The sequence below is a fragment of the Amblyomma mixtum genome, chromosome 7 (assembly GCF_055824585.1).
Source record: "Amblyomma mixtum isolate Tamu chromosome 7, ASM5582458v1, whole genome shotgun sequence".
In the NCBI taxonomy this organism is placed as follows: Eukaryota; Metazoa; Arthropoda; class Arachnida; order Ixodida; family Ixodidae; genus Amblyomma; species Amblyomma mixtum.
The window spans coordinates 119823983-119893015 of record NC_143018.1 but is presented as its reverse complement, the minus strand read 5'-3'; the positions used below and the strand labels follow the sequence as shown (position 1 = coordinate 119893015).

Sequence of the window (69033 nt, the reverse complement as noted above, 5' to 3'; positions counted from 1 at the left end):
CCTGTTTATGTGGACCCGCATGTTGCAGTAATGTTTCTTCGTTTCCTGTGTGTGGAGAAGGAGGCTGGCAGACGAGGTGATCGCAATAGAAAGTGATAAGAATTATTAACCGCCTTTCTTTTCATACTCTGAGTCAGTAAGTTGGGAAAAGCTTCACTTCAGGATTACACAATTAAAAATAAATGGCAGTCAACATAGCCTAGTAGAATGAGCACAGCTACCAGAAACGGGTGGTTTGCAGATTTGGAAAAGAAAAAAAAGTGTAACAAGTTGATGCACGAACAGGTGAACAAGGCCCACTCCACCGCCCTCCAAGGGAAGGAACAAGTTGTCACGCCTCATGGGCTCCCATTGAGAGCGCCACACGAATGTTGCAAATATTGTGTGTATTGCTTGCACCTTCCTCCTCGCACAATGCAGGACTTGAAGGAGATACGCGAGCTCCGCCATGCCAATGCCAGCTCGATGGTTTGGAGCGAACAAAGGCGCGCCCAGTGAATACGGAGTCTTCGTTCACTCCCATCTTCCTCCCTTCCCGTTATGGCGAGGTTCAGGTGTCCACCGAGACATACGAGACAGATACATTTCCTTTCCTCAAAAACCAATTTACCGACGAGCAAGGCGTACAACCGAACGGGCGATGGTGTTCTATGGACTCCCTGGCAGCGTTGCAAGACGCTGTCGCGTTTCACACTCAGACGCGAAGCCTCTTAGCAACGCTTCAGTGACACAAGCAGTAACATCCGATCAGGAACCCGATTTTAATCCGGTCTATACATTCAAAGATATTACAACATATTATCAAAATTGTTATCGCCTTTACCCTAGCCCATGTAACGGCCTGAAGAAGGCGGATGAGCGGCTCCTTCTCCGCCTTCTCACCAATACATTGCTGTGCCCGGCAGCGCTAAAACATTTTGACCCCTCCTTTAGCGGCAGCTGCCCACACTGTAGTGCAGTGTCTTCTGACACTTATCACATGGTGTGGGCCTGCCCCTCCAACCCCGCTATTCCCCCCATCCCCAACCCAACCCGGGAGGACTGGGAGGCGACCCTGCTCGGCTGCCACGACTTACAGACCCAACAAGCCTTAGTCGGGCGCGCCCGGGCGGCGGCAACCGCCACTGGGGTCCCATACTAGGGACCTCCACCTAGTGTTTGTAAGGATCGGTCCCTTACGGGCTGATCCAAACATACCTCCTGTTCATTCGTAATAAATGTTTTCACCACCACCACCACACCGCCTCACCGCACTTTAGGTCAACAAAGTGCCCCCTGAATTTTTTCGCGAGGTTGTCACAGCCGTGGGAGGCGTTACGAACGAGAGGAACGGGATGTTCTTCCACATGGGTGGTAAGAAATTCCTGTTTGTTTGTCTTTATATCTACATTAAATTCCCCACCCACCCTGCCACCCTGGCAGGTGGCAGTTAATGGGTGATCGCGAGAGTTCGCTCACCGTTGTCAGCGCTAACGCATGCAGCCCACATCGCTCTCTGATCACTCCACGTACCTGTAAACGCTATTCAGGCGTCCACTGACCCAGGAAGCCATTTATGCGCACTTCCTCTCCTTAAAATGGTCGCATTGTAAAACGCCAACGCCAATGAACAACACAACGAACGCCGAAGGCCTATCTATGGCTTCAGCGCCGCGTTTCTGGCACAACGTTGTCAATGCCTGCAGCCCACATCTCTCTCTCATTACACCACGTATCTATAAGCGCAATTAGGGCATCCACTGTCCCAGGGAGCCAGTTATGCGCATTTCCTTTCCATAAAATGATCGGAGTATAGAACTTCGTCAACGCCAACGCCAATGAACACAACGAAGCCGACGGCCTATGGCTTCAGCGCCGCGTTTCTGGCACAATGTTGTTAATGCCAACGCATGCAGCGCACATCTGTCGCTAGGGCCATTTTTTTTACCTACACTGGCTACACTAGTGTAGCCAGTGTACCAAAAAGTCATTTTTTTTGCCAGTGTAGAAATAGTGTAGCTCCGCCCACCTACACGAACGCATTTTTTTAACAAAAAGTGTAGTTTGCAAACTACACTTTTTACACTGCGATTTTTACGAGTGTAGCTAGCAGACGACAGAAGAGAGGCGGGGGTTTTGAACACGCGACGCCATATTTGAAACGGCAGCCGTGACCGCGACGGATCCTCGCCTCAATGGACCGCGTCATAAAAAATACGTGCGGAAGACGGCAGCGAACTGCAGGCGCGGCCGTGCATCACGTAAGATGGAGAACTTATTTTCCACGAGAATAAGGTCGTTTATATTACCGATGGTGAGTATATGAACTTTTTTTCTGCTCTAGATTACAGACTGCCGGCGGTCTCAATTTGTAGCAAAAAAAAAAAAAAGACTGTAGGATATCAACACATTTGATGCTTTGTCCGTTTGCGCCACGACTTGTGTGTGTGTGTGTGTGCAGTCGGCGAGCCTATCCTCATCGAACGTGAAAACGCTGGGCTTCACGTCGAGCGGAGTGCGACATCGGTCTTGCAGGCGTCTGCTCCGGCCTTTCCAGCCGCGCCGCCACCTGAAGAGGGATGGACACCTGCCAAGACCTCCTTACTGATAGAGCTCGTGAAGGTAAGAGAATTTTCTGGTCATATGAGACCAAGTGAGACTAAACTTTTCCAATAAACGTTCGTATACGCGATATGCGCGCATAATACGCGTACACGCACGTCGATCTGGTGGAGAAGTTTAATATAATGCACCGCACCGGCTCATTTCTGTGCCGCGATGGACTGCACGTTCATGCATGCGAGCTGAGTATGCTGAGCAGCAGTACTCATCGGAAAAAAAACTTGGCGGCGTACGTTTGGCAGCTTATAGCGCATGCATATCACATCGAAGTGTTTCGATGCATATGCGATATCAGCTGATAAACGTACGTCGCGCAGTTTTTTGTATTATGCTTAAAATCTGTCTTCATCGGTTATCGATGATAATAGATGCCAAAAAATTCCTCGCGCACCACCTTTGAATTGAAATTTGATGTTAGGTTTTAAAAAAAAAATCGTTTTTTTGTTTGCTTTTGTTGACGAAATTACTGTAATTGTGCACGAATTTAAACGCGTTCTTTTTTTACCCCCACTGGTTGCTTCAGAACACATAATGGGAAGCAAATGGTACGGATGTAGTGGTCTTTTTTTTTTCACTACTCTTACACGTACAGCAACCTCAACTACTAGGCTTTTTAGCTAGGAAGAGAAGCCAACTTTTCGTAGCAAGCTGAGCATATGCGCGCGGGTGGCACACGGGAGCGAGCGTGGCTACGAGCATAAAGGGACGCGTCATTGAGAAAGGGAAAGCAATAAGAGCAGAGATTGTGTAAGGAAGGAGGACATTGCCAAAGGAGGTCCTTGTAGCCACGTTAATGCAACCTAAAAAGGTAATATTGGCGCAATGTTCCAGCAGCAGTTCGTGCTTCTAAGCTGTTTTCGTGAGCACGTTATATGTATCCAGATACAGTAACTACATGGTACCCTGTTCATATATGCAGGCCCAAACTTGTGATGGCGCCAGGGTCTTCCACACAAAAAAGGCTATGTGGGAGGATGTGGCAGTGCATGTGAACGCACAGTTCCCAGCAGGCACTGTCACTCCTCTCCAGGCTGAAAACTAGTGGAAGACCCTGGAGCGGGCGTACAGGAGAACTAAGGACCACAATGACAAGTCCGGAAGGGGAAGACGGACATGTAGCTACGAGCGGTAGGTGTAAAGCATGCGCAAGCCTGGTAGAGTGCCTGCAGTCTTCATAGCATATGTATTTTTACGCAGTGAACTGGCAGAAATTCTTGAAAGACAACACAGTGTGCAGCCAATTTTATTGGCAGGGCCCGACCGCATGCAGTCAAGCACAGAGTACGTATCTTTCAGTTCACGATCAAAACATGGTTCGAACAGAAGGTATATAAATGCGCTGTTGCATACTGTTGAACCATTGAACAGTTATAGATATATGAATTTTGTTTAAATTGCCTGTTTGTAGTATCTATTAATTAATCATGGACGTGGTTCTAGCTGATACATAGGTTTCATCTCAGATATCACCTTTATGTTAGACAATCCACTGGTGTCCAGTTCATTCTGCATTAATTCATGAGTAAGCTCTTGGTTACATAGTGCATATGTGCCTTCAGGTCTAATGTCTAAGTTAAAGCTGGAAGTCGTAGAAGTATGATTTTTACTTACCGTTTAAACAATATATGTATGAACCTTACAGCTCACCTTGCTTGGTTACATATTTGGTGAATAATGTGTGTTGATGTGCACCGAAAGTTGAGGTGAAAGCCTTTTATTAGATAAGGAAGGTGCATGGCTATCAAGGTGGCTGCAAAAGTTTATTATATAACAGCATTAGCCAGGAACAAAAGTTTATGCAATTGGAAGATTGTGTCGTAGCATTGAAAGGAACTACTTTCTGTGGTACCATCAGGTCTCAATTAGGATATGCGTTTCTTATATATGTCTGCGACAGAAATGAACGGAAAGGAATAATGACACTTAAGTTAGAGTATGATTCATTAACGAATGGCTGAAACATTCAACAGGCTGCAAAAAAAATTCCTAGGGAAATTTATTGCAACTCCGAAATGCAGTGAACTGGTGCTGCAAAGTTATACAGTTAAACTCAAAACGCCACTCGTTGTGTGTGCATATAACTGATCACTGCAGGCATTTATGAAGTATCTAGTGCTACAGCATTCAACATGAGACACCAACTTGACCAATCCAGATTAATATGCAGACTCAACAGACATTGATGAGGGTTACCAGTTACATCTGAAAAAAGAAATTTCCAGCTGAATGCCAAGCTGAAGTGATATCCTCCAGCAGGAAATGGAAGGTAATTAATCCCAATGGTGTAGCTCCAGCTGAAGCCAACTAGAAAGATAAATTTTTCACCTGAACATGATTTTCAGTCCAATATTCCAGCTAGAAACAGATGTCATTCCAGCCAAAATTCAGTTTCCACGTGGAAATGCATTGTTTCCAACTTAAAAGGTGCAATTGCCAGTTCAGCAACCCAGCAGGAAATGCGAGTCTTTTTCACCATTGCTGCCATATGAAATGCTCTGTGAAGGAAGTAACAAATTCTTTGTTTTTGCTTTTCAGTGTCACAGAGGACACACAAGAAGGGCGGAGTACGTGTGGAGAAAGCGTTCCAGAAGCCCCACCGAAGAAAAAGAGAGCACGGAAAGACAGCGCAGAAAAGTTGTGTGACATATTCGAAAAAACCCTTGCCAAACAGAATGAAAAACAACAAAAAAGACATGACGAAAGGATGGAAATTGAGAGGCAGAAACTGAATTTACTGGAAAAATTGGTAACTGCATTAGAAAAAAAGGCCCACACTGATGATGACTGCTAAAGCAGAGAGGCGCTAACATATCATTTGTATTTTTCACTTTTTATTGTAGCAATGAAGTCTGATTTTTTTTTGCTAGGGCTTCCTCGAATGTGTCACACAGCTTTATGCATATTTCTTGTTTCACTCATTACCTTGTCAATATTTATGTTAGGACAGTGCATGTTATTGTAGTAAAAACAGCACTTTTTCTCCGTGATACAAACCATCTGTGATGCAAACCCCCAGGCCTGGCTAACACTGGTTCTTTCCCAAGTTGTCGTCTCACATACATACTTAATCTTAACACATACATGCCACATACACACATTCCACAATGGATATTGGTAGTTTCTTACCCTGTCCACGTGCAGTGCGGCTGACGTGACAGCAATGAAGGGTACCAGTCTTTTCAGTGAGGTAAATATTTGTATAATGCCAGTACTGTGATGCTTTTTCTGGCATTATTGGAGCATTGTGACCACACAAGGAAACCATTCTCTTCTTGATCAAGTTTCGTAATTGTCTCACCTATTGTATTTTTAGTCAAGCAAAACACAGACTACTCTAAAACAAATACTGTAATGGATGTTGAAGGAATGGCAACTAGGCAAACTTACATTTATAAACCAAAGTAACCAAGCTATAACCCAAAGCAGCACATGGTTCAGAGAGGTGCATTCACTAGTTTGGCCTGATTACAGCATCAGTATGAATATGGTATTGAAGAAACCTGCCTAGAAGAAGTACACACATAAACAGCTTCCTCTTCAAGGCTGCTATGTTGTGAGAAGTCCTCAGAAAACGAGTGAAGTAAAGACTCTTGCGTGCATCATCTTGTATGCAAGCCCTGCAAACAAAATATACAGAGACAGTGTGGTTTGTTTTAAGGGGTCTTGTAAGGGACATCAAAAACCTCACTTCCACTTGTATTTTGTACTACAGACATCAACACGAAGAAAAGAACACGAAGAACACATAATACTCTATACAGTGAAAAAAGAAACATGCATCCTTATCGCACGGTTTGTCAGCATTATAAATGGAATACATGTAATTGCACAAATTAATTTTACAGTGAATTGGCATACATCCTTCACACATATATTATCATGAACATGAATAAATGGATCAAAATGTGTACATATACACATAGCACCCTTCACATGGAATTTGTCAGCATTTGAAAAAAGTCTGCAAGTACATTTTATATGCATCAAGTAGACTACAGACAAAGTCAAGGTAAGAGGTGCTCCTTCACAACTTTCCCGCCGCAGTGGCTCAGTGGTTACGGCGCTTGGCTGACCCAAAAGATGCAGGTTCGATCCTGGCCGCGGGGGTCAAATTTTGATGAAGGCAAAATTCTAGAGTCCCGTGTGCTGTGCGATGTCAGTGCACGTTAAGGAACCACAGGTGGTCAGAATTTTCAGAGCCCTTCACTACGGCGTCTCTCATAGCTTGAGTCACTTTGGGATGTCAAACCCCAATAAACCAAACCAAACCTTCACAATATTCCCAGAAAGAGAAAAAAATGCACATTTCAGAATTGCGCACTGCAAAAGTACATTTAAACAGACTGAACAATAAATATAATTAGGAAAAGGAACACACATGCAAGATAGCTAGGCTATACTTCGAAAATACTACAGCCGGCCTACCGAAATGCAAACACAACAGCTAGAAATGCAATTACTACAGCATCCTCGCAATGCAGTCTCTGAATGTCGATGGGCACGGTTCAATGCCACTGTCATTTTGTGCCATGACATCCAGGCCTGGTGCTGCCATCTCATCATCATCCTCCTCATCATCATTGTAGCGTATGCACCAGTTGTGCAGAACACAAGCTCCAATGATGATGAGGACGACCTGCTTGATGGAGGCGGCATTTATGTAAAACAGCCGCCTGAAACGGTTCTTCAACAGCCCGAAGGCCCCCTCAATTACAACCCTCTGCAGGCTGTGCGTCCGGTTGTAGTTTTCCTGGTATGCAGCCAGCCCTTTTGTAGAGGTCTTGTAAGGCGTGAGTAGCCAGGGCAGCAACGGGCACGCCGAGTCTCCAAGCAAGTATCCGCCTTCAAAAACATATAAGACCTGTTAAGTAAACGTATATCTCAATTTAGCTAGAAAATTAAGGCTTGCCATGCATTTATAAGTTACAAAATTTCTGCATCTAGTGCCACATATAAATCAAATGCATGCACGTTTCTCTAAAATGATATCCTCACTGATTTCTTTGCACATTGTTCACTTTTACACAGACTACATGTTTCTTTTTTTTTGCGCGTAAAGAATTATTCATTCGTACCTCGGCACTTGTCTTCTGCATCCTCGTAAAAAAAACTTTTTCTCAGGACGCGGGCATCGTGAACGGATCCTGGATATCCGGCGAACAAATCAATGAACTCCTTTCTCTCATTGCAAATTCCTTGCAGAATCACTGAATGGTACTTTTTGCGGTTGTAGTACGACTGCTCCGATTGCGCTGGCCTTGGGATTTCGACGTGGCATCCGTCAATACATCCAATTACTTTCGGCAGTCCGCCCATCCCCTTTTTGTTGCTCATTTCCTCAAATAGTTGGTGGCTACGCCTCCGCTCCTCTTCGTTTGGCCAGCGGATAACTTGTTCTGATATGCTGAACAAGAAGTCGAGGACCCGATTCAAACTGTTCTGCACAGATGACTTAGCCACAACAAATTTGTCTGCTATTTGCACCATGGTGCTCTGCGTGGTGAGGTAAGTCAAGGCAATCAAAACAGTCTTCTCTGCTGACAGTCTTGGCCGGCCGTGCGTAGCTTGAGCTTGTGGGTAGAAGCCGGACGCCTCGAACTTTTCAGTCAGGCGGCTCGCTGCTTCTTGGGACAGGCGGAATAGCCGCCGAAACTCCATATCCACGTACCGTGGCACAGTACTCTCCACGTACAGGGGTACACGGTTCCTTTTTCTCCTGTGAAAGTGCAGCGCTAGTTCCAGCATCATACACTGTACTTCATCATCTGATTCTTCATCCGAAGAAAAAGAATCGAGCAAAAGCTCGGCGCCTAGCAACTTTACAGCGTCCATGTTGCGCACAGCGAAACACAGACGATGCTCGATGACATAGGCGACGCGCACAAAATGCAGAATTATGCGTGCTGTGCGTGTGTTTTTTATTGATTCAACAAAAAGAACGTAGTTTTCAAGGCAATTTATTTCGTTTTATTTCCAAAAGCTCCGTTATCAAGTGCTCGTCGTCTGCTCTTGCAGAAGCCGCCGCGCGGTTTCATCCGATTGGTTCCAGCCAGCAGCGCCGGGTGCAATGGTTACGTCATCGCATAAGCCCCGCCCTCCACTACTCTACACCAGCCTGCGCGAAGTGTAGTTAAAAAAAATGGCCCTACTACCTCAACTTACCTTAAAGCATGGTTAAGGTGTCCACTGTTCCAAGAGGGCAGTTATGCGCCTTCCCTCTGGTTCAGCTGTCCACCGAGATGCGTGAGACAGATAGTGCGCCATTTCCTTTCCTCAAAAACCAATGTACTAATTTTGCCCTCTGCTTTCCAAGCTCCCGCTCCATTGGTTTCTCAGCTTAGACAGTTGTAGGTCCTTGCACCGCAGTTGGTATCGGCGAGGCTTTGCAGGATATTTTATTGCGAAAGCAATACTAGTTGCACTTTCAGCCCGTCGCGTAGCGAGGCCGGTAGCTATCAAGCGCGGCCTAACTCCTGCTCCTGCCACGCGCGGCGCGCTTGGGCTCCAACTTGCGCCGTCGCATAGCGAGGCCGCAGCTACCAAGCGCGGCCTAACTCCCACTCCTGCCGCGCGCGGCGCGCTTAGCGGTCTGACGTCATGCCATGTGCCGCAAAACCGAGCGCGCAGCGCGCCGGCGGCCAGACGTTGCAATGCCGCCTACCGCGAAAGCCGCTCGGCAGAATGCAAAGAGGAAGCAACAGCGAGCTACGAAGACCGAAGAAGAGCGTGAACAAAGACTTTCTAAGCGGCGTGCCCAGTATGCAGCTCGGCGACAACGTACAGCCTCTGTGGAAGAAGCTATGGAAGAACGTCCTACTCTTATGAGTATGCTCAACGCCATGGATGACGATATGCGGGCTGAAGAAACGGATGAAGTTGCTTTCGCAATTTCTGGGCTTAACCAAGCTGAGCCTCTGCCAATTTTTTTTTTATGTAGAACGTTATCAAACGCTCCTTTCAAATCAAGTGCCAGGATGGCCCTTGTCGGTGACCTGGGAGGTGTCTCAAGGAGGTCTCTGTACAAGTATAAGAGGGCGTCCTGTGTCGATAGACGAGGGCGAAATAGGCTCGCACTCACAAAACCCGGTAGAGAACTGCTCGAGAAGATCCATGTCAATCAGCCCTATACAATAGACCAAAGGGAAGAGGTCCCACGCGATGTGAGAAGACTCATCAACGTGCACCCCATTGCGCAGAATATGCATCCCGCATATAACATCGAGAGGAGGAAAGCAAGAGCGGAAGCCCTGCAAAAAAAATGGGATAAGCAACCTAACGCCCTTTACGTGGACGCAGCAGGACCAAAGAATGGTTGGTTGGTTGGTTGGTTTATGGGGTTTAACGTCCCAAAGGGACTAAGGCTGTGATGGACGCCGTAGTGGAGGGCTCCGGAAATTTCGACTGCCTGGGGTTGTTTAACGTGCACTGACATCGCACAGTACACGGGTCTAGAATTTCTCCTCCAAAGAAATTCAACCGCCGGGGCCGGGATCGAACCCGCGTCTTTCGAGTCAGCAGTCGAGCACAATAACCACTGAGCTACCGCGGCGACTCCAAAGAATGGTATCATGACTGTTGTGGTATCAACGCCTCAAGGATCGATAGTGAACTGCGCCTGTATGAAAACATCTAACCCCACTCACGCAGAGGATGCAGCTATTGCATTAGCTGTAGCATCTAACTCCAACGCCGTTGTGCTCACTGATTCCCAGAACGCCTGTCGCAACTTCAATAAGGGATTCATTCACAGGTGAGGGTTGTCATTGCTGACTAAGCATCCACCCAGCCAAGCCTCAGTCATCTGGTTTCCTGGTCACCTGGAACTACCAAAAGGAAACGAAGCCGCTCACAGGCATGCCCGAGCTATTCTATACCGGGCGTCTCCCCCTGATGACCATGAAGGGTGCCGCGACCTAATAGGTTTAGCAGTGTATGCTGACAATCTCACGCAATACAGAACAGCCAGAAAGGAGTACCACATAAATCCCTACAAGACTACAAACCAACACATACCCAACCCCAGCTAAGTTACACCAGTGGTACCCTACACTATACCCTCCGCAGTGCCTACACTGTGAAGAGGTAGCTAACCTCTACCACATGGTGTGGGCATGCCAGTTTAATCCCTTAGTTGACCCCATTCTAAACCCCTGAGAGGAGCAGTGGGAGGCTCTTCTGCTCAGCGATGATCCTGACCGTCAGCACTGGCTGGTGGGAGGGCCAGCGCAGCAGCAATAACCAGCGGACAACCGGACTAGGTGGCCCGCCCACATGTTCTAAGAATATTCAACAAATATGTTTTCAATCAATCAATCAATCAATCAATCAATCAATCAATCAATCAATCAATCAATATAGGCGGGTAGCCCTCCAGCTATTCTCTTTCGGTTGGAGATTGAAAGCTTTACTATCGTATCCTATTGTAGTGGTGGCGGCAAAACTGTATTGGATGCACTGGGGCGAGGGTAAGGTCTGGATTGGTGTCTCGTTGGACGCTGGATTTAATCTTTACCCTCGCCAAAAATGTTACGGATCCCCCATGGATTAATACAGGGGTCTCCCTCGATCACTACATCCTCTGCACCACTTTCCCTCTCCACTCTCTTGCTCGTTCCTCTGCTCGTCTTACCCAGATAGTTGGCTGTGATCTTTTCCGCTCCACTCGTCTCTCTACTTCCTCTTCTGCTCCTATCACCGATCTCTCGGCCTGGACTGAGACCCTATTGGCAGACGTCCGCACTGCCACATCCACACTACCTGCAGTACCATACTCCACCACGGCAGACAGCCGTCTGCTGCACGCTGTCCACCGCCGCTGGCAGGCCCAGGAACACAATCGCCGCCTGCGCCTTCGTTTGGCCCAGCTCGCGTCGGATACAGAGAAGCACTCCTCCTCTCTTCTCCGGCAACAGTGGGGCCAGACCTGCGATCCCATGGCCGGCAACCTGGGCCTCCGCGAAACGTGGTCGCTCCTCAGGGTGCTGCTAGAATCTACGCACACCAAAGCCTCGCAGTGCAAGGATATCTCCCACCTCCTTCACTCCTCCCCACTATCCGATTCTGACTTTCTGGCGGCCGTCAGGAAGCGCTACCTCGGCACCGACCCCCCTACTCCTCTTCCCATCTACTCCGCTCCGCCAACCCCGATCTCGATGCGGACATCTCCCTGGGCGAGGTTCGTGCGGCGCTACTCAAGCTCCGCACCACCTCGGCCCCGGAGGCTGACCGCATCACTAATAAAGCACTCCGTAACCTAGATACCCCCTCCATCGAAGCCCTTACTGACCTCATCAATAAACATTGACAAGCTGGCGCTCTTTCCTCCTCCAGGACCCATGCACGTGTCTTTCATACCCAAACCTGGCATACCTGTCGCACTAGAACACCCCCGCCCCATCTCTCTCACACCCTGTCTCGGCAAGCTGTTCGAACCCGTCATCCTGGCCCGCCTGCAGATATATCTGGGTGACCACGACATGTTGCCGGACTCAATGTTCGGCTTTCGTCGCAAGTTGTCCACCCAGGATGTCATGCTCCAACTTTCCGAGGATGTCCTACATCCCTCCCACCACAAACGCACTGGAGCTATCCTGGCGGAGGACCTTACCAAACAAAGTATTCGATAGTGTACATCACACTGCCATTCTGAACGCTCTTTCTTCCCTCCATGTCGGACCCTGTGTCCATGCTTATATCACCGCTTTCCTCGCACACCGCACAGCCGAAATCTCATACGGCCCACTTTCTTCTTATTCTTTCTCCCTTTGCAACTAGAGCACCCTCCAAGCCTCTGTCACTGGGATGCATTTCGCACTGCACGCACCGGCCTCCCAGACACTCCCATCGCAGACATGACGCATGGGTGCAGTCACTCAAGCATCACGTTCACCACAACACGCGACACATTGAAACTACAACTGAAACACCTACCCTTGAAACACGCCTAGCCCACCTCTGGGAGGCTTATCACAGCATCCTGGTACGCTGAAAAGGCAACAAACACAACAGAACGCTTAAAAAGCGGCTGGCCGCGCTGCAGACACAAATCCAACAGCACTCTGAGGAGCTCTGCCGATCCAACTAGGGACAGATATGTGACGGCATAGCCGGAACCCTGTCCAGCAACGCGCATGGCAACTCCTCCGACACTTCATTGACCCCACACGCACCAAATCAGCAACACAGCACCCCGTGACACGCCTCACACATGAACACATTGACGATCCCGACACCCTTCTAGACACACTTCAAACCATGTACACATCTCCAGGCGGCCCCATACCTCTACCGCACTACACAGGACAAGCAAATCCTACACTAGACACCGACATCACGGAGACGGAAGTCAGAGCGGCCCTCCTGATTCTCCGCGCCAACTCCGCACCTGGTGCAAACCAGATCACAAACTCGATGCTCCGTAATCTGGATGACCAATAGATCACCCACATTACGAAATACTTCAACCAGTGCTAGACGGAGGGTAACCTCAAGCAGGCCTGGCGCCACGCGGAGGTAATATTCATACCTAAACCCAACAAACCACTTACACTTCAAAACCTTCGCCCGATTTCGCTAATCTCATGCCTCGGGAAGCTCCTCGAGCATGTTGTGTTAGCGAGACTCGCAACTCACATGGCGGACAACAATCTTTACCCGCATACCATGGTGGGATTTCGCCCCCATCTATCCGCACAGGACGCCATGCTGCAACTCACACACGACATTTTCGACCCGCTTCTTCCAGGTCACACCAAGGCAGTCTTAGCTTTGGATCTCTCCAAAGCTTTTGATCGCATTGAACATCAGGTGATCATGACTGCTCTATCCCCATTCAATGTGGGTGCGCGTACGTATGCCTACAATCAAGTATTCCTCACTGGCCGCACGGCTGAGATAGACTTCGGCCCTCTGTCTTCCCCCTCCTTCACGCTTCAGAGTATCGGCACCCCTCAAGGGTCCGTCCTTTCCCCCTTTCTCTTTAACACTACCCTCATCCCCCTTGCCCGAAAATTGGCAACTATTCCCCACCTGAAGCACACTCTTTACGCCGACGATATTACCCTGGGGACCACTCACGGCAGTGACAGCGACATAGAGAGCACCTTACAGGAAGCAGCCACCCTCACCCAAAATTACGCACGGACCATCGGACTGTCTTGATCCCCAGAGAAGTCCGAACTGCTCCTCATCCGTCCTAAGAACCACCGCTGTCCCCGCTCCCCCATTGCCATTGAACTGAATGGTGACCCGGTACCTGAGGTTGGCACCCTCCGTGTATTGGGACTGCACATCCAGAACGCTGGCAAAAACACCACTACCCTCAAGAAACTCAAGCAGGTTGTAGGCGCGATATCGGACCTCATCCGCAGGGTTTCGGGACGTCATAGAGGCATGAAGGAGCGTGACCTATGTCGCCTCATTCATGCCTTTGTCCTGAGCCGTGTGCTGTACACTACCCCATACTTACAACTATCCAAACATGACATAAACGCTTTGGATGCTTTGATTCGCAAGACATTTAAAGTAGCACTTCATCTTCCCCTCAACAAACTCAAATAAAGATTACTAGGCCTGGGCCTCCACAACACGATCGGGGAACTGGTGGAGGCCCACCGACAGGTCCAATACATCAGGCTCACACAAACTTCCACAGGGCGGTATACCCTGGACCCCCTCGGCATCAGAATACCGGCCAACGACCCAACACTCCTCGCCATCCCACGACCCCTTCTTCGGGAGCTTCTCATTAGGCCGCTCCCGAGGAATATGCACCCGTCCCACCATGAACAGCGCAGCAGAGCCCGTGCGAAGGCACTCCATCGAGCGTACGGCCCCGAGCCGGACGCCGTATGGGTGGACGCTGCCTGTACGGGTGATGAAGCGATAGCAGCTGTGGTTCACTCTTCATCCACCCACCTCACACTACCTCTCCCTCCAGACACGTCCCCAGAGGCTGCAGAGGAAGCCGCCATTGCACTTGCTATCACTTGCACGGAAGCCCGGTATATTTTAAGTGACTCTAAAACTGCGATTTTAAATTTTGCTCGAGGCCGAGTTCATGTTCCTGCTTTTGGCATACTGGACTCGCCCGATGCACCCCCGCCCCGCCATGTGGAACTGATATGGGTGCCTGCGCACTCCGGGAATCCCGGAAACGAGGCTGCCAACCTTTCAGCCCGAGGTTCTTTAAACCGGGCTCAGGTGGCCTCGGATCGGGGATTCACGAAGGAGCGCATGCACACATTCAGTGAGCTGACCCAGGCATACAGAGCCTCACGCCAGCTCTACCCCCGCCCCACCCCTCCCTAGATAACAAACACGCAACACTCTGGCGCAGACTACAGACACACACTCTCCCCTCACCCCTTACCCCGTGTACTGTGCGATGTCAGTTCACGTTAAAGAATCCCAGGTGGTCGAAATTTCCGGAGCCCTCCACTACGGCGTCTCTCATAGCCTTAGTCGCTTTGGGACGTTAAACCCCATAAACCAGCCAACCATCACCCCTTACCCTAGCTCACTATCATCCATCCTTTCCCACTCCCGCATGTGCCCTATGCCCAGAACCCTTCGCTTCTTCCCTCCGCATCCTTTCCCTCTGCCCGGCGGACCCTTCCCCGCGGGACCTAGAGAACCTGAAGACCTGGGAGGACTGGGAGACCCTGCAGCGCTCGGAGGACCCGGCCGTGCAGACCATCGCCACCGGCCGTGCTGCCATTGTTATGGACCTCAGGAACATAAACACTTGAGTGCAGTGGTGTCGTGCGGGGACCCTGGGGCGTGGCCCGAATTCCTGTGTAAATAAAGTTTTTTTTCTCTCTCTCTCTCCCCGCTTCTTTTCAACATAACCCTCTTCCCACTGGTACGTGCTCTGCGCACTATCCTCGGTCTATCTCATGCTTCATACGCCGATGACATCACCCTCTGGGTGACCAGCGCCAATCTTGGCGATATGGAGACCACTCTCCAGGCGGGCGTGGACGCGGTGGTGACTCACTCCCGGGCTATCGGTTTGAGCTGCTCCCCGTCCAAATCGGAGCTTTTGCTCCTTCTGCCTCGGGGGGTGGCCCCCATATCCCCTTCTACTCTCACCGTCTACCTGGACGGCACACCCATTCCTCATGTTTCTACCCTCCGTATCATTGGACTATTTCTGCAGTCGAAGGGCAAACACACCACCGTCATCAGTCAACTAACAAACACTGTACACCAGACCATCCTCCTCATTCGCCGCATTGTCAACCGCCACCTTCGTATCATGTACGATTCGGGTGTCCACCAATACAAGTGAGATTGTTACTGCGTCATTTCCTTTCCTCAAAACTTACTCTGACCCGCCGCGGTGGCTGAGTGGTAAGGCTCTCGTCTACCGAGCCGGAGTACCCGGGTTCGAACCCGACCCCGGCGGCCGCGTTTCGATGGAGGCGAAACGCAAGAGGCGTCCGTGTGCTGTGCGATGTCAGTGCACGTTAAAGATCCCCAGGTGGTCGAAATTGGTTGGTTGGTTGGTTGGTTGGCCTCGAGTAGAATGGCACATACCCACTACGGGGGAGTGGCCAAGACACAGGCGGTGAACTGTTGGAATGATTAGGAGCTTTAGAGGAAAAGGAGAATTAATAGGGTATAGGCTGACAGATTGGACGACGCAACGAAAGGGGTCCTGTTAGCTGGGAGATCGAAGATGGGAGGACGGCATAATGTGCAGATTTGAATGCAACATCTGGAATGGTTCAATTTTGTATTGACTGAAAGAGAGGCAGAAAAAATAAAAAATAATAATAATAAATTAAGAGATTGATAATCAAAAAAATGAAAACAAAAAGGGGGAAAAATAAATAAATAAATAAATAAATTAAAAAAAAGTAAAAAAAAAATTAGCATGGGAGTCGCTGTGTTTCTAAAAGAAATTTTTCAACTGCACAGCGCGCACTCCTGTTGCTTCGTCCAAGCGAAGTAGCGCCAAAGGAAAGAACAACCTCAGTGGACACAGGCAGACCCAGCTGATGAAACGGAATTTCTAATAGGCGCCTCCTCAAAGAAGAAAATCGGCGGCAGAACAGCAGGAAGTGATCCACTGTCTCAGGCTCGGCACAAAATGAGCACAGTGGAGAAACCGCCAGACCAGATCTGTGAAGGTAGAAATTTAGCAGAGGAACTCGGCATCGCAAACGCGTGAAAGAGACCTCCAGTCTGCGCGAACTCCAGTCTTTGCTGCTCCAAGGGTGCAGAAGATGCTTGTATTCGGGGGATGAAGTAAGCGCCGAGGCTGAAAATTCCTGAAATATTGTGTAACTGCGAAACCTCACCGCAGCTGTATATGCGCAGGTAGGCAGGACCGCAATTATTGGGCCACAGAGAGAGGCCCTTGCTAATGAATCAGCAACCTCATTTAACTGAATGCCCACGTGACCCGGTACCCAAAGCAACCTCACCGAATTTAGATGAAGCGGGATCAGCTGCTTAAAGAGGCGTAATGCCCGAGACTCAGAGGTTGATGATAATGAAAAGCAAATAGATAGAGAGTCCGTCATAACCATGACTTTGGAAACGGCAGGATCTAATTTACGTAAAGCTAGAATGACAGCTAATAATTCGGCCAGATAAATTGGAGTGAAGTCAGGGAGACGGAGAGAAAAGGACCATCCCAATGCAGGAGAAAAAATGCCCACACCTGCCTTTTCACGATCCTGCGAGGCATCGGTAGCAATGAGAATATGAAAAGGAAAGGATCTTAGGTGGTCCTGTAACAAACCGAGAAGGAGAGGAAAGGGCTGGAGCTTGGCATTCGATGGGAAAATGTTATCAAATGCAATCTCGACTGAAGGTGAGATGTTATGCAGAGGATGGATATCTGTGAGCTTAATGTTTAAGGGATCGAGGAGAGACTGCACGAAACATATCTGCGGAGTATGCAACCGAGACCAGGTAGCATTTAAAAAGACTGCGGGCTGACTAAGAAATATTACATTGGATGTGTGGAGAGGAGAGTCGCACAAATTTAAAAAGGTTTGGACTGTTAAAAGGCGAAATCTGGCTAATAAAGATGGAATTCGCGCCTCAAGGTGCAGGACAACATTAGCTACATACTTCGGAAGTCCCAAGCAGAGGCGCAACGCCTCACGCTCCAAGAGCACAAGCGGTCGAAGTTTATAGGCAGGAGCTCCTGAGAATAAAACACATCCGAACTCCAAAATTGGGCGGACATACATTTTATAGATCAGCAGAAGTGTGTGCCTTCTCATCCCTGACCTAGCGCTGCAAAGACGACGCAGGATGCCAATGGCCCGAACTCCTTTTACAGAAACTTGCTCAATGTGAGGCCGCCAGGACATAGTAGAGTCATAGATCACTCCAAGATACTTCACTGTTTGAACCTGAGGAATTATATGATTTCTATAAGAAACGCAGATATGTACAGGATGAGAAACCGGGAAGACCAACAAGGCGCATTTGTTCACATTGAGGGACAGATGAATACTTCCTAACCAGTTGTCAAGAATATTGAGGTAATCCTGCAAGATCTGATACAGAGAGTGAATATCTTTTGCAGAAGCAAAAAATGCGATGTCGTCAGCGTACACGTAAGTTGACACATTATGGATGCATGGAATGGAGCTTAGAAAGATGTTAAAAAGAACAGGAGAAAGAACTGAGCCTTGCGGAACACCTCTTGTCTGTCGGAATTTCTTTGAAGAAACACCATTTCGGCAGCAATAAAATTCTCTGTTTTCCAGGAAAGCAAAGATCCAGGCTACGAAATAGTTTGGGAAATTAAGGACCTGTAATCTGTGTAACAGCATCGAGTACTCGACGCTGTCGTAGGCTTTACTGATATCCAGTGTGATAAGCGCGGCAAACTGTTTAGTGCTGCGAGCTAATTTAATACGGCTCTCAAGGTCAGTATGAGCACACCAAATCGAACAGCCCGGCCTGAAACCAATTTGACAAGGATTCAAGATATCATTTGCAGAAATGAAATACATGATACGACGAAGCAGGACCCGTTCCACCAATTTCACTAAATTCGATGTTAATGAAATCGGGCGTATGTTGTCAGAAGTGAAACCCTCCCCTTGTTTTTTAAGTATTGGAACTATTTCCGCAAGACGCCACTCATGGGGTATCCATGGACCTTTAAGGGAATGGTTAACCAAAGCCAATAGATCTTCAGGAGATTCGGTAAACAAAATTTTAATCATAGATGTAGTGACCTTATCGGGGCCAGGAGCCGCTGGAGATAGGCGCAAAACAATTTGCGAAAGCTCAGGCATAGTGACCTCAATGAAATCACTGGAGATGCATGAGAATGTAGGTGGATAATGAAGTGCAGATGTGAATCGACGTTCTAGGCCACCCGCAATTCCTTCTAAGGCCTTAGCGATGTCAGCAGGGGATTGAACGAGGGATTCAATATTGACAGCCGGTGGAATCACTTTCCTTCTCCTCATAAAATTAAACAGGGCCCGTTTATTCCCTGACTGAGAAAGAAAATCATAATGACTTGTAATATACTCCTCCTTCGCGCGGGAGATAGTGCGCTTAAATGTTGCTGCGACATACTTATAATCCAACCAATTTTTAGGGCATTGATTTAGGAGGAGTTTCTTCCAGGCTGCTTTCCGCCGTCTATAGGCACGCGTGCACTCTGCATTCCACCAATTATTGGTGATTGCATCCTTGGATCCTGTGACTATGAATTCAGACTTTTGCCTTGCGCGTTCCAACACTGTGCATATATGTGTAGCTTTACATTCGGAACTCGTAGTGGTGTTTCGGTCCGAATCGATTGTGAGAGCTGATTTGAGAGTGTCTTTAAAGCGAACATAATTTATGAAGGTGCGCTGTTGTCGTTCGGGAAGAGTTAAGTTACACGCAACCCTGAAACTGATCGGTAGATGATCACTGTTAGTCGCGCAGTCAACAGGCGCCCAAGACGAGACAGAGACTCCTGGGGAGGAAAAAGTTAAGTCTAAAACAGAGCGGCATAGACCACGTACAAATGTAGGCATGCCTGAATTGTTGCAGACTATGTTGTTGTCGCAAATCGAATCAAATAGTCTAGAGCCGAAACAATCTGTTTTAAACCCCCACGTCACGTGGTGCGAATTAAAATCCCCAACTAATAAAACCTGAGATCTGCTGCTAGACATCAATGAGTCAAGGGGCCGAGTGTCAAGCACACCTGAAGGGAAATATGCGTTAGCTACAGTAAAGGGCTGTTGACCTGGGATATTGAGATCAACCGCCAGTATTTCGCACTGACTGTCCGCATACTGAAAAGAAATGAAGGCCCTGTGACAAAACTTTAAGGAAATTAGCAGCAACAACCCTCCCCCTCGTGAAGACCTATCTAGCCGGAACGAACGGTAATGTTTGAGATGATAATTAATATCTGAAGTAAGCCATGTTTCCTGTAACGCAATTACATCCGGTTGAAGTTGAGTACATAGGCATATTAAATCTGTTGAAGCTGAGGATATAGATCGGCAATTCCATTGGAGAACACTTAACGACCCTATCTTGGCGGGAGAGCTGCAGCGGCAACTGCCGCTTCGAGAATCCTGGTCTTAGGATTTTGTTTTGCATGACTTTTCTGGGACTTGGACTGGTGACAAGATGGATCCGGGATACTCAAAGGAGACCCACTTCGTTTTTGGGCGCGGGTATCGAATTCCATCTCAACACATTCATCAGAGGATGCGTCCTTAACGCTGTTCGGGAGAGATTTTTCAGGAGTCGTTTGTCGCTCATGCTGACTTTGGCCCTGTGGAGCGCTATTGATGTCCACAGATGGTGGAGGAGCAGCCGAAACCATAGAGGACAAGAGCGGAGCGGCGTGCGCTTGCAGCATATTAGTCATCTGGGTAGCTACTACCTGTGAGATGCACGTGGATACCGTTTCCATAATACGTTCCATTGCATTCGCCACTGCTTTTTCAACCGCAGCGGTAATTGCTTGTGTCCAAGAGGCGTCCATTGCAGGTGGACATTTGGCAGCCACACTAGAATAGCATGAGGCTCTTTCTTTGACTGCTGCAAAGGCCTCTCGTCGCGTGCATCGACGTTTATCTATTATCTCTAGAACCTGCACTTCTTGAGCTCGTGCAGGACAATCAGGACAGTTGGCAGAGTGGGCACCACCACACAGACAACATTTTTCTTGCTGTTCAGGGCATTCTTCTCTAGCATGGCTTTCGCCGCATGCACAGCACCGTGAGCCCGATTTGCACGCTTTGGCGCTGTGGCCAAATCTCCAACAGTTCTGACACTGAAGGGGACGAGAGTTAAATGCGTCAACTCGAAACACTAGTGGCCACACTTTGATCTCTGAAGGGCACACTACTCCTGCGAATGTGGCTATGACGGACTCTGTAGGTATTTTCACCCCCTCTACCATTCTGCTGCAACGATGGACCGCAATGACGCCCGCAGACGAGAGGTTCTCCAGCGTTTCTGAAGGGCTCAATCGAGAGTCAACACCTCGGACTAAGCCCTTGGAACATGCTAAATGAGGCGGAATAAATGCGCTCACCGGGTGGTTGGCGAAGGAGGTACACCTCAAAAGGTCGGCGACACAATCCTTGTCCGGCGACCTGCACAATATCCCACCCTTGCCGAACTGCCGCACATCTGTGATTCGCATGAAATGTGGTGATGTAGTCTGAAGGGCCACCTGCACCGCTTCCGGGTTATTCAAACGAATGGCGCCTCCATCAGCTGGAACTAAAGCCACAGGAATGCTGGTGACTCCACTGCGAAAAAAGACATCGATTGGAAGCTGGTCCTGTGGAAGAGAGGCCGACCAAGGGGAAAACCCTTGGCCGGGAGAAGAGGTAGACATTAAGCCGTCGTCCCGCGCCCTATCACCCTATAACAGGGGCAGGAACAGAAAACAAGAAGGACAAATTGGGCAAGCTAGCACAACACCGCCAGGTACTCAGCCGCTACCCCGCTTTATCTTTCACTCCTTCCTTCCTCCCTTCCCTTACGGCGTGGTTCAGGTGTCCGCCGATATATGTGAGACAGATACTGCGCCATTTCCTTTCCTCAAAACCAATTTACCAATTTATTTTATTCTGCTCTGCATAATATCCTGCTAGTAAGTGCGTATAATATCAACAAGATTACATACATTCACGGCGCGCATGAGAGTATATTTCCGTGCGCTAATTCTTACCAGAAGCCGCTACGAATCGCCAGCCACAGGACATTTGTCTTCATCACCAGTGCCGGATAAAAGCGCAGAATGCCCGACCCGTAGAAGATGCATTCGAAGGTGCCAGTGCGGCACGCGATCGCGCGTGGTCTTTTCTGAAGAAGAAGATCTGGGTGAACGGTGCACTGGTGTCAGAGCAGCGCGGTCAGCAGTTCGAAAATTGGAAAAGGTGAGAGCAGACACCGGGATTACCAAGTAAGTCGTGATGTGTACTCCCTCTCGAAGGGGCCGAGCGCTCGAGGGAGTTCCTTACTGCTAAATTAATGTGCAGAGAAACTGCGAAACCGTAAACGCACAATGCGCCCGTGTGCTGTGCGATGTCAGTGTACGTTAAAGAACCCCAGGTGGTCGAAATTATTCCGGAGACCTCCACTACGGCACCTGGTTCTCTCCTTTTGTTGCGAAAGCAACACTACGATACTCGCTGAGCCGTTTCGCGGAGCTCTGGAAAGGCCAAGCTGCGCATGAGCGAGGAGCGGGTGACGGCCCACGGCGCACTGCTGGCGCGCCGGGGCCGCCGCCGGGAGCTCTTCATCGCCTCGCCGACAGTTTCCCTCTGTCTCTCTCTCCCTATCTGATGCGCAGTACCGGTTGCGCATCGCCATCTGCGTGGTTTGTGCTGTATATATACATGGCTACGCGCAGATTTTGATTTCTCAATCCTCCAGGTTTAACCAGAGCTAAACCACAGCGAATTTTTTTCTTCTTTCACTTCCACCTCCCTCCTTTTCCTTACGGCGCGGTTCAGGTGTCCACCGAGATATGCGAGGCAGATACTGCGCCTTTTCCTTTCCTCAAAAACCAGTTTACCAATTTATCGTATCCAGGCCGTGCTGACGTTTACCATGGTCCCAGTGTGTGAGGAAAACTATTCAGCGTAACCAAACTCTCTTTGCAATGCTATGCTTCTATTTCTATTTGGTTTAAGAGATCTGTATTTGAAAAATATTTGCGTTCAAAACGAGCAAAGGATGGAAGGGCTTTGTTTATGCGCGCCAGCACACCTCGTCTGCCTTGCTTTAGAGCTGAGTTTAGTCCAGCAAAATGCGCCTGCACAGCTGCTAGGGACAAAATTTATTATTAGAAGCGCGATGCTTGCAGATGTAGGTGTCAGTGGAGAACAGAATAAACGTTACGAGTTTAGGGGAACGACGAAAGCTAAACGTTTGCATGTAACATTATGCTTCGTACTTCTTCCCTTCAGGAGAACGCCGTTCTAATGCTCTCTGTCTGAAGCATTTCTTGCAGTCAGCAAAGAGTTTTTAAGGCCGATTTAAATGCTTCGTTAGAGTGAAACACGTCCACAGTGCTTATTCTGCCCGATAATTCGGGGGCCACGCTGCAGGATGTCGTACGCAGCCCCGCAGGAAACACGTGACTCGGCAGAGCAGGCGACTCAGAAGCCGGCCACCTTCTCGGATCACGTGTCGGCCGCCATCGGATCCCGCTCCTACCTCTGGACGGTTGCCGCGCTCGCTGGCATTCTGGTCATCTCTTCTATGATGGCCACTTCCGGCAGCCGCAGCTCCCGCGCCCCCTCGCGGTGGTCGGGAAGCGCACAAGACAGCGGAAGGTCGGCAGTCGCTTCAGGCAACCCTGCGGCACTCCCTTCGGTGGAAGGACAGTTGGGAGGCGACATGAAGAGGCAGCCGATGATGTGAGATCTGCTGAGTGGATATACATGTGTCGCTGGAACAGCGGCACATGCTGCTTGCGCTTGCTAGTGTGTGAGGTATCTGGTCGCAGGAAAGAAGAGAAACTAAAAGGCTTGTGACTAAAAGGCTTTATTGGTCGCACGCAATAAATAGGCGAAAAGGAGCACAATCAACAGATACAACAGCATTAGTGGTGATTGTAAAACAAAAGGACAAAACAAACAAAAGCACACAATCGCACCCTACACTTAGCGTACTCAACTGTTAAGATAGACAATTTCTTTTTGTGTTAGCGCGACGGAAGTTTTGCTGACGCAATTGTCAAGTCCCCGGTGAATTAAAAGAGCTTCAACTATTTCCCGCGTACGTTGGTCCTTATTTTTATACAGTATTGCGGTACGGCTGAAGAAAGGAGAGCATTTACAAGAAAGCCAATGTAGAGCCGAATTGCTTTTGGGGGATAGTTTTAGGGAGCGTTTATGCTCGCTCAGGCGATCATTGAGGCAACGCCCTGTTTGACCAGTATAGCACCAAGTCAGCGCAAGTCAGCGCTGTGTTTGCCTGTGCCTTGTCCCGTCCTTTGTGCGCTGTGCCTTCAGTCTGAACCATGTACTATCGCGCTCAATATGAGTTGCAACGCGTGGTCATCGACCGGGGCTCGTTCCGTGGTGTGCCTTCTCCAAACAGTCGCTCGGAATTCTGGGAGAAACTGCTGTTCCATGAAACAACAGCACCCCCGCTCATGAAAAAGTTTCTCCCAGAATTCCGAGCGACTGTTTGGAGGAGGCACACCACTGAACGAGCCCCGGTCAATGACCGCGCGTTGCAACTCATATTGAGCGCGATAGTACCGACTAGCCTAGGCAAATACCTTACTGCAAGGAGAGAAAGTTCAGCGCTACTTGTAAATGTGGCTAATGTGAGTAAAATTACGTTGCAAGGACGGCGCCGCGTAAGGATATGGTTTTAAAAGTCCGCTTATGGCGTCCACACTAGCATGTCGACATTCGCGTACATCGATGCACAAAGTGCACCGATGTACTACGCGACATGGTGTTTGCATTCTAAAAGCCAGCGCTGACACCGAACAACCCTCCTACCGACTGTGCAAATAAACTTCAACTGCTGTTGTGTTGTTGTGACTGAGAGAAGGATGAAGAGAAAATTGCACGGGCCTGCCTACTGGCTCGAGCCACGCCACCACCGCTGCCACGTGCACATAGAGGGGAGTTAAGAGATCAGAGGAAAGAGAAAAAGGAAAGAAAAGACGCGCGTCGCAGCTACAACTGCGTCCGCCGGAGTGGACGCTGCTCAAAAAACAGATAAGCGGCCGTCTACCGAGCCGGAGTACCCGGGTTCGAACCCGACCGCGGCGGCCGCGTTTCGATGGAGGCGTAACGCAAGAGGCGCCCGTGTGCTGTGCGATGTCAGTGCACGTTAAAGATCCCCAGGTGGTCGAAATTATTCCGGAGACCTCCACTACGGCACCTCTTTCTCTCTTTCTTCTTTCACTCCCACCTTCCTCCCTTTCCTTACGGCGCGGTTCAGGTGTCCGCCGAGATATGTGAGACAGTTACTGCGCCATTTCCTTTCCTCAAAAACCAATTTACCAATTTACGGCCGAAGCCACGCTCGCCGAAGCGAGGACAGATACTCCTGGGTCCGCTCATTCATAAGTGAATTCCACGACCGCAACGCTGTTCGGCCGCATTTTGATGCGGGTAAAATTCGCAGCCGGCTCTGCTCTGTGCGATGCTGCTGTAAACAATTCGGCACCTTTCTCTACGTCACCTCTTTTCCTTTTCTTTTCATTCTCTTTTTATCCCTTCTCTCACGGCGCGGTTTCGGTGTCCATCGATAGTGAAGGCGTGATTGTGCCTTCCGCTCCTTCACAAAACATCCTCATTTGCGCTTCTGGTTCAACCTAGAAATATTCTATAGTTCTGAGGAAGGCTTTTACTGTTGCTTCTCTGTAAACAGGCAGGCGAACCAGGCCAAAGCACTTCGGCGCTCCAGAGCTGGACGTAGCTCGGCACAAAAGGGAGCCCTGCGTCCTGCGCCGTCGGCCGAAGAACTCCAGCTGGGGGCGGCGGTCGAGGACAGCGGTGAGCCCGAGTTCATCCGCCAGGTCGAGGGCTGCCGCTCGACGGTGTGCCGCTGGCAGGGTGAGTACCTCGGAGGGAAGCTGGACGAGACGGTGGACCCCTGCGTGGACTTCTACAGCTACGCGTGTCCCAGCCGATGGTTCCACCAGGACACCCTCGCGGCCATGCCGTACAGAGTCTACGCGGCTGGACAGCTCATGTGAGTGGTGGGGTTTCGGGCCGTCCCCGTCGTTTTACGTTGCAATTACTAGCAACGCACTGTGATGTATTACGATGTGTTTAGACAGAATGACAGCATTCCATTTTTTGAATTCCATATTAACTCCATATTAATTCCATACCTTACTACAAATCTACACCCCCTTGGGGGATTCCCCTAAACGTTTGACCAACACTGCTCCCACTTCGAGTTATTGATCAATTCGCTCTCGCCCTACCAGAAGCTTGCCGTCCCGGTTAGCTCAATTGGTAGAGCGACTGCTCCGGTGAAGCGGTGGTCCGGGGTTCGAACCCCGAACCAGGACGAATTTTCCCTTAACTGCGAAGTTTCTGAGAAAACTGTATAGCTTTCCTTAGTAGCCGTATGGCTGCGCTCGGGTGGATGCCAATGAGTAATTAGTTCCTTATTACAAATCTACTCCACCTTGCGGGATTTCCCTAAACATTTGACCAACATATTAACTCATGACTGTTTCTCTGAGCGGCGTTACATAAATATTTTGTGAATTGTCACACAGCGGCGCATTTTATGCAGAAAATACACCACAGTAAGAAACATTTGCCCCAATCTTGTGCCATTTGAGATTTCTGGAGATTATCACTAACGAAATGAATTTGGGCGATCTAGGAAGGGCCTTGCGGGCGGGCAACCTTTACTGAAGCCTTAGGAAGTGTATCTTAAACTCGTTGTAACGCGTGAATTTACGATTTCGTAGGCACTTCGATGCGTCCTAGAAAAAAGAGTTAACCACTCAGCCACGGTAGTTCTCTTTGATAACGGGTACTTTAAGGAGGAATGAGGGTCTTAAAAACTTGTTTTTTGTTTGTCATCATAACCTGTTGAAACTTTGTATGAGGTGCACCGGAAAAGGCTGATATGCATTTAGATTTCAAATATCTCACTTGGAAGAAAATTTATCGGAAAATAACATCCCAATTAGGCCATTTATTACGGGCCTTTATAGAAATCAGCTAAAGAAAGCTTTTTTAACAATATGCAGGCATTTCCAAAGGTCCACCACACAACTTAAAGCTTTCTTTTTTTCCTTTAAACATGATATATTAGCAATTAGGCCAAGTGTGGGCTAATTACTGCCACATCATTTATTGTTTCCAACTTTATTATTTATTTATGGTCAACAAAATGACTTTCTAGACATTTTGTTAGCTTCAAGATGAGCTTTGGGCCTTTGTAAATGTCTGCTTATTCTTAAAAAATCTTTCTTTAACTGATAAATTACTAAAAAGGCCCGCAAGAAATGACCTAATTAGGATATTTTATTTTGCCATATATTTCTTTCCAGCTGAGATATATGAGATCTAAATGCGTATTCGAAATCAGCATTCAATGATGTACTATCAGCGTCAATTGAAACGCGAACAAGCCAAATGAAACGCGAACAGCAAAACTCGCAGATATTATAATAGGGAGGCAAAATACATGAGCAGTTGATTTTCCTATCGAAGCCGAAAAGACCGCTCTTATGAAATGTTAATAGGCCACGCCTGTATTTCACCTTAAGCCTCTAATATCCTTGATTTTTTGTGCTCGCGTTTCAGGTGTTTTGTTCGCATTTCATTTGACGCTGATAGTACGTAGGTGCTCGGCTTCAGAAAGATATGTTAACAAGTATAGAAAAAGTTTTTAAGACCCTCATCTCCCCTTAAATCCGTTCCGATATGTCAAATTTCTTTATTTAACAAAGGACGCTGTCGTAAGCTGATTTACTCGTTGCATGTTTACGTGGACTGCGCTGAATGGGCGACACAATTGCCTCTCCAGACGAAAGCGTTACAAACAGGCTGTGCTACTTGGATACCCTACGGGGAGACTTTGAAACATATTCGTCTTAATCTGCGTACAGCAAGGGACTTTGCCTCTAGCTCCAATTGTTCGGGCTAGATTGCTTTCACCGATTGAGGGCTTGAGGATAGCGTGATTAGATAATCGAGAAATTTCTCCCCACTACACAAAATTTTGTATGCTTGCAAACGATGAAACTGAAAAAAAAAATCTTGTTGCGTCACAGCTTTCGAAGTATAAAATGAAGAGCAACTTTATGCGCTAGGTGTACTGTACGGCATATATGTATAAGAATTTGTTTATGCTAGAGATTTTTCTTATTGTACTCTGTTCCTAAATTTTGTGCAACATGTAACGAACACAGCGAAGCGGCCACAGTCGTTCAGAAAGTCAGGCTAGCACAATCCAAGGTAGGAAGGCACCTACTAACGAGACTTGGCCACCGAGACGCAATAAGAGAGATCAAGAATTCGACTGACATACCACAGAAGATTAGGGAAACGTTCGTCGTCAGGCGAACAATTTCGTACCCATGTCGCTACATATTCAGTAAGATTTGGCCTACGCAATACACTCCAGAATGCGTGTGGTGCGGAGAGATAGCCACCCTCTACCACTCCACATGGGGCTGTCGGGCGAGCCCGATAGAGCCCACAATTACAAACCCGTCAGTCGAGCAGTGGGAGGAGCTTCTGTCCAGCTCCGATCCGCAAGATCAGCTTGCGCTGGTTGAGCGGGCCGAGGATGCAGCAAGAACCAATGAGATCCTGTACCTAGGAACACCACCTGCTGCTCATGTTCAAGACCCAAACCCCTAAACCCCGTCTCATTTTGCGGAATAAAATTTTATACTACTACTTCTACAGCATGCGAAATATGCGACACCTTTGAGTGAGTATTTGTACAGTGTAGAAATAATGCCTTTCGCAGAACGGGGGTGGTATTCTGCCGGTGTCGCCTATGTCGCATATGGGCGGGGCCTAAAAGAGTGCTTACAGATGCTCGAAGAAATGGAAAAAGCCGCCGGCACTTTCGTCTGCGGTGCATTCATTCACTCCGAGAAGCGACAATTTACCACTGCTGATTCACTAGCAGCAGTAGTTTCGTATCTTTTATAGCAAGAATATTTGCCATCACATGACGTCTAATGTTCAAAAAAACATTTGCAAATTTAATATAAACTCGCTTTCCTTCATTTAAGTCTATAAAACACCGCGAAAAAGCTCCAACTCTATTTTTCTTTCGTTCCGGACGGTTGTGCTAGGTTTCGGCTGCGTTTCGGGCAGTTGCAGACGGTAGCAGTGTAGCTGGCGGTTCCATTAGGCTTGCGCGCTCCAGAATCGAGAGCGTATCTAAAAAACTAGGCTGAATTTCAGCTTAAACTTTATCGTCGAAGCAAGGTAAGTCATAGCGAAAAGTAACAACACCAGTAGTTGCCGGTAAACATGCCGACCGGAATCGCAAGGACTGCTGAATAGACCGATTTCACAAGCAGTTGCGCTACGCCACCGCCGCCGCGATGCACTCTGGGAGTTGTGGTACTCCGGCCGGCGGCCGCGTCAGCGCGGTGCGTGGCGCACGCGCGAGAAGCAGCCCTGCTTGCGTCGCCACACGGTGTTTCTCTGCGTGAATGCTGTATTTGCGGGACAAGTGCGTTCACCTGAGGAGTGTCGTGAGCTCCGACAACTGTGCGAAGCAGAGCGTCCCGGATTTTCCGTTTTCTAGAAGAGAAATGTCCAAACGACACTGCGCAGAAGCTGTTCACAAGATGCAGCTGAAGAAGTGCTGTTCAGTACATTTAGCCGTACTGTCCCTGTTGATCAGTGGACAATGGCAAATTTTCAAGTTCTGAACTGTATTAAATGCCTTTTACGCGGCTCTCAGCTTTGAGGCAGTCCCCTAAATTGTTAAAAAGAAGGCAATCGGATTTGCCTTCGTGCTGCGTCGTCAAGCCTTCTTTGCAGCGATTTCTGCCCGGTGCAAGGTTGTAAGGGAACAAGTGTGCTAAGATTTATTGTTACATTCAGGAATCCACAATGTTAGCTTGATGCACGTATTCACTCCTGATGTCTCGAGCTCCCATACTAGCGATAATGCTTTCTCTATTTCACGGAATGAGAAAGCGAGGCTATAAAACTGTCGAAATGTGGAATAATTTCCATCGTTTTGTTGCTCACTGGTCGTTGAGTATACATGGTATTCTAGTAACAGCCACGTGCCATTTATGCCGGGATATCACCCACATTTTGTCCGTTGTTTTGGATAAAAAAGGCCATCTAGTATTTACCAATCAGTCAACCTGTTCAGACTCGTACTACGAAAATAGCGAAAGTGAGTCGTACGGGAGACGCCCTGGCAGAAGATTATATTAACCGAAATAAAAAAGTAATTAGTGTATCAATAATCAAAATAAAACTATTCGTCACAAAATTAAAATCCCCTAAACCCTAATTAGACGTACTCAAAAGCTCCGCGATTGGCTTCTCCTTTTCTCATTTTGTACTGAACACAAGCATTTGTCACATCTCCATTTAGAAAAACGGTATAGCTCGCTCGAATCGCTCACCTTTCTTGCTGGTGACCCGCCGAGCACGTCGTGAATACATGTATGTGTTTACGTGAATAAGAAAAAAACAATCGCATGGCCGGTCTTGATCAAGGGCTATGATGAAAAAATAAAGGCAACAAACGCTGTGTGACACGTCTATAGCGAATGCCTAGATGAATACAGCGAATACTGAAACAGCAAAATGAGGTGGCAAGAAATGTAAATACTGTCTGAAGACGTTAATTAAATCGCATGCATCGCTATGCGTTCAAATGTTCTGCTGACAAAATTAACGAAAGCGGCGGTCAAGCGCGTTTTTATCGCCACCTGCAGCATTTTCCAAAGCAAGGTTCGAGGAACAAACGCAGCGTCGCCACCGCGGCCACTCCACTTCATGCGGCAACTGACCACCCTCTCTGCGCTGCTCCTACCGCGATTAGCATTGCACCCCTCGAAACTCCGCCGTGGAGCATCTGTTTCCTTTATAGAGCTCAACACAATAAACGAAACGGCGGAAAGCTACTGCGGCCGGGTATAATGCCAGTCAAGGCGCAAAGTAATGTAGGCTGTCGTGCAGACGACGCCACGAAGGACTACAGCCAAGATGGCGGCTGGCTACTTCCGGTAAACGCGCGCATGCGCAGTAGGCTTTGTGAAATCGGTCTATTGGCTGAAGCGGGCGGCTCTCGCTTGAAAGGACGTCGCCATGTTTTCACGCCAAGGGCGCAAAAGCCGCAACTACAGAGGCTAGAAGGTTTTCCTAGTGTCGCGACCGGGCCGGCGCAGCTGAAATAACTTGCTATGCTCAAGGCAGATGGCGCTGCCGCCCGCTGGCGTGCGGGCGGGCGCAAGAAGCCCCTATGGGTAGTGCTTGCTGGTTCAGTCGGTTGATCGTGTGTGGGTTGCTATCACTGCTTTGACAATGCGTTAAAGTGTTAAAGACGGTACAAACACTGGCATAGGCTCTCTTCTCATTTAGATTCGACACGGACTAGCTGTAACACAGTGTGCCGCGGCAGGAGCAAATGCAAGCGTCACGTCGGGCCTCACCTATTGCGCCGTAAAGAAGCGTAAAAACGCATTTTGTACATGATACCGAAATGAGAAAAGGAAGCGGCACAAATTGCAGGGTGGAACGTCTTTATTACACAAGGTTCCATGACAACAATGTACGAATGCCTTTTTTTGTGCGAAGTGCCCTGTGCGAGGTAGAGTCACTGGAAAAAATTTCATAGTACCGCAAAGGTCGGAATTTGACTGGCAACACTGAGCGGCCACTGCCATTTACCTTCCAAGCCGACTGCGTCGCAGGAAGGTCGCCGTGTTGAAAGAGCTTGATATTCGGTGACATATCGGGTTGAGTGTTCACTGAAGCGCAAATACTTCGTGATCGGAGACAATGATTACTCAGAAGAGAAAAAAATATTGTTATTTTGTGCGAAGTAATGCAGCCGGCGGTTGTTTTACTCCGCGGTTGCGTTTACTGCAGGAACTGTACTATGATTGTGAGCAGCATCTTAGCGCTGCTATCGGGAGCTTGTGCACGCCTCTTTTTCCCCTTCCGCGGAGCAAGCTACGAAGGAAACATTTCGCCACTCAGAGCAGCAAAGAGACAAGCTCGTGCTTTTGGGCAGTGAGCATCGTGGACCGCCACGGGACCGCCGTCTCGTTCAAGCAGGACGAAACTACTTGACATTAGCTTCTTCTTCCATAGCGAGTTGCTGGAAGTGGTAAGGGAATATACGTCTGTTTACGGCAAGTAGTGGCCGCTAATCCAAACCATGAGAGGGAAAAAAGTTACGAGGAACTATAGCGGCTAATGTGCTGAAAGGCGAAAGCCTGAATGCTGCATTCTGCTACGCGATTGTTCACTTCACATTCTGGTGGTGCATTAATTAACTGCCAATTAATGATGTTTAAGCTTCGCCTTTAGGATTGGAACGCGACAGCGTGTTGTAGCGCTGCCAGGCAGTCCACGGAACGCCACCACCCGTTCGGCGCGATGCGTTGCCCTTTGAACGCAACGTTTTTTGAGGAAAGGAAATGGCGCTGTAATTCTGTCATCTCGGTGAACACCCGAACCGCACCGTAAAGGAAGGGAGGAAGTGGAGTGAAAGAAGAAAGAGAAAGAAGGGCCGTAATGAAGAAAATTAAAATTGTATTTGAGTAAAGGAAATTGCGCAGTAACTGTCTCACATATGGCTGTGGACACCAGTCGAAAATTGTAATCGAGGAAAGGAAATTGCGCAATAACTGTCTCACATATCGCTGTGGACACCAGTCGAAAATTGTATTCGAGGAAAGGAAATTGCGCAATAATTGTCTCACATATTTCGGTGGACACCCGTCGCAATTCGCGCGCAGTGACGTCACGACCATTTCGACCAATCTGAAACGCGGACAGATTTGCTAACACGTCTTGGTCACGACAGTAAGAGCCATTAAAGGCTTTCTACTTAATAACTAGAATAATAAGAATGGGGTGGGGCGCATATGGCAGGTTCGCTGATATCACGAGTGGCAGTTTACCAATATCCCTCAAGAGAAAAGTTTATAACAGCTGTATCTTACCGGTACTCAACTACGGGGCAGAAACATGGAGGCTAACAAAGAGGGCTCAGCTGAAGGACAACGCGCCGAGGTACGATGAGATGAACATATCCAAATGCGAAATTTGAGCGCAGCACATCGGTTGTTTCAGCTTTTTCGATAGATTGTGGTTGGTTGGTTGGTTTATGGGGTTGAAGTCCCAAAGGTACTCAGGCTGTGAGAGACGCCGGAGTGGAGGGCTCCGGAAATTTAGACCACCGATTCTTTCACGTGCACCGACATCGCACAGTACACGGGGTAAGGGGTGAGGGGAGAGTGTGTGTCTGTAGTCTGCGCCAGAGTGTTGCGTGTTTGTTATCTAGGGAGGGGTGGGGCGGGGGGTAGAGCTGGCGTGAGGCTCTGTATGCCTGGGTCAGCTCACTGAATGTGTGCATGCGCTCCTTCGTGAATCCCCGATCCGAGGCCACCTGAGCCCGGTTTAAAGAACCTCGGGCTAAAAGGTTGGCAGCCTCGTTTCCGGGATTCCCGGAGTGCGCAGACACCCATATCAGCTCCACATGGCGGGGCGGGGGTGCATCGGGCGAGTCCAGTATGCCAAAAGCAGGGACATGAACTCGGCCTCGAGCAAAATTTAAAAACGCAGTTTTAGAGTCACTTAAAATATACCGGGCTTCCGTGCGAGTGATAGCAAGTGCAATGGCGGCTTCTGGGGCTCTTTAACGTGCACTGACATAGCGCAGTACACGGGCCTCTAGAATTTCGCCTCCGTCGAAATTCAACCGCCGCGGCCGGGGTGGAACCTGCGTCTTTCGGGTCAGCAGCCGAGCGCCTTAACCACTGAACCACCGCGGTGGGGTGGAGTGTAATGCGTTGTAAACGCCAATGCTAATAACACAATGAACGCCGATGGCCTATGGCTTCAACGCCGCGTTTCTGGCACAACGTTGCGAGTGCAAACGCATGCAGCGCACATCTGTCACTTCCGCCACGTACCTTAATGCTCGTTTGAAGTGTCCACTGTTCCAAGGGGGCGGTTATGCGCCTTTCCACTGGTTCACGTGTCCACCGAGATGCGTGAGTCTAAAGTGCGCCATTTCCTTTCCTCAAAAACAAAATTACCTATTTTTCCCTTTGTTTTCTAACCTCCCACTCCATTGGTTTTGCAGCTTAAAGCGCTACTAAGGTGTCTACTGCTGGTTACAACGGACAACGGCGACGGCGCGCCGCGAGACGCAGAAACCGGCGCCAAAGGGCCGCGGTCTAAGATGATAGGTGTAACGTTGAGATCGGAAGCGGGCAGAGTTGGGTGAGGCCCTTGTAAGGGTCTGGATCGCGCTGACGAGCGCCTCCTCATCAAAATTCTTACTAACACTGTACTGCGCCCGGCGGTGCTTAAACATTTCAATACATCCTTTGATGGCGCGTGCCAGTTCTGTGGGGAGGTGGCTGACACCTTCCACATGGTTTGGGCGTGTCAGTCAAACCCATCTATCCCCCCCAACCCCAACCCCACCAGAGAGGACTGGGAGGCGGCCCTGCTCGGCTGTCAGGACCTAAAGACCCAAAAGGCCTTGGTTCACCGGACGCGGGCGGCGTTGCTTGCCAATGGGGCCCCGGAATAGGGGCTCCACCTAGTATTGTTAGGGGAAAGGGCCAATAGGGCCTACCCCAATCACCTCTCTGTAAATATTTATTGCATTATAAATGTTTTTCACCACCACCACCAAACGCGAGTTGATTGGATCCTAGTCGAAATCAAGAGGAAGAAATGGGCTTGGGCAGGGCGTCTAATGCGGAGGGAAGATAACCGGTGATCCTGGTCCTTAAGTGTAACGTAGTGGATTACAAGAGAAGGGAAGCGCAGTAGGGGCGACAGAAAAAATTCAGGGGCACTTTGGCTGTCTAAAGTGCGTATAGGCGAAAGCGTTTTCGGCACCACTTTGCCTATGTGATACTGGTGACGTTACCACTGGATGACGTCACACATAATTGATGAAGTACTGAAAAAATCTAACTAGTGACTAATTACTGATTAATTACTATACACTAATTAACTGCTAATTAATGACGCTTAACTTCGCCTTTAGGAGTGGAACGCGACAGCGTGTTGTAGCGCTGCCAGGCAGTCCACAGAACGCCACCACCAGTTCGGCGCGATGCCTTGCCCACGGCCGCTCGAGCGGCCGTGCCTTGCCCTTTGAACGTGACGCTTTTTGAGGAAAGGAAATTACGTAGTAATTCTCTGTCATCTCGATGTACACCCGAACCGCACCGTACAGGAAGGGAGGAATGACACCACACGTTCGGCGCGATGCCTTGCCCTTTGAACGCGACGCTTTTTGAGGAAAGGAAATTACGTAGTAATTCTCTGTCATCTCGATGTACACCCGAACCGCACCGTACAGGAAGGGAGGAATGACAGCACAAATTCGGCGCGATGTCTTGCCGTTTGAACGCAACGCTTTTTGAGGAAAGGAAATGGCGCAGTAATTCTCTGTCATCTCGATGTACACCCGAACCGCACCGTACAGGAAGGGAGGAATGACAGCACAAATTCGGGGCGATGTCTTGCCGTTTGAACGCAACGCTTTTTGAGGAAAGGAAATGGCGCAGTAATTCTCTGTCATCTCGGCGGACACCCGAACCGCACTGTACACGAAGGGAGGAGGTGGGAGTGAAAGAAGAAGGAGAAAGAGAGGCCGTAATGAAACTGAAAATTGTATTTGAGAAAAGGAAATTACGCAGTAAGTGCCTCGCATATCTCGGTGGACACCCGTGAAAATTCAGGGGGCACTTTGGCTCTCTAAAGTGCTGCAAGGGGAAAGCGTTTCCTGGCGCACAGATTGTTTAATTTACTTTTTTATTTTTCATATTTTGTTTTGTTATTCGTGCTCCTTTTCCTACTTTTATTGTTTTTATTTTTATTTTCATATCTTATCTTTATTTTGTTCATTTTCTTATTTTTATTTTTTCCTTTTCTTGACTTTATTCTTTTTATTTTATTTATGAAACCTATGCATTCACTAGATGCGCCTTTATTCATGCTCGAACCTTGAGCCTTCGTGGCGGAGTGGTAGCGTCTCCGCTTCAAATGCCAAAGGCCCTGGTGCGATCCCCACCTTCGACGCAGTTTCTCTTTAAGCAGTGACGCCGAAAGGCGGACAAATCTTCCGACGCGTCTGTCGACACTTCTGCCGACGCGTCTGTCGACACGGCTGCCGACGCGTCTGTCGACACTTCTGCCGACGGGTCTGTCGACAGGGCGGTCGACGCGTCTGTCGACACTTCTGCCGACGCGTCTGTCGACACAGCTGCCGACGCGTCTGCTAACGAAAGTATGAGGCATTAAAGGCTTTCGCCTTAAAATTGCGGGCGGTACTTTGTTGACCTAAAGTGCGGTGAGGCGAAAGCCTTAAGCGCGCTGTTGCTGCGTGTGTCACTGATGCGTTGTTAAGGTGTTAGGCTTCGCCTGTAAGAGCGGAACGCGACAGCGTCTTGCAACGCTGCCAGGCAGTCCACAGAACGCCATCGCCCGTTCAGTTGTACACCTTGCTGATCGGTAAATTGGTTTTTGAGGAAAGGAAATTCATCTATCTCGCATATCTCGGTGGACACCTGAACCTCGCCGTAACGGGAGGGGAGTAAATAGGGAGTGAACGAAGACACCGCATTCACTAGAAGCGCCTTTGTTCATTCCAAACCATCGAGCTGGCATGGTGGAGTGGTAGATTGCTCGTCTCGCACTCCGGAGACTGAGGTTCGATTCCCGAACTCGACCAATTTCCTACTCGGATTTTATTGCGAAAGAAATACTGCGCTAGGTTTTGAGCCTTCAGCGTCGTCCCGGCAGATCCACGTTTGACCTTTAGCTTGACCTCTGTTGTAACGTCACGCCAGACGGAAAGAAAATTGGTGGCTACAGTGTTCTAGAAGGGTGTACTGGTGGCCAACTCAGCTCGTCGCTTCTGTCCCAATGGATCCGCGCCGCGCCGCGCAGCAGCTGCGCGCCGCTGCCGCGAATAAAAAAGAAAGTAAAAAAAAAACAAAAATAAAAAACAACAAAAATAAAAGAAAAATAAAGAAAGAAAAGCTGAGCATGGTGGCAATTGTCACCACCCCGTTTCAAAGGGGGCGCTCCCATCCATCCATCCATCCATCCATCCATCCATCCATCCATCCATCCATCCATCCATCCATCCATCCATCCATCCATCCATCCATCCATCCATCCATCCATCCATCCATCCATCCATCCATCCATCCATCCAACCATCCATCCATCCATCCATCCATACATACATACATACATACATACATACATACATACATACATACATACATACATACATACATACATACATACATACATACATACATACATACATACATACATAAATACATGCATGCATACATACATACATACATACATGCATGCATGCATGCATGCATGCATCCATCCATCCATCCATCCATCCATCCATCCATCCATCCATCCATCCATCCATCCATCCATCCATCCATCCATCCATCCATCCATCCATCCATCCATCCATCCATCCATCCAACCATCCATACATACATACATACATACATACATACATACATACATACATACACACACACATACATATATACATGCATACATGAATGCATGACTACATGCATGCATGCATGCATACATACATACATACATACATACATACATACATACATACATACATACATACATACATACATACATACATACATACATACATGCATGCATGCATGCATGCATGCATACATGCATGTGTAAGGGATCGGTAGCGTTCGCGGGGGTCATTGGAACGCGGCTAGGGGCACTCAAAGCGAAGCGTCTCCTTTCTTGGAACGCGGCCGCTCGCGAACGCGCCGGGAAGTACGGGTGTCCACCCGCCCCGCGGAACCGATTCGCGCACGTTCTGGCACGAATGTGTATTTGTGTTTGTTTTATTTTTATTTTGTGGTGGAGGGAATGTTCTCTGCACGTACTGGCACGACCGTGCGTTTGTGTTTGTGGAATGGGCGTTTTGCCCTACAGAAGCTGGAGGGCTGGCCAGGCTCTTGATAAACCAATCATGTGAACATTGTAACATGATTGGAAGCTACGAAATGTGGGCCGGGCCTTTAGGGCTTTAAAACCGGGCCCCGGAGCTGGAAGCGGGGTTCTGGTCTAAGGTGAGATGCTACGCATCTTCGGCTACGCCGAGTAGGGGCCTCCCCTAGTATTAGCCAGTTCCACCTTTTTGATTGTTTGTCTTTTTTGCAGTTTAATGTCTCGAGTGCCTGAACTTGTATATGCAATGTAAATAGCTGTACATAAACTGTACATAAGTATTCCCTTTATCCCTGCATATCTACTCATTGAGAGACCGTCTCTGACGGGGCACCCCCTGGGGCGAACATCAATCTTCAGTCTTCGAGTTAAACCAACCGTCTCTGGCGGGGCACCCCTGGTGCAAAGAAGAAGAAGAAGAAGAACCTGATCTTTACTGGCGCAGTCGACAGGATCCTGCGGCCATCGGAAGACGGCGCAGGAAGAAGATTGAACGCAGGGAGAAAGGCGACGGTCAGGCAACAGCAGCGTTCGAGGAAGGACCTGCGGAGAGACGGCGGCAAGGGCGCAAGGACCACGGCAGTAGTCCAGCGACGCGAGGCTGCGTCCGGAGATCGAAAGCAGCGCGTCGAGAACTCGACGGTCACCGGCGGGTCGCAGCAAGTGACGACAACGTGCACAGGCCAGCGGCGTGCGACAGCGCATCGCAGCGTCCGGTGAAAGTGGCGGTGGACTGCGACGCCAAGGAGCTGGCAATGCGGATCGACGCATCGAAACTGTGAGTTTCCTTCGTCCTGGACGTTATCAATCGAACGGCTTATAAGAAGGCACTCGGCCTACCCATGAAAGCATCTACGGAGCGTCTACTAAAACTAGGGGTACACAACACGGCAGATGAATTGATTAGCGCCCATCTTACAAGCCAGGTAGTGCGACTGGCCACAACTGGGAGACAAGATATACCTAAAGAGTGGAAGAGCAAATTCCTTACGCTTCCGCTTCCCAAAAACATGCACCCGGAGCATCATCATGCTAGACGAGTGGCGAGGAGCAAGAAGATGAACGAGTGCTATTCAACAAAAGAAGGAGCCTTCTTCGTGGACGCTGCGGGTCCTGTACAAGGAATATCAACAATCTCAGTGGTGCACCAAATGCAAGTCGTGGACGGGCTTTCAGTTCGTAACGGGGATACACAGGCTATGGAGGAAGTAGCGATAGCCCTAGCCGCAACGCACTCCGAATCTAAATACATAGTTACAGATTCCCAGGCGGCTTATAGAAACTATATGCGTGGCAGAATCACGCCGCTAGCCTGCAAAATTCTTAGTCAATGTAGGACTTCAGCTGAACGGAAGGAATTAATATGGGTACCATGTCACCAGGGAGTTGAAGGAAACGAGCGCGCACACGCTTCGGCCCGAACTTTTCTTCCCCGGCATCCTTCTACGTCCTCCCTTCCTGATTCTGGCTCCTCCTCTCCGCTAACGACATATTCAGAAATATTGCAACATTTGCGCGTTGAAAGGCAGACACTCCCGAGGCCCGCTAAGGGTCTCAGTAAATCAGAGGAATGTCACCTTCGCAGGCTACAAACTATGTCTTTCAATAACCCAGCTACGCTTCACGCCATTGAGCCCGAGTCCTTTTCGGCACAGTGCAAATTTTATGGCCAGAAGGCAAACTTGTACCACATGGTATGGGCGTGTCAGAAAAATGACAGCATTGAGATCATAAATCAGCCAACGCGGGAGGGCTGGGAGGCGGCCCTGTCCAGCTCGGACCTCGAGGAACAACGAGCCCTCGTCGCCAGAGCACGGGCAGCGGCTTTCACCAACGGTGTCCCGGACTAGGGACCCGATCAGCCTTCCCTTTAACTAAGGCTTTAATAAACGTTTTCATCATCATCATCTTCGTCGCATTGTTAGCGTCCCTGTGCATGTGTGCGAGCCGGTAGGACAGTTGATGGGTACGGAAGGCGGTATGGAGAGTTTTCCATGCCGGCCCTCACTCGATGTGAGGTACCAGGTTGAGTTAGCGAAGGCCCGCTCAGCGGACCTTCAGGCTCAACTCGCGAAAGTAACTGGCGGAAAGGCGCTGCTTCGAGAGGAAGAACCTCAGGATGTTAAGTATGTCTTGAAGGTTATAGAAGCAAGACGCCAGCAGGTAGAGCTCGAGATCTCTCAGATCAAGGAGAGTAGAAGAGCCAGTCAATCAGCCAGGGAGAACTGCTCCGATTCCCGAGACGTGAGGCCGCCTGTGCTGGAAGACAAAGGATTATGCTTGTCATGCACAGGTCAGGGAAAGAGCAGCGAGGACGCTGAAAGCAATCAGCCGGTATGCGGGAACGCATCTTTGCTAGGAAAGGCCGCAAAAGGTTCAGGAAGTGAAAACCGGATTCCTGAAGGACGCGGAAATATCATAGCTTCTCCGCCACTGCGGGCGGCTAGCAAAGAACAGGAGCAGCCCAATTATGATCTAGGGCCAATCGAGACCAAGGTGTCCGATAACAAACAGGACAACGGTGGAATTCCTGCAGGCTCTAGGACTAAGATTGTGATCTCTGACACCGAGCTAGTAACAGGTGAAAGTCTGGCGTTGCTGCAAACACACACTGTGTCGGCCATAGGGCATGAAGTGCCCCGTAGCGTTACTGGTGGCAATAGCGTTTCATCCGAGGCAGAGAGCGGTAGTGGGCCTGCTGGGCCGACCGGGCAGAGCGCCGCGCAGTTGTTGAACGCACCCGGTGTGTGTCCAGCCAGGTTATTTGAGGACCCGGAAATGAGTGGCCACTTGCCGCAAGGCAAGCTCGGGTCAAGTGACTGCGAGGGAGCTCAGGGAGCCTCAGAGTTAGACGATGCCACGAAACCGGCAAATGCCTGTCAAGCAGGGAACGGCAACGTCAGTGTTTGCCCGAGCAGGAACGGGGCAAATGGCTCTAAGCGAGGCGAAGTGCCAGGAGGCAGGTGCGCAGCTTTCATGTTGAAAGTCGGTTCGGGGAACATTACGTTCCGTGCTGCAGGTCGCCAAATCAAGCCTAGCGAGACCGGCTGCATTGGTATGGTTAGACGGGGCAAGGGCTATGCTCCTTACGCTGCACGCGGTTCGTACCGGCGCGCCAGAGAGACCGGGCCCTCAGGTGCGTCGTGTAGTCAGGGGTTTGGACCCATCAAAACCCGGGACGTTTTTGATCCTGGAGGGCACCAGCTTTCGAGTTCTCGCCCCGCTGTGGCGCCAGCCTAATAAGCATAGCGACTATTAGGTGTTAATCGTGTCGATTGAGACACGTGGGGGCTCGAACGCACACAGGGACGCTCGGTGCGACTAAGGAGGCTCACGTGGGCATTGGGCGAGTGCTGTGAACGCTCCATTCTCGAGTGTCTGTGTCTGTGTGCTCATTCGCGAGCAGGACGACGGCGTGCATGCAGGCGAACTGGGTGCAACGCACCAACTTGGACGCTGTGTTACGGCGCAAGGCAGGCATGCCACTGTGTGTATTTAAGTGTGCATTTTGCGTAATGTTGTGTTGGTGCCCGTGTGCATTTTTTTTGTTTTTGGTTTTGTTTGTGGTGTAGCTGCGGCATGTCACCCACAGGGTGGTTTTGTGACCCGTACCGATCCCTTTGTTATAATTCTAAAAGTGGCATTTGAGCCCTTTGTAGAATCTTGGGAAGGGCGTGTAAGGGATCGGTAGCGTTCGCGGGGGTCATTGGAACGCGGCTAGGGGCACTCAAAGCGGAGCGTCTCCTTTCTTGGAACGCGGCCGCTCGCGAACGCGCCGGGAAGTACGGGTGTCCACCCGCCCCGCGGAACCGATTCGCGCACGTTCTGGCACGAATGTGTATTTGTGTTTGTTTTATTTTTATTTTGTGGTGGAGGGGATGTTCTCTGCACGTACTGGCACGACCGTGCGTTTGTGTTTGTGGAAAGGGCGTTTTGCCCTACAGAAGCTGGAGGGCTGGCCAGGCTCTTGATAAACCAATCATGTGAACATTGTAACATGATTGGAAGCTACGAAATGTGGGCCGGGCCTTTAGGGCTTTAAAACCGGGCCCCGGAGCTGGAAGCGGGGTTCTGGTCTAAGGTGAGATGCTACGCATCTTCGGCTACGCCGAGTAGGGGCCTCCAGTTCCACCGTTTTGATGTTTTGTCTTTTTTGCTGTTTAATGTCTCGAGTGCCTGAACTTGTATATGCAATGTAAATAGCTGTACATAAACTGTACATAAGTATTCCCTTTATCCCTGCATATCTACTCATCGAGAGACCGTCTCTGACGGGGCACCCCCTGGTGCAAGGAAGATAAAGAACCTGTGAAAATTTACTCCATCCATCCATCCATCCATCCATCCATCCATCCATCCATCCATCCATCCATCCATCCGTCAATCCGTCCACCCGTCCATCCGTCCATCCGTCCATCCGTCCATCCGTCCATCCGTCCGTCCGTCCATCCATCCATCCATCCATCCATCCATCCATCCATCCATCCATCCATCCATCCATCCATCCATCCATCCATCCATCCATCCGTCCATCCGTCCATCCATCCATCCGTCCATCCATCCATCCGTCCATCCGTCCATCCGTCCATCCGTCCATCCATCCATCCATCCATCCATCCATCCATCCATCCATCCATCCATCCATCCATCCATCCATCCGTCCGTCCGTCCGTCCGTCCGTCCGTCCGTCCGTCCGTCCGTCCGTCCGTCCGTCCGTCCGTCGGTTATCCGCAACCTCGGCAGCCGGCTTTGGCCGCGTAGCTCGGAGCTTCTAGACAATCATTCGTTAGCGTCAGCTGCTCGTTTTGGCGACCGAGGCACGCATAAATCTCACAGCACGTGGGGGCCCTCGTGTGGTCAGTATAATGCCATGTAAAACAAATGGGCAACACTTTGATAAACATAGGCTTTATTAAGAGCGCTACCAAGACACACCACCAGCGAAACCAGGCGCAGCCAGGGCTATTGCTTTTGCAACTTACCCGGCTTAAACAAGCTAAGGCTCTGCCAATTTTTTAAAGCATGAAATGCTTTTAGCTCCCCTTGTCGGCAGTGTGGTGTCGTTACGCCGAGACCGAGAGCCAACATCCGGACACTGAATTCCACTCATCCGGGCACTGAAACGAGAGCATCCCGACACCGTACGAGATTTAACGAGACACTCTAAGCCCTCCAAGACCGGCATACAAGCGCCGGTATCTTCGCGCCGAACGGGTGGTGGCGTTCTTCCCTTCCTGTACAGTGCGGTTCGGGTGTCCACCCAGATGACAGAGAATTACTGCGCCATTTCCTTTCCTCAAAAAGCGCTGCGTGCAAAGGGCAAGGCATCGCGCAGAACGGGTGGTGGCGTTCCTCCCTTCCTGTACGGTGCGGTTCGGGTGCCCACCGAGATGACAGAGAATTGCTGCGCCATTTCCTTTCCTCAAAAAGCGTTGCGTGCAAAGGGCAAGGCATCGCGCTGAACGGGTGGTGGCGTTCCTCCCTTTCTGTACGGTGGGGTTCGAGTGCCCACCGAGATGACAGAGAATTACTGCGCCATTTCCTTTCCTCAAAAAGCGTTGAGTGCAAAGGGCAAGGTATCGCGCTGAACGGGTGGTGGCGTTCCTCTATTCCTGGACGGTGCGGTTCGGGTGTCCACCGAGATGACAGAGAATTACTGCGCCATTTCCTTTCTTCAAAAAGCGTTGCGTGCAAAGGGCAAGCATCGCGCTGAAAAGGTGGTGGCGTTCCTCCCTTCCTGTACGGTGCGGTTCGGTTGTCCACCGAGATGACAGAGAATTACTGCGCCATTTCCTTTCTTCAAAAAGCGTTGCGTGCAAAGGGCAAGGCATCGCGCTGAACGGGTGGTGGCGTTCCTCTCTTCCTGTAGGTGCGGTTCGGGTGTCCACCCAGATGACAGAGAATTAGTGCGCCATTTCCTTTCCTCAAAAAGCGTTGCGTGCAAAGGGCAAGGCATCGCGCTGAACGGGTGGTGGCGTTCCTCCCTTCCTGTACGGTGCGGTTCGGGTGTCCACTCAGATGACAGAGAATTAGTGCGCCATTTCCTTTCCTCAAAAAGCGTTGCGTGCAAAGGGCAAGGCATCGCGCTGAACGGGTGGTGGCGTTCCTCCCTTCCTGTACGGTTGGGTTCGGGTGCCCACCGAGATGACAGAGAATTGCTGCGCCATTTCCTTTCCTCAAAAAGCGTTGGGTGCAAAGGGCAAGGCATCGCGCTGAACGGGTGGTGGCGTTCCTTCCTTTCTGTACGGTGGGGTTCGGGTGCCCACCGAGATGACAGAGAATTGCTGCGCCATTTCCTTTCCTCAAAAAGCGTTGCGTGCAAAGGGCAAGGCGTCGCGCTGAACGGGTGGTGGCGTTCCTCCCTTCCTGTACGGTGCGGTTCGGGTGTCCACCAAGATGACAGAGAATTACTGCGTAATTTCCTTTCCTCAAAAAGCGTCGAGTTCAAAGGGCAAGGCATCGCGCCGAACGGGTGGTGGCGTTCCGTGGACTGCCTGGCAGCGCTACAACACGCTGTTGCGTTCCACTCGATTAATTAGCAGTTAATTTGTATTTAGTCATTAATCAGTAATTAGTCACTAATTAGTAATTTGTCATTACTTCGTGATCAATTATGTCGACGTAATCCAGTGGTGACGTCACCAGTGTCACATAAAGTGGTGCGGAAAACGCTTTCGCCTCTACGCACTTTCTACAGTTTCGAACGCGCTGTATATGCATTCCTGTCAGGCCTGCGTCTCGTCTTGCCCGCGTACGCTTCGTGTTATGCCCGTAAATATTTCATGCTTACTCTACTCTCAGTTATGGGAGGGGCACAGATTTTTTATTTATCTGGCCTGACTAGAAGGGTTAATTAGGCTAATTGGGTAATTAAGCAATTAACTAAACTCAGTCCCACTTAGTTGGAACATCACTATACCATCCTTTTAATTGGTTGCATGGTTACTAGCCAAAGTACAATTAACCTCGTTTGAAATTCGCGCACTGTGACGTCACGACCATTTCGACCAATTGAAAAGCGTGACATTTTTGTCGACAACTTCCGCCTACAACGATGCGGCATTAAAGGCTTCCGCCTTAAAATGAGGTGGGCGGGTGAGATTAAGAAGTTTGCGGGGATACGGTGGCCGCGTAATCTAGTAACGTTGGTGGCCGCAACTGGCGAAGGACAGGGTTAATTGGAGAGACATGGGAGAGGCCTTTGCCCCGCAGTGGGCGTAGTCAGGCTGATGACGATGATGAAATACCTCTGCTCCGTCACCTACCGATGTGTACCGATTTAGATTGCGCGGGAGTAGGGCGGGTGTTATGACCTCACATTGGAATCTTTCATAGGTCGCTGTCAGGAACGGTGGTGCGAAAAAAAAGTGTATTTCGAGTTTTCTTCCGGGAAAGCCCTGACGTAACTTTTAGCAGCTCAACTTTCCTTTGCATCAAAAACCTGTAACTACAAAATTTTGGCTCGGTATGTATCCCTTTAAGCTGCGTTTTTGATGCCAGGTTGATTAAGAACCCACTCTTTCAGATCGCCCCGTTTGGTGCTGAGATTTCCAGCAATACGTGCCTTTTTCGACGCCCCGCAGGTATCGTCTGGAGAATATGTTCCACGAGTTCCGCCAAGCAGACAATACGAACGAAGGAAGCAACCGAAACGCCAGCTTCCTCTCACGGGCAGCAAACTTCTTCCTGCGCTGCGTGTCCAAGGAGCAGAGTCGCTGGCCTTGGTCGGACCTGCTGGACCTCTTCCGCCACTACGGTCTCGAGGTGTGAACAACCACGCTTTTCCAAGTTTATGACCATCTTACCGGTACTCACCTGTGGGGCAGAAACGAGGAGGCTAACAAAGAGGGTTCAGCTTAAGTTAAGGACAAAGCAGCGAGCTACGGAAAGAAAAATGATAGGTGTAACATTAAGAGACCGGAAGCGGGCAGAGTGGGTGAGGGAACAAATGCGCGTTAATGACATCCTAGTCGAAATCGAGGAAGAAGCGGACTTGGGCAGGGCATATAATGCGAAGGCAAGATAACCGCTGGTCCTTAAGGGTAACGGAGTGGATTCCAAGAGGAGGCAAGCGAAGCAGGGGGCGGAAGAAAGTTAGGTGGGAGGCTGATATTAAGAAATTTGCGGCAATACGGTGGCCGCAACTGGCGAAGGACAGGGTTAATTGTAGAAACATGGGAGAGGCCTTTGCCCTGTAGTGGGCGTGGTCAGGCTGTTGATGACGATGATGATGATGTGGAGCAGTTTAGAGCTGGTTGTTTCAAACATACTAGGGTGAGTATGCTTCGTAGTCTCCTGTTTCAAACTTTAAACAAGGTATCTGGAGAAATGGACACTAGAAAATACGCCACATAAAAACAAAATTGCTCGAGAACGTTGAAGAAATGATGCGTTTATTGGAAAAAGTTTAACTCGAAATGCTTGGCATACATTGTGCAAATCTTAGGATGATTAGCCTAACCACCTCTAAACATTAAATTTATAGGCTCTGGGTCCATGTGTACACTACCGAGGGAGGGGGGTGTTATGGCATCATATGCGTTTTGCCGGCGGCCTACATCCTGACACAGAAGAGTATGAAGGCTTAAGTTATTGTTGCATCAATTACTATTGCGCTTGATCAGCCATACGAAATTCGAAACTATTGCGAAAAACAGTAGCTTGGCCCACTTCGTTTACTGCATTTAATGACCATGCTAACAAAACGGAGCAAAAACTTGGAGTCCTTCTTGACCACATTCTTAAAGAAGAAGATCAGGTAGAATTTAGTCTATTGCTCTGATGTATTATGCGTGTCCAGTATCGCCCTGATTTTTTTGCCAAAACCTTTGTTAAAACCGCTTCCACATCCCTAATATCGCCATACCCAACAATTCTTGACAAAAGCCTTTTTGAACGGGAAAGAGTTTATTACGTCATTTTTTCATATATGATAACATTTATAAGATTTCATCAGAACAATAAATATATGCGCATGTCTCCCATCGGGAGGCTTGCATTTTTTTTGGTATTTGGAATGCTTTACCCTCAGAAATAAAACAGTCCGATGAAACAAATAAAACATTAACATATTTTATGAGCCTTATTTGACCATGTGACAGTCGTTTTCGGTTTGTGTTTGTTTGTTGTACCGTGTTGTTCATGATAGATTTCTATTCATTGTGCTGTAAAAGACACATTATTTTATTTTCTCCTCATTGTACTTATGCTGTATTTTGCTCTTCTGCCGCGATTTTGTGCTTTTCAGTTTACACAAGTGCAATGTAATTGCCTTCATGTATTTTATTTCTGAACCCCACAGTAGCCTCCGGCTGGGGGCTCAGTCAGTGTGGTGATAATTTGTATGACAAGAGTAGGAATAAAATGAAATGAAATGATATATCGCCAAAAGGATTCCATAATGGTGTTCTATGGCAGTCTAAACTGCTCGATGCGGTCGATGGAAAAACTTCTAAGAAAGATTCGGTTACACATCAGGAGAAAGAACCGTTACCTTCAATATTTCCATGGTAGTACCTTTCAATTTTTTTTCCAATATTAAAACTTTTGCTCCAGAAATGTTGAACATGTGCTTGAGTCATAACCTTCTAGAACACTCGGGTACCTTCCATTGGATTATCACCGATTCATCCACCTTAATTCATTTTCTTGGTTGGGCCTACTTCCAATATTCGGGGGGTCCTCAAATTTTCGACTCTGGCAGTGCCCTATGATTGGTCCACTGGTGGTCACGCGATGTTGATGACGTCACGACCTTCTCATTTTGGCAACGATGGGCGGTTTTCTCACGCAACGATGTACACGCTGCCGCCTTCCACTGTGAGCAGGTTGCATGACGTCACAAGGTTGCGTGACTTATCTCGACCAATCGGGAAAATCTGTGAGGAATTTCAAATATTTCGGTGCCTCTGATTGGTCACTTCGGGTCACGCTGACCGTGGCCCGGTGTTAGCAACTTCTGTTTTTGTAAGCTGTATCCTAGTGTAATGTCTCGGCACCACGCTAGTATATGAAGTGCAAAAAAAAGGCAACTATTTTTACAATTAGGACAAAGACCACCCGAGTGCCAGTATACAATGAAATTCTTTCATTTCCAGAGGCAGAACACCAAACATTTGTAGCTTGTCGTCGGGAGTAGGTGTAAGCACGGAATGCGTTGCAGGGCGGGCGCAACCTGCTCTAGGTTGACTCACAGATGGCAGCCACTAGGGGACCGGCCAGGTTCTTTGACTGCTTGACAAGCCTCCCCCTTCACGAGCTTTTATTAACGGATGCGGGAGCGCGGATGGCTTCCCTGGCTGCTTTTGAACCCTGAAGACCGCTGCCATTATGCACCTTACCTCCACTTCGAGGCGCTGAACTAACAGAGGAAAAATGACAAGCGCGGCGTCTAAAGCAGTAGCACAAGAGGTAACCATTTTAAAGCTAGGTGAAGAGTGTGTTAGCACACCCTCGATAGCGCTAACGAAACATCAGTTAGATTATTTGAGCCAGGCAGAGCGCAACTTTAATGTGTAGGATTCCGAAATACGTCTTAGCCTTTTTTACCTTTTGGACAAGATTGTTTTCTGTCTTCTGCTTTTAACGCCCCTTTTGGTTCTTTTATCGGTTTTAAAATTTTTAATGGTCTTTTTGGCCTTTTAGTGCATTTTGTTCACTTGTTGTCATCTCCTAGTGTTTTTTCGTCTCTTGTACTGCCTGTTCGCGTCGTCCTTTGAAGCGTCATCCTTTTAAGCGTCATCCTTTTAAGAGTCATCCGTTTAATCGCCCCTCCACTGGTCTTTTTATCTTGTCTAGTTTTAATTTTTTTTGCCTTCAAGGGTCACCCTTGCCCTCATGTGTCTTTTCAATTTTAGTTTGTTATCTTTCGGTTGCGTGCAAACACAGCAGCTGTTACCCATGTCTTTCCGCCCACTTTTCGAACGTATATATATGTTGCTCCACAATACAGCGCTTTATCGTCTTGCCTTTCTTTGTCCGTGTCTTAGGAGTGCGCTGTGTTTTTCCCCAAGAGGTAACCAGCGCGAGAGGCAGCGGCAATGGGAGTGTGGTGTAAGACTTCAGATAATGAAGCTACATTGTCTGCACCAGCGGTGATTCATTCCCTCTCGAGGTTAGTTTTCTCTGCTGGATATCAATCGGAAGGAATGTTGGGCCTTGTTGGGATTTGTTTTCCCTCGTGTGCGTCGCAGTTTCTGGACGACGTTGTCTTCGGTTTTCCAGGAATGAGATCTGAAAGTATTTGATGCTTACAAATTCTTCGTTGTGACGTACTACGCCCCGAAACATCGCAGAAGTTCTCATGCCGATGTCAGTTATCGTGATGCCGATATCTTCGGCAGCCTCGTTAGAGCCACTTCTGTCACAGTTGCTCGCACCTTTGATGTAGTGAGAAAACGCAGTCAGTGAGGCAACAGCTGCTCTCCTTAAAAAGAACCTCCTTTTGTATGATTTTGTACAACACAGCATGGCCGCCACTTGGAGGCGCTATTTTTTTGCTCGGTGGCGAACTCCGCGCACTTTCGCAAGTTCAAGGTCGCGATAGCGAAAGGTGTAATTTTAGCACGATAAATATCTCCATCAGCAAGGCGGAAGTTTGGGCGAGTTGGTAAGTATTCATGATTTTGCTCAAAGCGTAACAAGAACGGGGCACGAAACGAAAGAGAGACAGATCCGCAGCAAATGTGCATCAGCAGCCCTTCTATTGCTTTATCCGAGAGGGAATTGAGTTATCTGGCCTCCCACGTGCCTTCCAGCTAACTTCTGTTGTCTTGATAAGTGCTTTAATGTTTGTATATATACGCCTTTCGTTCTTCTATAAAAAAACCAGTTGATAGTCAGCGCTTGTTTGTGTCACTCTTTCATCTCGTGTCCCGTTCTTGTTGGGCTGTGAGCAAAATCATTAAATATCTCCATTCCTCTTCGTATATAAGTTATACGTTTATTTACTTTAACCTTCCCATGGGAAATATCGTAATTGTAACCATCGTGTGTGCAGTGAAAGGGGGCTGAAAACTCGTGAGGTGCATCCTTTTTTTCTCACTTTTAATCGAGCTCCCTCCACATCAAGAAAGACGAAACTTTTTACAGCGTCTACTACCCTGGTAAGTGCTATAGTCAGTGTAAGCTAAGACCAGAGCATCCTCTGTCCTCAGACTCCCTCTGTTGGAAGAAGGATTAAGTCTTTAGACCAATGCCCTTATAAACAATGTTCTATATACAGTCTATAGACTTCTTATTGAGTCTATTGATTTCCTATAGATAATGCTTTTTGTCTATTCGTAGTCTATAGACTGTCTCTAGAAAAAAGTCTGCTAAAAGTGTATGACCATAAATCTATGGACTGTCTATAGACTGTCTATGGCATTTGTGTTGCCTATAGACTGTTTTTTAGGATTTGTCTATAGACAGTCTATAGACACTCTATAGACTGCCTAAAACTGTTTTCGTAAGGATGGGAAGCCTTAGTCCTCAGCTCCGTTCCGGGGATTCAACTTAAGACCGTCCGACTGGCCGAAGCAGCCGCTAAGGTCCAAGGACTGTTGCTGTCGTCTAGGTAGGAAGGCTAAAACCTTCCTCCTTTATACGCAGAGCTACCCGTACAGCGTGACCACAAACAGCTCGTCGCCGTCGAGCCTACCGCACCTGACCCGTGTAGTGGGGATGCTGGACCGCGAGCTGGCCCTGGCAGCCTTCTTCCGGCCTTCCCTGACCACAGCTCGTCGCCGTAGGCAGGCCAAGGGCATTGTGCTCTTCCTTGATCCCCCCGAGTCGACGCATTCTCTGCGCCTCCGAGGCGCCCTGGGAAGGGAGGACAAGGAGCTGCTGCTGCAGAAGATCACGGCTGGCTTTGCGCTCCTCAAAAAGCCTGCTCGTAAACTGACTGACGAAGCCCTCCAGGTAGGTTGTTGTATGTGTTTTTGGCTGAGAGTATACTATATTTTCCTTCGCCTTCTCTATCGCATTGCAAAGTAGTATGAACTGAAAGTCGTAGTTTGCTCCTTAAAGCAACTACAGCCACCGTTTGAGAATTGCACTGCAGCCGGTCAAGGATAACATGATCTTTAAAGCAGTAACGAGCAAAGAGATTACAAAATCAGAGAAGTGTGCCTTAACTCCTGCAAAAGTGTTTACCTTTAACCCCTATATTAGTGCTGACGCGGGTACCTATTCAAATCCTGTAGGCTTTTAACTGATGGCCACCATATAATTTCATGCCTGTGTTGCTGCTTGTCTTGTCCAATCAACGCCGCATTAACCACTTTACCGTGCAAAAGGTATTAAAGACCGATGTCCTACTCACAGTGTGATCTTCGTCTGATCACCTTAGCTTGTGATTTCTGACGTCTAAGAGTAACGGCACGGCCCATGCAGGGAAGAAACTTCTCCGCTGCTTCGCTGCTTACTGTGGAGGAGAGAACCTGCTTTTCAAGTGAAGTTCTTCAACAAATGTGTGCTGTCCACAACTTGGTCACGGGTTGCGCACTCTGACGTAATTCGTTCAAAGGCCGGTAATTAAGTTGGTCAAGAAAGAATGCAGAAAGAGTGCAGTACTGTCACTGTCCGACTCGTGACTTAAGGTCAGTTCCTTTTAATCAAACATGTTCATAGTGGGCACTGACCATCTGAATTCATGCAAGCAAGCACAGCAACAATTGCGTGTAGCGGCTTATAAAAGTTAGTCACTTTACAAAAATGGTATTGATTTTTTACTTCGAGATCTATTTGTAGAAGTTGAAGTAATTTTACGCATGTTTAGTCCATTCACATCATGAACACAAATTTGGCTGTGTGGCGCCACTTCTAGTGCAGCAGTGCAATGTGTGTGAAAGAGTTTTATAATCTGATTTATGGTTTGGTTTGGTTTGGTTTATGGGGTTTAACGTCCCAAAGCGACTAAGGCTATGAGAGACGCCGTAGTGGAGGGCTCCGGAAATTTCGACCACCTGGGGTTCTTTAACGTGCACTGACATCGCACAGTACACGGGCCTCGAATTTCTCCTCCAAAGAAATTCAACCGCCGCGGCCGGGATCGAACCCGCGTCTTTCGGGCCAGCAGCCGAGCACCATAGCCACTCAGCCACCACGGCGGCCAATCTGATTTATGGTTGTGGCATTAAATACACACCGTGGCAGAATTAACGGGAATGTTAGTTGAGAGATTTCATCGATTCACTTACTTACGGAGCTTTTTTTATCTCTTCCGCATACAGGAAACTATTATGGGTGGCTCTTTCTACTCCTACATTGTTCCCATACAAGTTTTAGCTCCCGCTTCAAAAATAAGGCATATTGTCTCGTCTATTATGGCACACCTGTGAAATGCACGTTGCTAAAATGCTATCCGCAGTCCTTGGCGTAACAGCAGCTTGCATCAAATAAAATTCATCGCGATGCGTAAGCACGTTAGAAAAAGGAAAACGCATCACATCTTCATTTCATGTTTTCTCGAATTTCTCTGTTGTCAGCTTGGTTAATGCTACAAAGGCAACAGTCCTGGCAGTACTTGTGTGTTAACAATGGGGTTTAGATGTCAGCGTTCAACATTTACTTCGAGCGCCTAATGGTTGCAAACTGAACACTAATTATCATAAAGGCAGGTCAATGCCAATATGGCTGCTTTTGTTCCATAGAAACATACTTAGGCAGCGGCGTTACACCGCCTACTGATGGCGCTTCACCACCTGCAGAAGCAAAGACGAGCGAATACTCGCAAAGACGAGCGAATACTCAAGATACGCTGCTGTTCTAGGTTGTGGCTGTTGACCAGGAGCTCGCAACCATCGTTCAAATGGACAGCCGAGCAACGCGCCGAGGACACTTGCCGGATGTCGCATCGTCTCGGACAAGCTCGGGCGCCGACCTCGTTTCTCCGATGAGCATTCGCAAACTTGCCGAGCATTACAACACCTCTACATGGTCGTGGGACACGTACGCTCAACTGCTGCTTGGAGACGTCGCTGTGGAGAAGAATGCCTCGAAAGAACCACGCGTTCTTGTTCAGGTATTTGAAACCTGATAGCGCTAGGCCGTTGAGTGCCAAAAAGAGAAGTGTAGTGATAACACTTCTTTATATTACAAACTGAGCCTGAGCACACAAACCAGGATGTGATATCGGTTTTCCAAGACCGCAATTGTTTTGCACCTACTGTATAGAGACTACCGTTGTTTTTCTCGAATATATTGCCGCAGTAAATTTTACTCTCTATCCCTGGTTGGGAAAAGCGTTTGCTAGCAGTGATATTTGTGCTCCTTATTGCTGAGGAAGCATCGAATTCCAGCAGGTATTAGTAGAGAATTGCATCTTAAGGATTGATAGAAACGTGGCGAAAGATATGAAAGCACATTTACATGTATTAAGCTGCCTCGAAGAGACGCCAGCAGAGGCACATGTCGTGGTTCCCACAGAGGTGCACCGGTCGGCGTACGACCTTTAAACGTTCAATGCTAACTTTTCAACATACGCAAGACGCAAGGCACCTTCTTCGTCAGTCTAACTAATTTTTGAAATATCTTGCGAGAGCGAAGTATCAGTGGTCAATAGAAAGGACCGAATATCTCTCAGTGAAAGCATGCTTTAACGTTTCTAGCGCGATTGGGCTGGCTTATTGAATTCTTACCAGCGTCACCAGCTACCCAAAAAGTCACTAAACTGAGTTTTTAAGTGGGTCACTGTCATTCGAAATCTTGCTGTTCTGTCGCCATGTGACCGATGTAGTTGGTTAGTGGGCAAGGCCATTACTTTCTCCCTTTCCTTGCAACTCTTCTACTTGAAGGGTTCTTAAAATATCTATTCGGGGCGTCAGTGATGAATATTTTGTGTTTTTACTTCCTGTTCATTCACTACCCCTTCATGAGAATAATTTTTTTTCTTCGTCTTATCGATCGGTACCATGGTTAGCGCTTTCAAGTTTGCAGTCTATACGCCCTAAATATATAGTAGAAAAACGCATATACTTGCTTATAGAGTGCGCTTTATATACCAGTTGCGTGCCGTTTGGTAGGTAGTGTTCCTTACCCAGCTGATCCCGGCGGTGGCGTTCTTTTCCGTCCCCAAGACCCAACTGAATATGGAGCATTGTTGTGCAATCTGCACTGGAGGTGCAGTGCATAGCGCTCACTTCTCCAGGCTGTGCGTTCATGCCGATGTCTTTTGAGAGCCATCTTGATAGATTTCAAATGTAGTGAAAAACAAAACAAAACCGCGCACACGTTTCGGAAGACTCATCGTCTCAATATGATAAAGCTACAATCGTAACAGGGTAACCAACTTTTATAATCTAAGGCAATTCTTTGGACGGTGTTGACAAATTAGGAATCTCATTACATGTGTAAAACCTGGCTGAGCAGATACTGCATTTCCTTTCTGCGCTGCATGAACAGCGACGCCTTTAAACGGCGGCACATGGAGCCCCCTGTAAGCGCTCCGGATGACAGACGAAGGTCATCAGGCGCGAGTGGTAGCTCAGTATAGTCTACCCCAATTCGCAGGTCGACAGCACCGAACAGCTTAAAAAGCTCTCGGCGTTATTGCGCAACCACGGCGAGGCGACGCTACTGAACTACGTGGGCTTCTCCCTAGCGGCGTTCCTCTCACCCGCTCTGCCGCAGGGCGGACCCGCACAAGAGCTGCTCCCTCTCAGCCACGGAGAATACGTGCCTCAGGTACGTGACACGTTCGGCGTCAACCATGGCACTCATTTCGCGCTTTAGGAGAGAGAAAAATTATAGGGCCATTTTAACTACCATAATTCTTGGCTGTACCGTTGGAAATCGAAAATTTTTACTAGGTTATCTGCCCCCAGCTCATTGTCCGCGGGGACCAAACTTACATTGCACAAACGCGTGAGAGCACCAACATGTGAATCTTTCTACTTTGAGGCGAGTTGTCTTCCAATCGCTACAATAGATATGCCGTCTCTGAAGCGGTCATACCTAGCATCATAGACATTATTCGAGCTCACAAGGTCAATCACTTTTATAGCCGCAATAGGTTTTTCGTTTCTCTCTTCTTCGATTTAATTTTTTGTTTGGAGAGAACTCATCCGAGGAAGTGCCTTAAAATTCTTTGGCTCACTGATCTGTTAACGACGAGCGGCTTCCATGAGTGTCCTGTGAAAGAAGAAAATATATTTGCATGTTTTTATCGCGTGAGTTTCTATGGGTTGCACACCCGCCTCGTACCCTCGGCGGCGGGCGACTCCCATGCATATGTTTCGCGGTGTTGTAATAATTCTCTGCCTTTGAAATGGCGTTGCATACGTTCACGATCTCTTCTGGGATGCTCGTGGTCACTTTTCACCAAGAGACAAAAGCAGAGGCGCGATGTGAAATCAGAAAACTGTGCGACAGTGCGGTGTCCGTCTCTGGAGCGCCGCTATCTCCGGTGATATCTTCCCTTTGTGGGATGCCGGAGGTGAGCAAGAGACTGTATGAGACCAGGAATCGTTGGGCGCCGGTAGCCAAGGCTCATTAGGAGTCCGGAAGTCGACATCCCGGTCGTCAGCGTTATTTGCACGCCGACAAGCATTGAACTGGTCAAGCACACCCCGCAAGAGTCACAGAGGCGCTGGCTGGAGGAGGAAAGGCTCAAGCGGGTGGCAGGTCCGGGGGAAGACCGAGGGTATGCCGGAGGCGCCGGCAATGAGAGGAGAACGAGTGAGACTCTCCAGTCTGGAAAAGGAGGATCGCCCGAATGGACGGGAAAAGAAAAACGAGGAAAGCTAGTCTATGGCGCGACAAGCAAGGCCGGAAACGACACCGCTGGAAGTCGGTCCTCCGGGACCCGAAGCGTCCAAGCCATGTGGGAGAAGCTGAGCCTCAGCGAACGAACAAGGCCAACTCCGCAGTCCATGTGTTCATTATGACGAAGACTGTGGCGTCAACGCGTCGGCATGTAAGCTTGGGTACCCCAGCCTCTGCATCATGAGCTCGTTAACAAGTAATTCTTGAATATATTTGTTTTGTTCCAACTGAGTCTAGCGGTGTCTCTTTGCCTCTCCGTCCCGTGTGGACTCGCGCAGTATGTGTGGTCATCACAACTGCTTTAAAAAATTTTGCTTTCATGCCATCCTATGAGTGCTAAGCCTACTTTTCACTCCCCGTCAGCCCAGCCGACGATAGCAGCGTCACCGATCTTGCTCACGTTACAGATCGGCGCTAGTCTATGGCTCTAACGTACAGCTTCGCTTACGCCTCGTAGCATGCCTGAGCATTGCTTGACATACCAGCTCCAAGGTCGCGTTTTCCTGGGTGTATGAAGCGATCGCAACAGCGATGTCGGCTCAGGCCCAAACCCTTTTCAAAACGCAGGTTCCCGAAGAGCTGCAGGCATGCTTCCACCTGCTGGCGAGGACCTACCGCTTCGGCGCCCTCTCCCTCGCCCGCCAGGCGGTCAGCCGCGACGGCACCGACGGAAGCAGCTACAAGTCAGTTGCGCACGCCATTACGCCGGGAGCGATTAGTTACTACAGCCGAGCTTTTGAAGGCAATCTGAATTCTAGACGCCGACTAAAATTCTCGTCCAGTACAGCAACAGGGAACACACCTTACGAAGGAAACGGGTCTTGGGACGGTTTCCAACCGACTGGATTATGTCGAATTTTGTTTAGAGCCATTTTGCATACCAGGATACCGGCTGGTAGTATCGAGCTTTGTTTGTTGATTTAGGATATGTGACGTCCAAAAACAACGCAGGCTTTGATGGAGGCCGTAGTGGAGGGATCCGAACAGTTTCGACCAGCTGAGGTTCTTTAAGGTGCACTGATATTGCACATGCCTCTAGCATTTGGCCTCCATCAAAATGCAACCATCGCGGCCGGGATCGAACTGGCGTTTTTTGGGGTCAGCAGCCGAACACGATAGCAACTGAACCACAGCGGCTGCGTATCGAGCCTTAGGCTGCCACGGCTCGTATCGTTGGAGCATATGATACCATAAACACAAACTACAAATTACCGTCGTTCACTAGATGGGAAGGAGGGGGGGGGGGGGGGGGGGCATTGCAGCGATGGTGTGCAGTCGTGCGTGTTTCGAAAGGGCAGATCCCGTTTGGTTAGGTTGGTGTAGAGTGTAGTAGCGACAGAACAGTCTGACGCCTGATGGAGCCACGTAAAACTAGTTAAATTTGGCGCGAATTTCCAATCCGTGCAGAAAATACATACACAGCTTTGTGAGCCGGTAAAAAGCAATCACTAGGTTAGATACGGATGCAAATTGCGGCTTAACAGTGGAGAAAGAAAAAGGGAGGAAATGTTGTGGATGAAATTTTGGCATTTAGATTAGTTTTCTCACAAGATCACGTGATGAACCGACATACCTAAAAGCGCAATTTTTCTGGATATTTGCTTCTCATTTGTAAAAAACTGAAACTTAAAAAATAAAATCTGTCCGCAACATTTCCCTTATTCACTGAAGAAGAAAACGCTGCCACAAAAGTCATGAAAATCGAACCATATTCAGACATGCTATAGCTTCTGGAAGTTCCCATTATTTTCTATGGACACAGTCAGTGGTGAGCCCTCTTATAAATTCTATCCTTCCCTTAGAAGCTGGATGTAACGTGTTCAGATTGGGCTATGGCAACACCATAAGTTCATCAAGGCCAGGCAAGAAGCCTTCATGTACTCAAAGCATACTGTATTGCAAGCGCAGTGTATTGCTGACATCAATTAAGCAAACGCACACCATTAACTTATTTCTCAAAATATGCACTGGCGTGCACGCAAATATTTCACTAATGTACTCCACTAACTGTAGTGAATCGCAGCACTCGAGGTGGTGAATTTGTCTTTAACGACATTGTGCAGCTGAGCACGAGAGCCCACTTGCGATTCGCAGCCGTGGTGTCGTTTCTTGTGCTGTTATATAGAAAATGTACGTGATATAGCACTGGGGTGCGCCGCTAAGTGTAGCCGGTGAAATCGAGCGGATCTTCTGCTCCTCGGCGGTGACTGAGCCGCGTGGTAGGATAAGGAATTACAGACGATAATTTTAGTACAGGTCGTACGCACGAAGTATTATCCGCATTGCACCGCTGAGTAAGGCTGGTTATTTTTTTTCTTTATTTATTTACAAAATACTGCAGCCCGAGGGCCAAGCAGAGTGGTCAGTATTACAATAGCCAAGGAGATAGGCGTTGCCAGTACGTCAAAATTCAAGATATTACACTCTTCACAAGAATCTCACATGCGTATGAAGAGCATGTAGGCAACAAGGGGTAACAAGGATCGCTCGAAAAATATTGTACAATAATGAAATGCGAAAAAAGTAAAAAGAACAACGCAATGTGGAGGCAGCTAAGTGCCAAGAAAAACATTTTCGTGAAACAGGGAACACATAAATATAGCGAGAAACCACTTGAAAAATTTTGCGAAACTCTCCACCGAAACACCACTGCAGCGTTCATGTGCAAACCTATTTCGTTTCAACAATTTTCAGCGCGCTCGAACTTCCAGTTAAAAGAGCATTTTGCGAAGCGTGAGGTGCTGCGTTGGTTTTCTAATGCGCGACTTCGGCAGGCAGGCAGCAGTGTTTGCCCGCGAAACTTCTGACACTGCAGATGTGAAGCTGCGAAGGACGTCATATTTTACAATGGCTAACCTTCACTTCCAAAGTTGTGCGATGCCTTATGCGCTTTAACTTGATAAGACCCATTCTAGACAGACGCGCAATTTGGCTTATTTTATTTCCAATGCTGATAATTCCGAAAGTAGGAATTGTTCCTCAGTGGAAGTTAACGCGCAGAACAATGAATTTGGGGTGGTAGGGCTGGTGTGTCGAGTTGTCGCCCACGGGAACTTAGGACTCCTGATTTTTCAAACATGATTTACTATTCGGACTTTTTCGCTGCATCATGACGTGGTTCATAGATCCAATGTCTAAAAGCGGCTGAAATTTCGGACTCACCGCAACTGTTCACATGAATTTTTCGGGCCTTTTCCGCACTTGTGCTAATACCGACGCCTCCGTATAATATGTACAGGGGCACGTTGGCAGTGTGCAGTGCATCCGCACGTTGGCAGTGTGACTTTTCGTGAGGATTAGCGCTCGTTTGTTAAACCTATGTACTCCACCGCTTCAAAACGCAGAAAACTAGTTTTTTTTTCGCATTTTAACTGCAAATAAGGAAGGATTCTTCTAGAATGTTGTTCTAAATGCTTCCTCAACTGAGCGCTGTGGCGAGAAGACAAACTTCTATCGCTTTTCCTACTGCATTTTCTGTTATGCATGCACGGGTAGTAAAACTTAGTAAACAGCAAAACGGGCACTCTTAAATTATGGCTCTCCCTCACTTGAAACGTTTCATGACTCCGTCTGGCAAACGACTTTGTCTCTCTCTTACTGGAGGTATGAAGGTGAAATGCGGTCTCTGGTGGACGGCGCGCGAGACCAGCTGGCCGCCCTGTTGCGCAATGACACCGCGTGGATGACGGCCTCCGAGCTGTGGACGGCACTGCAGAGGCTGGACACACTGCGCGTGGTGTTCCTCGGGGAACCGGAGGACAGCTCCGAGCACCTGTCGCGCTACTACGCCTCTGCGCTGACCGACGTCAACGAGGGGACGTTAAACGCACGGCTACGGGACTCGACAACGGTGAGGAACAGTTGTGAATACGTGGGACTGTCGTTCTTAGGCTTGGCGTTATAGTTGCACCTTAATCACGTTTCAAATGTTTCACTGAATCGTGCATTCAGTACAAGAGGAAGGAGAGGAAACAATAAACCAGAAAAGTACCCGGAAAATAAGAGTCTCGGCTCAGAGAGCCGAGATTCTTTGATTCTTTGATGAGATTAAAAAGTTTGCGGGGATATGGTGACCGCAACTGACTAAGGACAGGGTTAATTGGGAGAGGCATGGGAGAGGCCTTTGCCCTGAAGTGGGCGTAGTCAGTCTGATGATAATGATGATGAGATTGGAGCAGCTTCTGAAAATGGAGAAGGGGAATGGATTTATGGTAAAGCACTTCATATTAAGAATAAAAGTGTGTTTTTCATCACATTCGAAAATGTAAAATAGAAGCGCATAAAACTTTTGTTTCGTGACCTGCGTTGCTTATAAACGCAGACCAACCATTCCGGAAATGCGGCCACCTTTACTTCCACAACTGCGGCCAAGCCGACCCTTCTTCAGGAGTACCTCCTGCAGCAGACAGAGACCAACGACCTCTACTGGAGCAACCAGAATCGGACAGAAGAGAACCTCGAGACCCGGTGGCCGCCGCTGCACGTGGAGCCGCGTGTAGACTACTTCGAGGCGCGGAACACGCTCCTCATCTCCCCCAGCCTGGTGTCCTTCCTATCCTCCTTGTTGGTGGGCCTGGATCCCCTCATGGTGCCCGTGCTGGGCTCCGACGTCGTGCGGGGCCTTCTGAGCTTGGTGGCGAACAGCCAGAGGCTGCCAGGGGTAGAAAACGTTTCGACCAGTCTGCAAGAGATCGGCGGCATTCGGACGGCAGCAGGGCGAAGGGAAAACGCGACTCGCTGCTTCGAGGGGCAGTACGCCAACCTGACGGGTGACCGGCAGCAGTGGACGCGCCTGCCGGAGGAGCTCTTCTTTGAGTCGGCAGTCGTGGAGCCCCTGTTCGCTCTCTACAGGAGCTACCTTGAAAAGGTAATGATAGATTCGAGCAAAATGAAACCTTTTAGAATGCACCAGGAGCACAGCACGAATTTCATCTAAGAAGCTTCTTAAGGCGTCCATTCTTGCTTTGGCATTTGGTGGATGAAGCTCCGTTTCGATGTTCATTGTTCTTCCCACCAGCACCTTGTTTCGTGAGTTCCCTCGGTTAGTGTGGCGACCTTGGTCTCCAAAATTGCTTAATAGGTATGTGGAGTAATGGACTTGGATAGCTTCAGGACGGCTTTGTTTAAAGAACTGTCGTCCGCTAAATGCCCTAAAATACACGTTAGCTTTAGAGAGTAGAGAATTCCATTTGCGCCATCTCTGCAGACAACATAAATACCGGTCCACTTAAATACTCAGTGTTTGGCCGTGTATCGGCCTAGAAAATAAAAAAAGGCCTAAGTGCGGTGACGATAAGATTCCTTTAGTATTTTATCCACAGTAATTGAAGCATTCAGATTTAGTATCTGTGCCTTCCACCGACGGAAAATTTGCGCTGAGAAGCAAATAACATAGAATTATGTTCGGGGGATATTCAGAAACATGTGCATTTTTTTCTATTTTTTGGTTTGAAGGATTTTTTTCCCTTCAATTGTTTAGAAGAGCATGGCGCATCCACTAGCACTTCCACAAAGTGGGAACTACTGTTTACTTCGACAAACATGGAAGTGTCATTAGGACAAAACCACGAAGAAAGTGAAGAGCACAGTTGTCTTAAAGATTGCGGTGAATTTTTTTTTTCGCGGTTGGTCGGCAAAATTGTACTTCTTTAATGTTAAGTGAAATTCGCTGTGCCCACTTAAAAATTACTTAGTATCTTTGCATGTGTTGTGGTTGCAAGAGGAAATGATGAGGCGGAACCCACAGTATGGCTGTTTTGAATCCTTGAGGTTATTTCTACTTCGTTTTTACAATTTGCACATTTTACGCCTTCGCAACCTGAGTCGAATGTGCCCGCGAATTCCGGACACAATCATAATATTCTAAATAGAGGGAAAGGCGCTTGCATGGACACAATCCGTGTTATGAACATCTCTCTCCAGAAAAAAAAGGACATCCGGTTTTCTAGGATGACATTTCTTGCTGCATTCGGCTTTCAACTTTGTTCCGCCGCGTTGATGCGCCTACGCCTCAACTTTTCTTAGTGCTTCAGAAATGGTTCCTAAATTTTATTGTCATTTAGTAGTGATAACTTTATCTACGCTTGTTTCGCTTAAAATCTGCGAAGATATTGCTATCTTTTGTTCTTTTTTGAAGCTGCTTATTGGCGACTGTTTTTCACAGGAGTGAATCTAGTTAGAGCGCACTCGCTAGCCGCTTTCTACAGAAAACAGCCACTGCACTTCAAGAACTTTCCAGCTTTACAGCAACGTGACTTGGTGGGATAGTTGCTAACTCATGCCTGAAGAAAGGGCAGGGCTTGAAAAGTCACGGAGGCATTCCTGCTTCGTACCCATCCGGTCTATGGTCTTTTCACATATTTCTACTTCTATTATAATGAGCAGTGGCTTAGAAGACCTCCAAAGAGTTTCAGTTTGAAGTGTGAAGATTTTCTTTGATTCACATCGTTTCACAATATAAAATCGGATTGCTATTGATGGTGTAGTCAAAACTAGAAAAAGAATGGAATAGAAACAGGCAGAACATTCACAGCTCTATAGCAGAGGCGTGCCACTGAACTGTTACCTTCAACTTGTGTCTTCGCAAGTACCCCGATCTTCGGGACGGCCCCAACATCCCCGAGCTTCCCGGGAAGAATGCGTTGGAGCTGTTCTTCGTGAACTATGCGGTGGCCCACTGCGAGCACGTTCCGCGGTCGACAGAGACCTCGGCTTTCGTGGGCGCACGGACGCTCTCTCCAGCGGCGCGGCTCAATGTGGCTCTCATGAACTCGCGGGTAAGAACCGCAGCTCCGAGGCACTTCTTTCGAATGAGTGCAACCGCAACATTTATTTTTATTATTTTTTATTGATTAGTCCTCAAAGGCTCCTTGCGGGAGACTACATGAGGGGTGGGCATAACACGGCAAAGATAACTATACAATATTTAAAATGTAGGACAGCGGTTACATTGATGTATTCAGTGGGCTTCCTCGATGGAGGACTTGAATAGTCGATGGTTGGTGATAGAGTCCACTTCAAAGGTTCATTGCGGGAGACTACATGAGGGGTGAGCATAACACGGCAAAGATAGCTATACAATATTTAAAATGGCGGACAACGAACGGTTACATTGATGAATTAAATGGGCTTCCTCGATGAGCAACTTAAATAGTCGATGGTTGGTGATGGCGGCCACTTCACTCAGGAGGTAATTCCAGTCGCGGGCAGTCTTTAGGAAATGTTATGGTATATGCACGCTCAGAGTGTACAGCGTTTCGATGGTTATGGCGGGTAATGCGATGCGAGCATGGGATGATTATATTGGCCGCTGGAAAACTTTGAAAGAACTTCTGAAATAGACATAGGCGCGCTGCGTTACGGCGGGTGACTAGTGTAGGTAACTGTAATCGTGATTTTAGTCCGTAGATGCTCGTATGATAAGAGTAGTCAGATGAGATAAACCTGGCGGCACGATTGTCAACTGACTGAACGGTAATAATTAGATTAGTTTTATCTGGATCCCAAAGAGAGCGTATTCGAGTTTTGGTCTGATGAATGTCATATAAGCGAGTGTAATTTAAGAGAACTGGGTGCTAATGCAACGTTGTGCCTAAGGCACCCAAGGATGCTATTTGCAAGGTTGGTGATGCGTCGTCTGCGATTAATCGTTTGCGATTTTCTCAGCTATTGAAAGGAAAATGATGGATGCGACGTCAACAGACAGAAAGACAGCAGAGTGGGTCAGGGAAACAATGCGAGTTAATGACATCGTAGCCGAAATCCAGATGAAATGATCCGGCTATGCTTTGCAAAAGCTGGATAAACGTTCGCCCATTAGTGTAAATTAGTGGATTCAAAGAGAGGGCAAGCTTAGTATGGAGCGTCAAAGTCAGTGGGCAGACGAGATTAGGAATTTTGCGGAGATAAAGTGGAGCCAGCTGTCACGTGAGAGAGTTCTCTGGAGGAAAACTGGCGAAACTTTTCTGCGGCAGCCGATGTAGTTAAACTGATGATGTTGATGATGATGATCACTTTGAAAGTATGAAGGAGTTGCAAGTTATTATTACAAAAAAGTTAATTCACCTCTTTGTTAACTGAACCATGGAATATGTATATTATTGCATCGCAGCTGTTCAGGGTACATTTTCCACACTTTGCTGGAATGCTGGCCATTATGTCTGCAAGCTTTATTGTTTTTTCTTAAACGAAATGGCCTAGTAACTGCCTCACTTCTCGGTGGACACCTCAAAGGCGCCTTGAAGGAAGTGTTGAAGATGAGTGTTAAAGAGAGAGAAAGAGAGAGAGGAAGGTGCAATAGTGTACGCATCCGGAATAATTTCACTTACTTGGGGTTCTTTAACGAGCACTGACATCGCACAGAATATGGGCTATATATTGGTATATTTGTTTTTGAGGAAAAGAAATGGCGCAGTAATTTGTCTCACATATCTCGGCGGACACCTGAACCGTGCCGTAAGGGAAGGGAGGAAGGTGGGAGTGAAAATGGGCTCTTTTTGCGTTCCGCCTCCAACGAAACACGGACGCTATAGACGGGAGTGTTCCCGCGTCCTAGGGCTCAGCATCTCAGAGGCCAAGCCACCGGGGCACCACGGTGGACGAAACTATTTCCTGAAAACAGATTCACCAAAATGTAATGAAATTGAGGTTCAACATGTTTTCATTATAAGCCTTTCTTCAAACCTCGCAGAAAAATTTCGCGAACGAACATTGTGCGTCGGTCGTCTTAGCGCTCATAAAACTGGACCTTCAGAAACTACGACCTAGTTTTCTTCTTGTGTTATGTGAATATTCTGGAAAAATTTTCACATGGTGAACAGAACTGGGTGCACTTTGACACACTGTGTACACAAAGAAACACTGTGAGCTCGATAGTTAATATCGATGCCTTACCGAGTCAGTCGAGATGCCAGTGGCATAGAGGGGGTAACTGGGAAGCCCCGTGCAGTCTGCAGTTAATCGATACAATTTTTGTTTTACCTAAGCTCTCGTCTGCAGCCACGATTGTGCAGAACAGTGCTGAGTATTTTTGAGTGGCTGAAGCACAGCAAGCAGCAAAGTTGTATACCTGGAGTTCGCTCTGAAACATGGTGAGACGAAGAGTTGCTGCGGCAATAGTCGATGCGAGAGGAACAGGAATTGATTTTGGTTAAATTTATCTGGCATCATCTCTCCTCTTCTTTCATTTTGTGATATACAACGAAAACACTGAATTATTTTTTCTTTTTATTTATCGCAGCATGAGCGATAGTAATTTGGGAATGTTTTGCGATAGCGTAAGTCTCAAACATGTTCACTTGCAAACGAAGTTGTGGGCATGCAACAACATCGGTCTCTGAAGTTTTTTTTTCCCCATTAAGTGGGTGTGCCTATCTTTGAATGGCCTTACAGTGTACGCCGTATAGACTCACTACTGAAAAATCTTACATCTTTTACATTCATCTCGGAGCAGTATGGCATTCAGGGCTTTTCGCCTAATTTAAAAGGGCGTGCAGCAAGGTAATTTTTTCTTCGCAATACGACACAGAAGTAGGATGCTCACAACTATTCGACACTACACCTTTGGTCATAAGTTAGGACGCGGCACACTGCGCCCCCAGGATTTGTGCAGACGTACCTTCAAGAAGTACACCCTCCCCCCCCCCTCAAAAAAAAAAACAAGCAAAAAAACACCTTAGAGTTTGGCCTGCAAGTTTCTCGGTTTCACCGCTCATTTCCTGACTGCTTCAGAATAACACCTGCTTTCGAGCGCAGTTTATTGAAAAAAACTGAATGAAAATGGTTGCCGCGGCAGCTTGGTACCCTTGACAAGTTCCCCGTCTTGACTGTGTATCAATAGGTGACAAAAAAAAAGAGGATGGGGCGCCCTAACCCTAGACCCAGTTCAATTGCGTTTTTCCTAGGGACGAAGGGGGAAGTTAAACTCAAGCAGGATTGTTTGAAGGGCGCTCCACGCTTGTAAGCATAAAATCCGGGACAGCTATTAGCAGCGTATGTCTCGCTCTAGTTACAACATTCTGCTTAAGTTGGAGTTAGGCTTTGAAAGCGGTAGTTAAGAAACTTGGTAGAGGAGTTTTGTAATCTAAGATACTGATGATTTTTTTTCATAATGCTTCCTAAAAAAAAGCAGTTTTAAAGAAGAGTACAACTTGTAAAGGAAGTGTTTACAAATAGTTAAAAGTAGTTTTGTGCTCTACCTTTCTTTCTCAAATGGCTTGCAGCGCAAGACCGAAGATTAGAGTGCGTAATTCTGTACCTTTAAACACTACCAACAATATTTATTATCGTTCAGTGGAAACTGAGTGCTCTAGATTAAAAAAAAAATGTTTTTACACTTTAGTTCTGAACTTGCAGGAAGATTCAGCGAATACACAATAATATTAATAGTACCATTATATTTTCATTGTAGTTTCATCTGTGTCTGAGTATCTGTTGCCGCTACAACTAACCGGAGTGAAATAAAACACTTGTTGAGCAAAAGTAGCACAAAACAAGATATTTTGAGTAAACTATGTTTAATGTGTTCGAATATCATTTCGACCTCAGAAGACTGCAAAATCAGAGGCTTTTTATTTTCATAAGCGTAACCGCTTTCCTTCCTTTATTTTAGCTTTTTATACTGTTTTGTTGAATTTATGAGTCACTTTATGGATCTGTTGTGCGCGTATCTCGTGCGCTTATCGCGTACCCGTCGCGCGCGTAGGTACTATCATGTTGGGAATAAACGCGAAGATTGCGGCGCCAGCTCCACTGTTCGAATTTCTTTTCAATGCGCTTTAAGTTCAGTGACAACTAAAATTATGCTAGAGTCGTCCATGGTACATAACAGGGCGATTCCAACATCTTTTTCTTACCCACCCAGGTAAAAGCGCGATCAGAATAAATTCGAACAGCGGAGCGCGTAGGCGTCGCGTTGTTCGCGCTTCTTTCCACCGGGATGGTACTGGTGCAGAGAGGTCTATTTGTGACCGATTAATCGTTTAGCATCGTGAATATTGCCACGTTTCCACCAAAAAGAGAACTTGGCATCGTCAGGAGCTATTTAAACCGTTTTCAAACGTTCAGAAGGTATATTTAGGTACCTGGTCCAAATAGTGGCTTTGCTTAGTGCATCGCTGGTAATTTGTGTTCGGCATTGAATGCCTCAAAAACACACATCTACAATTCACGCCGCATATATACTACAATGCGCAGTCTGTGAATCCTGAACTGAAATGTTTCATGTGGAAAAGAAAATTTCTGGCATGAAAGAAGTCAAATTCGCAAATATTCAGGGAATCGTTTTGGCCCGCATTCTTTTTTCTGTTTCAGAATATAAAGTATATTAGATGATAATTTATTGCACCGAAATATGCGTCCTTCGCGGTGGCTGAGTGGTAAGGCGCTCGTCTACCGAGCTGGATTACCCGGGTTCGAACCCGACCGTGGCGGCCGCGTTTCGATGGAGGCGAAACGCAAGAGGCACGTTAAAGATCAGTGCACGTTAAAGATCCCCAGCTGGTCGAAATCATTCCGGAGACCTCCACTCCGGCACATCTTCCATTCTTTCTTCTTTCACTCCCACCTTCCTCCCTTTCCTTACGGCGCGGTTCAGGTGTCCGCCGAGACATGCCAGACAGATACTGCGCCGCTTTCTTTCCTAAAAACCCAATTTACCAATTTATTTTTATCAAATAGCCGATGATGCGAAAATGAGGACCATGCTTTATTTGAAGCGATAAATTATTTATTACAGCGCTAGCGGCCACGTTGCTTGGTACTTGTCTGGCTTATGCAGTCGCAACTGAGAATTCTCCTCTTGGCGAGGAAACGTTGGTAACGTGCGTCTGAAGGTGAATAAGCAAGAACCCTTGTGCATGCATTCAAACTACATATTCCTAGAGCTTTGAGGTTTGATCATCGGCACAGTGGAAGAAAATCATTTCTCTTGAAAGCTTCACACGTACACGATATCGTCAAACATCCACACTTTCTATAATCCGAAGATTTGCGTATATGCTATCCTTCCCGTTCTCTCCGCAGGCTTTCTCCTCGGTGTTCCACTGCAAGGACGACGACGTGATGAACGCTCGCAACAAATGTGAAATCTGGTAAAAGGCTCCGCGCAGAGGGATGCTCGAAGCGGAAGAAGGAAGGCCGAGTTCACTTTGTTCCATCATGGCAAGGTGTTCCTTGTGGACGCTAAGCGTGCCTCGACTTTGTGTGCGAATTGTTTTCGTTTTTTTTTCAGTGCATAAAGCCAACGTATACTGCTTGCTGCGTGCTTATTCTCCTTGGTGAATTTCACAGTGAACCACGTTCCCCTCCTTTCTCAGTAGCCTTCATGTTTGCTTAGCGCCATGGTGTAAGAATATAATTGAGTGCTGATACTGCGCCCGGCGCCGCGACTACGTCTTGTTCGCTGCTCCTTGCGCTTCTCTCGAATGCGGACAGATGGCGCCGTACGATGGGGGCTTGTCTATCGCCGAGCTGCGGCGGCTGTAATGCAAATGTTGCGTGATCTTTCGGTGCCGCGGCGTGTACGTGCGCTTTTTTAAGTGCAGTAGGGCACAGGATTGAAACTGCTGTCGACACCGAATAAGTTTTGGTGCCTTCGTTCTTTACTTGCTGGGACTGCATGAATGAGTGGAACAGCGGCGAAGACGCTGCCCTGCGATCCTGCCGAGTTCGTTATCGAAACGCTTTCAAGGCAAAGTATTTTTTCGTTCATCCGCACAAGTGCTGGGAGTATAGTTAACTATACAGACTCTTAAATATAAAAGCTCGGCCACATGCTCCCACATTTGGGCCAAAGAGCCTACTCGTACATTCAGACATTGCTTGAGCAGTGTAATGCGCCGACGCTGTGAGATGATGCCTGCTGTGTAGAGAACATGGTTAACTTTGGCCAACTGGGGTTCTGGGGCCAGGAATAGAACCCGCTCTCTTGTGCTGCTTTGCGAAACGCCTGCACCGCTATGCGAACGAGCACAGAGACCGAAAGGAAACCAAGTGTGCATTTGCGACATTCTAAAGGATATAGTGCAGTGCACTTTTGTCTACACGACGCGAAAATGGTTAGCTGTTGCCTCCCTCACGGAGAGACTGGCGTGCACGAGTAGAGTTAAACTACTTACGCGACTCTAAACTGGGAGTGGCGGATGTATGTTGAGAATAATTGCTGTTGCATTGGTAAAGTGACTTGTTGACTTCAATAATGTTGGGCCACGAAATTCTCCATCGAGAGTTCTAGGCTCCGGCAGATTATGCAGCTATATATTTGTTATATATGTTACCGGTATGACACCATCTATTGTGGCACCAAAATGTACTGCGGGTGGAGATGGACAACCGGAAATAATTGCTCCGCTGCCATATCATGAGCGGGGAATGCTGAACACCCAAAATGTTAAGTGCCCGGGCCAGTGCACACGAGATTAAACCTTAGCACATGATTGGCAGTGCAATACACCGACAAACACAGCCTGAAACGGCATCGAAAGCCATCCAAACCGCTCAGCCGCGTACGCCGCTCAGC

General features: G+C 48.2%; 1 protein-coding gene and 1 pseudogene across 1 annotated transcript; both read left to right on the top strand.

Moving 5' to 3' along the window:
- The first annotated feature begins 11936 nt into the window (after positions 1-11936).
- LOC149337337 (uncharacterized) lies at positions 11937-23051 on the top strand (annotated as a pseudogene).
- A 112-nt stretch (positions 23052-23163) lies between these two features.
- Positions 23164-67707, top strand: LOC149337336 (uncharacterized). Its single transcript, XM_089554397.1, has 12 exons — positions 23164-23407; positions 25099-25132; positions 25453-25776; positions 45356-45536; positions 50364-50672; positions 52525-52776; positions 54264-54437; positions 56085-56200; positions 59121-59367; positions 59839-60384; positions 62105-62293; positions 67539-67707. The coding sequence occupies exons 1-12, from the start codon at positions 23164-23166 to the stop codon at positions 67608-67610; spliced, it is 2688 nt and encodes an 895-aa protein (XP_089410523.1). The 3' UTR covers positions 67611-67707.
- Positions 67708-69033: the final 1326 nt, after the last annotated feature.

Excerpts from the sequence above, each read along its gene's own strand:
- LOC149337336 (XM_089554397.1), top strand. The coding sequence starts at position 23,164 with ATGTCGTACGCAGCCCCGCAGGAAACACGTGACTCGGCAGAGCAGGCG. Across the intron at positions 23,408-25,098 it reads AAGGTCGGCAGTCGCTTCAG|CCACGCTCGCCGAAGCGAGG; the intron begins GCAACCCTGCGG and ends TTACGGCCGAAG. Across the intron at positions 59,368-59,838 it reads GGCTACGGGACTCGACAACG|ACCAACCATTCCGGAAATGC; the intron begins GTGAGGAACAGT and ends TTATAAACGCAG.